Consider the following 70861-nt stretch of genomic DNA (forward strand, 5'->3'; position numbering starts at 1 on the left):
CAATCTAAATCAAATTAACCATTGTAAAATCCCAACTCATAATAGAAGAAATACTACATGCAATACAAAGGAGGAAATGGCGAAGAGGGAAGCGCACGTTGTCACTGCCTCCGCAATAATTGTCCTTGGCTTTGTGATGATCGACGTGACAAAGACGTGTGAAGGAGATCAATCATGCAAGAGAAAGGGGCTTCGGCTCCGCGATGACCAACCGTGGCTCTGTGATGACCGATGCTAGTGTGGTGTGAGGGGAGATTGAAGAAAGATGAGGGGTGTTGACTGTGGTGTGAGGGGAGATAAAGAAATGTTTGGTGTTGAGTGTGGTGGAGATTGAAGAAAGATGAAGTGTTTGTTGGGTTAGCTTATATAGGGAGACTAAAGAAAAAAGGCTTTAGAAGGGTCCCGAGAGAGTATGGAGTATTGGATACAAGGAAAAAACATTTATAATTGTTGCCTATCAATGTAAAAATGTTACAGTTGCCTATCAATAAGAAAATGTTACAGTTTCAAATCTTCAAAAAATGTACACTTTATAACTGTTGTAACTAGGATTTTTTTTTGTTACCTCTATGGATTCTAGCTAGTATAAATAAGGGTCCAACTATCATTTCTAAACTCTTAATTCTATTTTTCTTTTTCTTATAAAGTTTCAATCTTGTTTATTCTATTTGAAATGGATCTCAATCAATTTAATTATCAGTTGTGTTGTTATTATATGCCAAACCAATCACCCCTAATAGTGAAAATTCTCAAAATCCACAGTTTTGAATGTATTCACTTCATTTATCCAACCAAAACATGTGTTATAGGCCTTTTTTTTTATCCAATGTTAAGCCCCTAACAATGAAGTACAATCACCAATTGATCTATAAAATATTCATCTAACTAAAGGAGAAGAAAATTCAAGTTAGAAAAAATAACCGTAAAACATTATCATTGAAAAAGGATGTGATTCTAATTTGATCGTGACTCAATGTGTCAAAGAATTCAATTATAGGAGTTGATTAATCATTAACCTAATATTGGACAAGAATCAAGAAAGCGTACAACAATGACAAAGACAAAGGGGAGTTTATGGAAAAGTCACTAAATTGAAATCTCAATGAAATTGATTACAACATCTAGTTCAAAAAGTTTAATGGTTGCTACAAACAAATAGTTACTCATAGGAAAAGTGGGAGTTAAGAGAAAGATGTCATGACTAATGCACATATAATTTACTCACAGGATATGGGTAAAAAATTTGATGTCGAGCATGTCTAATTGTTGTTGAAAGATAAACCAAAATTCGATGCAGAATTTATGGGAAAGTCTTCAAAGAGAACTTTATGCTTCAAGTGGTTACTCATCGTCTTTTAACCTAGGGAAACTATTGAAGTTGAAGAATATGACACGCCATAACCAATGTCTCGCTCAATAGGACAACAAGTAGAAAAAAGGAAAAGGAGATGCAGTGCTTTTAACAATCTTGATCTGTTAGGCAAGGGAAGCGTAATGAAGGATAAAAATGACAACATCACCCAACTCATCATGTTAAAGGAGTCACAAGAAATATGTTTGCAAAAACATGAAAAAGCGTTTGGAGTATAAAATTTTCATGAAAGATAACGTGTCATGTCTGAGAAACAACTTTAAAACCACGAAAAATATTATAAGTATATTTGACAAAACAAAAATTTTCAATGAATAAATTAATGTCGTGTTTGTTATTTAATTTTAGTTATCTAGGCTAATGTTATTTTTGTTATTTAATTTTAGTTGCATAGCTTATTGTTGTATTTTTATTTTAAATTATAACTTTTCATGTAATATTTATCATTGACCTCGGTATCATTGTTTTTAAATTGAATATTAAGTATTGTGTATTTTTTTAACTTATCATAAAAAATGAATAAAGTAAATTTTCATCAATAATTAATATTTAATATTTTTATATGTAATAATTACAAAATTAATTTAATTATTTTATTTGAATCATAATTAAATAAGAATAAAAAATATAAGTTTATTTATTTTTTATCGTTGACATAAATTTGTGTATAAATTTTTTAGAATGACATCACATCACACTAATCATAAAATTTCTCAAAACTCGTGTAAAAAACTCCACAAATAAACTTTTATAGGAGATGGCCTAATTATTTTCTACTCAATTTCTTTTCTAACACGTTGACGTCGGCCAAGGAAGAGAGTAAGCGAAGACCCCTTAAACGTTAAACCCTTTACTTTCCAACCACTGCAAAACCCTAACCTCCGGGGGTTCCAAAATTTCCACGACGAGGCACCGCAATGGACGAACCGAACGAAGCACAAGACAACAGAGAACTCTACGCGCTCTTGAATTTGTCTCCAGAAGCTTCCGATGAAGAAATTCGCAGAGCGTATCGTCAATGGGCGCAAGCCTATCATCCCGATAAATACCAAGCTCCTCACGTATTCCTCTTTCTCTGCCTCGTAATTCGTTTTCGTTTGCTATTTCTTCTTTCGTTTTACTTTCTTCTATTATCAGATGAAGGATATTGCTACGGAGAACTTTCAGCGAATATGCGAAGCGTATGAGATTCTTTCAGATCCAAATAAAAGGCAAATATATGATATCTACGGCATGGAGGGGTTGACCTCTGGTTTGGAACTTGGTCCAAAGCTTAATGGAGCTGAAGAGATCAAGGCAGAACTCGAGAGATTGAAGAGGATGAAGGAACGCGAGAAAATGGCGGCGCATTTTCAACCCTCCGGTACAATTGTGGCCAATATGTCTTTGCCACGCTATCTAGACGGAAATGGCATGCTCAGAGGGTATTTCTCCGTTCATCGTAGTTTTTGCTTATTTATATCAATATGAATGTGGTTGTTGAACAACTCTAGAGTTAACCGATCAATTTGGAAAATGAAATGCTTATTTTATTTTTTAATCATATATTGCCAAAGCCTACCACAGAATACCTTGTTATAGTAATGGCTTTCATGATGTTAATGTAAGCAATGGTGGACAGAAACTGGAATGTACTGGAATTGTTTTCTTAACCTTTTATACGAACACCCTCCGGGAGTCCTGACAGTGAAATATTAGTTGCATGATCCTGACAGTGAAATATTAGTTGCATGATGCAATTTATGTGTTTAGCTTTTCTTCTTTGTTTTCTCGTCTGATTGTGTATTTTATTACGTTTATGAGTATCAGAATGGCTATGACAAGTGAAATCCAGTCTCAGTTATCAAAGCGTAATGCTGTTACGATTGGTGGTAATTTAGCAGTGAATGGAGAGGAAGGCGGTGGAGCTGCTACTGCTGTATTTAGGCATCATCTTTCAGAAGTTTCGTCAGTAGAGGTTGTGGCCTCAGCTGGTCTGCGTGCACTAATTGGGGTGCAAACAACTCGGTGGGTAATTTGTATTCTGTAAATCAAATTGAACAAGCTCTTTTGCCTGTTTTAGTGATCCTTTTAATGTTTCTTGTGCTTCATATTCCAGTAATCTATCATCACACTCAGCTGCAACAATGGGCATAGCATTGTCTCTGAAAGACGGTTCATTGAATCTTTCAAATTTATGGACCCGCCAACTGTCAGAAACAGCAAGCGGACATGTATGCCACACTCTGTAGTCTCTACCTCAAAATTTTCTTTCTTTTCAATAACATGATAACTAGTTCACATGGATGCAAACTTGGGATGGAGTAGACAATATGACAGGGAATTGAGATGAATGGTTGTACATATATGGATCAGCTAGTCAAGCATTAAAATAAAATTTTCATAATGTCAACTTTGAAATCACTTACTTTTTATTAGATGAGAGATTTGTTGATATAAAAAAAGTTGGCTACTGTGTCCTACATTCTTTTAGAAAAGCAAGATCTATGTCATATAAGCAACTAATCTATCATCATTTGATTTTGCAAAACCCAAGGAAACAAATGAATGGTTTGTTATTGGTGGGGACATATGGCATATCTTTTGAACTTGTAGTAGAGATTCATCAACAAGCTGTGTATTTGGTACTTATAGATATCCAAATCCCTAATGTAGTGTTGTGTTAGAATTTCGCTGTAATTAACCAAATCACATGGGCAATCTAAGCAGGGACTGTTTTACAGCTCAGAATTGGTGAATTGAGCTTTTTGTTATCTTGAGATTTATGAAACAGTTTTGGAAGATCTTCAATGTTCGATCTCTCCCTTTTCATCTGTGTTACAGATAGAGCTTGCTTTGGGGCCACATTCATCTGTAACTGTTGGGTGGCAAAAGAAAGATCAGAGAAGGTCTGCCTCTGGAGAAGTGAAGGTACTTCTGTATTTTCTGCATAAAAATGTTTCCCCCCCTCTATTATCCATCTTTCTAAACCCAAAAAATTAGTAAAAATATAATAGATCTTGCACTTCTGCCTTTCAAGTAGTTTCTTAGATATTGCAATTTTTTATAGGACAATAAAGATTCATCTTTTCCTATACTGAATTAACTCTTTCTCAACTCCTTTAGTTTGGCACAGGTTCTTTTGAGACATCAGTTCATTATACTCATCGTTTTTCTCCTAAATCTCTTGGCTGCATTGTGGGAAGAGTTGGGAGGTACACAAAATCTTATTAGATGTAAATTTAGTTTGGGCGTTATTTTTTAGTTTCTGGCTTTGTTTTTGGTTGCTAAATGTTCGCAATGTCATGATATTCTTGACAAAGGTTTTTCTAGGTTCAAATCTTGACTCAAACCCCAACTCTTTCTATTGTTATTTCCATTGTTTGTTTCTTCACTGTCTTAATGAATGTCTTCCCATACAAAAATGAATTATTGCCATAGCTTTCTATGAATTATTTGAGAATTTATTATAGCTTGTAGCTTATATTGTATCCTTTCTTGCAGACTTATTCCATCTATATCGTATCCTTTCTTGCAGACTTATTCCATCTATATCGTATCCTTTCTTGCTTGAGTATAAATTTTATTGATTAGAAGAGAAAAAGTGTTAGTTTTAGTTACATTTCAGATGTGACTAGTAATTGTAAAGCTTTGTTGTGGACTCATTTCTGTGTGCCACTGCTAAATGAGAATTTAGTAGAGGAGGACCAAAGCAAACTTTAGGAGAAACCATCAAAATGATCTTAATCTAAATATGTGTGTCAAATTTTTGGATTATGATAGACCTCAATGATGTTGGTTGATCCAACGTGCCAACCCCACCTTGTAGGAAAAGGCTTGGTTGTTCTACTGATGCTATATTGTGTCTCTTTCTTACTTGTTCAAAATTGACTTGGGAATCTGTTCTGATTTCTGAGTAGATGCTTGTTTCAGTTCCCTTTAGCACTGGATAACAAATGAAGTTGCTCAGCCTTATAGTAATAGCATCTCTTATATTGTTTTCTGTGTTTGGGATCTATTTTCTTGTCAGGCAGTGGCATCCCACATCTATGGCCAAAGAAGATTTTTTTTTTGTTGTGATTAGAATCGAATTGTAAGGGGAAAAAGATTAGGACCAAGTTAGAGCTGTTACAGTTGGGATATTTGAAGCAGGGGCAGTATTAATATAGATTTTTATTATTTGATTCCCAATTACTTCATGTAAAATTGAATCAATATACCTTTTGTACGTATTAAATGGTGAGTAGAATCTCTTTTAATGCTATTTTTAACGGATACTATAATATTTAATGACTGCAAATGTTGATTACGCATCACTAGCATAATTATCAGCCATACCCATTGCTAGTCAATGTTTTAATTTGTCTGTGTGCTATCTGTTTTGACATTAAACCATTTCTTCTTGTAGTTCTTCCCTTGAGGTTGAAGTCGGTGGTGGGAGGAAGCTATCCAAATTCAGCTCGGTACGCTGGTTGTATATAATAGGAATTCAGGTAATGTAGTTAACAATTTCTTATTTGTATTCATGTTTATATCTTGTATCTTTTTTTCCCCCTTTTCCTATGATCAAATCTAATAATGCAGTTTAGGCTTAGGATGAAAGCTTGTTTTAACTACTACTATATAAAATCAATTTGGTATGTGACATGAACCAATTACTCCAAAAGTTTTTACAGTTGGTGAAAGTAAATGAATAATTTTATTTTAACACATATACCTTTTACTCACACCTTCTGCAACATCCTTCTAGGCTTGAAGTGTGGACAGTGGACACGGCTCTACTTGTGCTTACTTTCAAGTTTTTTCTTTTTATTAGAAGAATGGGTATGGCAAGGATAGAACTTTCAACCACTTAGGCAATAGAACCATCATACACCAACTATCCCAAAACTTAAAGCTATTTACTGAAAGTACATGAATATCTCCCCGTAGTACTGATAGTAGTTAATAGAGGAACTGGGCCATCTCCCAAAACGGGATAGTGGGATGACAACTATTTTGATCCTAAGTAGTTTTGTATTACACAAATTTTGTGTGTTTGTGTACATTTAAAAAACCTAAATGTAAAAACATATTTATAGTCAATGATTAAAACTTTACGCTTCATAACCAAAACAGCAAACATGTCTGAGTGCATCACACAAGAAATTGCACCATACAACTTGATTGCAGCAACTTCCAAATGAAAACCCTTGAAGAAAATCCAATGCGAAATGTAATTTAAAACCAATGTTTTGGGTATATGAAGATGGAAATTTTTTAAATAATCAAAAGATTCAGGTGGTAATACATATCAACAGTTCCTTGTCGTACAGTTTCACTAATGAATATAACTGTTTTTGAAGATTCCATTGTGTAATCCTCCCTTCCCGACTTAAAATTTTTCCTTGTACTTGAAGTTCAATGCCAGGTGATTTTTTTTACCCTGCTTGTTCATTATCTGTTTTATAAGCCTTTTGACATTCTTTTTTAACCATTTCAGGGTATTTCCTGGAAATTTGAGCTGTATCGTGGGGGTCAGAAGTTAATTATTCCTGTAAGGACACTCTTGGTTCTTTACATGTCTGATAGATACTAGATATAATTTTGGGCTTTGACCTTTATTTAGATATACTATGTAAGTGGTTCGTTTATGTTCTCGATTGTGAAGATGCTCGGAAGATCTATGTATATAGAAGTATGTACTTGCCTTATTAGACTTAATAAGAGACAAACATGCATTTAATGCATTCATCCTATATGCCTATGGGCGCTGTAGACAACCCCTTTTATTAATTAACATTGATATAAGTTTATTCTGTTAAAATGTCATTTTTTTTAATATTTGTTCTATTACTTGGCTTTGATCTTGATTTTTGCTTTGTTTTAGACTTTAAATGCCTTTGTGATATTTGGTATCGTAATTAACTTGAGAAAGCATGTACTTGCTGAGCAAACTATTTAGATATTATATCTATTATTAAAATCAGGTAATATTGCAATTTAACTTACTTTGTTTGACTTACTTTTTTTGTAACTTAAATTAGCTTTTACTTTGCAGATTTTGCTGACAAGACATCTGAACCCTGTGTTTGCTACTGGAGCATTTGTTGTTCCTGCATCTCTTTACTTTGTTCTAAAGGTGAATTCAAATAAACTTTACATCGATAACCAAATTCTTTTTATCCAAGTGCTCTCTGCCAGTTTATTTTTGTGAAGACTGAAGACTTATAACCATATATGTCTGCACTTAGTTTATTGTTAGTATGCCAATTAAGAGGAAAACATTTTGTTATGGTAATTTGCTATCCTCTGAATCTGAATAATGCTATTGCTCATTTGGATTCCTTAGTTTCTCCTTGTGCTGAAGAGAGTATGATTTCAAATGAGCCATCACTATACAGTAGGGGTGACAAGTGCAAATTCTACTTAGTTTTGGAATGAACATTTGGTTTCAAATGTTTTTTTTTTACCGAACAACCGTTTTAACCGGTTCGGTTTTATATCCAAATAGCCAAACTAGTTTAGAAAACCGGTTCAGAATTGAACTGGTTTTTAAAAACCAGTTCTAAGAGGTGAACCGGTTTTTGAACTGTTTTTTCTATTGATTTTTTATTCAGGTGAAAACCAGTTTGGTTAACTGAATCGGTTTTGTAAAAACAATTCGGTTAACCGGACTACTTTTGTATAACAGTGCAATTATTTTTTTTTTCAAACCAGTCCAGGTTAATACCGGTTCGGTTTCAGTTCAGTTACAATCCAGTTTGTTCTGAACCGGTTTTTTGCACACCCCTAATGCAGAGCATGTGGATAGGCAGGACAAAATTGATTGAAAATAAAGAAAATACTTTCTAAAACTTTTCATTTGTGAATTCACTCGTGTAAGTTGTAGCATTAGTTACAAGACTTTGATCTCCACTTACCACTTTTTATTACCAAATATTTCTGATGCAGAAAAAACTATAGGACAGAATTAAGATAATCATTTATCTTTCAGCTAAATGTGACAGAGGTGGTTGTTTTGTTTATTGAACAGTTTGACGATATTTTCCTCATCATTTCCTTAAATATTTGTGTTGTTTGTTTGCAGAAACTTTTTATTAAACCTTATTACCTTAGAAGGAATAAACAGAAGGCTCTGGAGGAGAAGGAGAAAACTTCTGCTCAGGTAATGGTGATTAATGTGCCCAAAGCAGTGGCATTGACCTCTATTATTCCTGCAAATTGTTGTTGTTTCTTGTTTGCAAACTGTAACCCCTCCTCATGTCAAACTTCTTATAATTTATTCACTTGTAATAGGTATGATCACAATTGAAGATATGCTTCTTGTCAATGTGTGGCACACGTTTGTTTGATTGTATGAGGGCCCCACAACCCCACTTGCTCCCAAATATCTAAGTTTCAGCCAATGGTTCAACTTGAAACTGTTCATTGTGATGTCTGAAGATTGTTTTGTTTAACCATTGATTTTGAATATGTTGAGAATTCTTATGATATTATCAAATTTGATTGTTATGCGGATTCATAGATGGTTGCAACTTCCAATTATCATCCACTCCTTTGTGAGAAGTGCATCAGCTATTAATTTTTAGGCTGTGTTTGGCATGACATTGTCATTTAAGATTCCTAGAAATCCTGCATTTCTCTATTGTCCCTTGCCTGCCATATTACCGGGGATCTAACATCATGGTTGTGTTAAATTTCCAAGTATGCTCTGAATAAGGCATCTATAGTTGGATAACAAATATATTTACTATTGATCACTAGTTTTTGCATTTTTTAGATTTGGAAATCTTTAGTAATTTTCAATTGTCATACAATAAACATCAGGGCCTTGAGTTCCATATATTTCATAGTTCATTCCCAAATATCTCGCACTAGTCCAAAATACCTGGGGAATTAGGATTCTATTTCTGCCAAGTACCTCCTTTTAGTTCTCAGTAGTGATTTTCAAATATCAGATACACAAATCAGTTTGTTTCATGACACGATCTCCCTCATTTCTAATATAATTCCAATTCTTAGAACGAGATTGTCTAGGGAGGGACATATCTATATTTCTAATCTTTTGAAGTCTGTTGAGTATCCTGGTTAATCTCTCTCTCCTCCCCTGGGGAAAAATATTTGTGCAGGTTAAGGAAGCACGAGCTACAGCAGAGAAAGCTCAGAATTTACAACAAAATGTGGCTAATAGGAAAAGAAACAAGCAATTAGAAACAGGTGGACTGGTTATTATGAGAGCACTATATGGAAATCAGAGAATTTTGAACAACTTAAAGTCATCAAGTGAAACAAGTTTTGAATTAACTTCAGAAGTCATTGATGTTACAATACCTTTGAATTTTCTAGTTAATGATTCTGGCCAACTCAAGGTACGCCCTTTCTTTTTACTATGCATGTTCTCACAAAACTATTCTAGTTAGCTACACGGTCCAATAACTACATTTTTTTGTGTCTGCCCACTTATCCAGATGAATAAAAAATTGCAGTAAATATGGGATAAAGATAAAATGCAGCATGCTTCTTTGGTCAGACAGTAATAGAAACTAATAGATAGGGTGATATTTTTCTGTTTAATGGGATTTAAACCAAATTTCTGAACCTTGAATTTTACATCAATGAGACTCAGGGTTCAAGGATGATAGGTCCTTAGAGAGATCAACACATAGAATTAGGAGACACGAGGGAGAAGAAAATCAGAGAGAAAATTCTATTATTCTGCCCTGCCAAGTTAAAACCCCTTCTACAACTGTGAAACCAGTTTATTACAATCCCAAAGAATAGTATTCAATATAAAATGGTATTTATAACTCCCTATCCTCTTTGTTCCCAAACCATCAAACAGACCTCTCTAACCACCTGCTTTACTAACCGGGCTTCCCTGTAATTAAGAGTTTGTTCGAAAGAATTTGTTTCTAGCATTTCTCCTTTGAAATATGCATGGTTTATATGTCGGACGGTTCATTTTTTTTATTAGATGATGAATGTCCTATTTGTTGATGCAGCTTCATGAAGGTGTAAAAAAATCAGGCATCATGGGTTTCTGTGATCCATGTCCTGGAAGTCCTAAAGACTTGTATGTAGAGTACGTCTATGCTGGCAATCAATACAGGGTATTACCAGTTGCTTGTTATGATTCAAAATTGTTATAATCCTCTCGCATCTGGTTTATCCAAGGGCTAATTAAAATGTTGAAGCAGGTTTGGGCTGGTGATTATGAAGAATTACAGATCCCTCAGGGCAGCCACAGGATATAAAGGATTATTATTAACACATCAATATATCATTGTAACCTCTTGCAGTTTTGCCTGATTTATATACGCTTGAGGTACTACTGCATTTTATCCTGTCAGATGGAATTAGAGGAGGTACCTTTTACGATTTTTGGGCCAGTGGTACCGTCACTTATTTTTTAAATCTTTTATTTTTCCCATAATTTATTACACCCCGAAAATGTATGAAATAAGGATATTTTAGGAGGCGGTTTTAGTATTTTGTCAAGTTGCGTCTCTCTCTCTAAACTATTAACTCTGCTGCTGGATCCCAATTTTGGTTAGTCATACTCCTTTTATTGTTGATTCGTTGCCCGTTCACATAAATTCTTTCTCGAGACAACAGCCAACAGCTGTTGGAGGTTTGATTTGATGTTTGTATTATCAAGTTTTCATTTGGGTTTGTACTTAAAATATGATACACTATTTATGACAATAACATCGGTGAATCAAATTGAGCGCCGAAACATGTTTATGTTTACTTGTACCTGCGATTCTGCGAAGGTGCTGATTATCTTTCTGTAGAACTGGTTGACAAGTGTAAAATAATATAAAGAATATATTTATGATTTTATATAATTTTTTATTTTACCAAAATAAGTTTTTAGGTTATTATTTTTTTTTTATATTTAATTTTGAATTTTTTAATTACAAAATTTAATACTCCTTTCATCCCTAGTTATAAGTCATAGTTGATTAATTTATGCTTATTTAAAAAGTTAGTTAATTTAGTTATTAATATTAAGTTTGCTTATAATTATAATATTTTTTTAAAAAATTTATTGAAAACATTCATCTTCTTCAATTTTAATAGGTGAAAAAATAATTAATTCACAAGGCAATTGAAAAGTCGTCTAATAAAAATGGACAATTTTTTTTTCAAAACTGTCTTATAAATAAAAATAAAAGGAGTATTTTCATTTGAAAGTCAATTTTTTTTTATTCAATTTTGAATTCTTATTTTTTATTACAAAGTTTTAAATATCTTTGTTTGAAAGTCAAATATTTCTAAAGTTTAGAAACAAAAATATAATAATGTAATAAGTAAAATAGATAGAGATATTAAGGAAAAAATTAAAATAAGAATTTTTTATTTAAGTATTATTGGTTAAAATGAACTAAAGATATAGACTGAAAGCTAGTAAAATGGTAATTCTCCTCCAATAGAAAGTTTATCGCGTGTTTAATTAAAATATAGATTGTTTGACCCTTTTTTTTGTTGTTGTTTAATTTTAATAAAATTTGACTCAAACCGTCTTGATAATACATAAATATAATTTAATGGATAAATTAATAAAAATCACATTTTATATCAAGTTATATAAATGATGTAATAATTATTAAAATTATATAATTTAATCTCTCATCACATTTTTATATATATATATATATATATATATATATATATATATATATATATTCACCATAATATCCTCACTTCTTTCGATTATATTTTTTTTTAATATATAATATTCGAATTCAAAATCGTACTTAAAAGAACTGAATCCGGAATTAGTCACACCAATAACTTCATCACAATAAGACATATATTTAAAACAAAACGGTGAAGGCATTTGAAGAAGACATGTATTTAAAGCATACATTCAGTGAAATTTCCGTAAATTAATCATGTGAGGACCTATATATTGTCACAGGTTTGATTTAGAAAAGATTACAATTTCAGTTTGAATGTTAAATGTTCAACAAGAGAGAATAATAAATTGTTTCTAACATTAAAAATTTGTTCGAGAGATAAAATAGTTTCAATGAACTTAATAAATAAGTTCTAAAAAAGACATTGTTGAAAAATTATTAATAACTGTAGTGACTATAATAAAATAAATGACAATTTTTATTGGATTATTCAGGTGAGAATAAATGTCCACAGGTTCAAATTTTAAGGGGAAAAAATAGTTACTGACAACTATTCATTACTTTCGAAACCAGTTTATAAGTAGAAATAGAATTGCAGAAGTAGAAGTACTTAAAAAGAAAAATATAAATTTATTAGTTGCGTAAAAGGCACAGTCTAGTCCGATATAGTTAAAAAAATGGGATACCGAACTTCCTTTGTTTGGTTTTCGCGGTTTCTTGGAACACAAATCATTCCAATTCGATCCTTCCCCAGCGAGCCAGTGCTTTGTACATCAAACACCACTCTCTTCCTCCTAAGTGCTGCTTTTGTTACATGCATTAATTACATCATATCCTATTTCTACTGTTTCACAATTCCTTCCTTCTCTTAGAATCAGAACCAAAATTGCACATTATTGTCCATCTGATTCCAATTTTCACTCGGAATTTAACTTCTTTTACACTCACTTTTTTGCTCCTGCATCCTGACACACGGTTCGTATAAAATTAATTAGGATTAATTTTGATCTTCGTATATAATGTCGTTTTGTCCACCCTAAAGTAGTGGTGAAAATTCTACTGTTAAAAAATGGCCATCAATTATGATTTTCATTTGTGAGAGGTATAGGATTTTAAACGTATATATTTTGATGCTACAATTCCGATTTTATTGTGACACAATCAATTTCTGCTAACAGTTTAATTTGAAGGCATGCAAGGTGTCTATATTGAATAGATTTGTATATATGAATGCACGTTTTCAGTTAACAAATGGCGGAGCCAGGAGACAGGGACGTGATTATAGGAAGAGGTGATGGAGAAGAAGAGTCATGTTCTGGTTTTCAGGGATTGAGGTTTGATATTGGTGGTGGTAGTAGTAGTAGTAGTGGTAAAAGTAGAACCAAAAGTTTTCATCCTCCTATTGAAACGCACTGGGATCTGAATTCAGCAGCAGGGAAAAAGACTTCGTCCCCTATCAAATCATTATTGTCTTACCCGCTCATGAAATTTAGGAAGACTAAAAGCCTTATAATGATTCTAGAAGGAGCTCGTGATCCTAAGGATAAACAAATTGTTGAGTCTTTTCGCCAAATGCTTTTACGAGAAGGTCTCTTGCCACCCAAACACGATGATTATCATACTCTTCTAAGGTACATACGTATGTCTCTTGCTGTTATTCTATGACAAGTTTAATTGCAGAGTTGATTTTCTAACCGCATCGCCTTTGATGTGAGGTTTCTGCGCATGAGGGATTTCGACATGTTAAAATCCAAAGAGATGTTTCAAAACTATCTCAAATGGCGCAAGGATTTTCGAGTGGACGTGCTTTCAAAGGTCTTGAAATTTCTGTTTCGTTCAATGTTGGATTATCCAGAATCGTATATGCTGATTATAGTTATAGTCGTAATATAAAGCTCTTCTGAAGTCTATCAATCGTGTTGAGGTGTACTTAAAGTTCCTCATCTATTGACTTAAAAAAACAGGATTGAGATGTACTAGTTAATTTCAACTTGTGATATGTTTGATCCCTTTTATTTCATAATTTTTAATCCTACATATACTCATTGAAAATTTTATCAATGAATTTAGATGTTCTTCACCTCTTCATATTAATGTAAAATCACCAAGTTCTTTAACTTTGTGCATTCATGCTAGCTACCATTCAGTTCAATAATGATGCTACCAACACCGTTGAGTTTGACTTATATTTGGGCTTCACACTCTGGCACATATTCAGGAATTCAATTTCACGGAGTACGATGAAGTGAAGAAATGCTATCCTCATGGATACCACGGAGTTGATAGATACGGCAGACCCGTGTATATTGAGAGAATTGGGATGGTAGACCTTAACAAACTGGGGCAAGTAACCACATTTGAAAGGTTTATCAAACATCATGTGTCAGAGCAAGAAAAAACTCTCAAAGTAAGATTCCCTGCATGTTCACTAGCTGCTAAAAGGCACATAGCATCCACTACAAGTATCTTGGATGTCAACGGAGTAGTAAGCACATTTTTCTATATATTTTTCCTTTTTATTAGAACTCAATTGCTAGCCATTTTCCTGTCCAACTTGCTAGTTGCTACATTTACCAGAGGAAAATAGATCTTTTATAAAAACTATCCAAAATGAAACCTTTTTATGGTTTATCTAGGTTCACTTCACTTTAGAGCGGTCCATATCTATATATATTATAAGCTATCTAAATACTGAAACGATTATTTGGTTAATTGGTTGTATTCTTCCAGGGAATATCTAATTTCTCAAAGCCTGCAAGATACCTCTTTATGGAAATTCAGAAAATCGATAGCTGTTACTATCCTGAGGTATTTTCTTAGATTGTAGCTCATATGCAGATGATTTGGATATGATATGCTTGTGAGGTGTGAAATTGGAGGTCACTTATCTGATGATAAGACAAGTTTGCTAAGATTTTGTACTCAAAACAGTTTGCTAAGATTTTTTAATCATGCAAGATGGAGAAGAGCTTCATAAATGTTGAGTTTATCCGTGAGCAATTAATTAACATTGATCATTTTTGTTCTTTTAGACTCTAAATCAGCTCTTTATTATTAATGCCGGATCTGGGTTTAGGATGCTGTGGAAAGCAGTAAAGACATTCCTAGATGTACGCACAGTGGCAAAAATTCATGTACGAATCATTGAAACTACATATTATTTCATTATCAGATACAATGAAGTTGCACATACTGTATTGACATATTCGGCTTATATTGAACCTGTAAGATTGATGTTTCAGGTGTTAGGTTTCAATTATCTCAGTGTCCTGCTTGAGGCTATTGATTCAAGGTAACGTGACTTCTGCATCCTTTTGCCACGATTCTATTTTTCCTTTTTTATAGTATCAACCTGCATGAATACGAGTAGGGTACCCAGTTACTCAGGGACGGACCAAGATTCCCTGCATTTAAAAAGTAACTACATGGTCCAGTCACCATCCAATACTCTAAATTTTTAGTTATATTTTATTTAGTTATTTTATGTATATAATTTAATTTTAATTTCTAGGATTTCATGCAGTCCCTTTTGTGATTGCAGAAAATCCACACGTGTGCAGAATATGCAAATTTCAGAAATTAAAGTACACATGATAATACAATTTCTAAATGATATAAATAGATTATAAAATGTGAATATTATTATGAGAATATCTATAATGAAAGAAATTAATAACTTTTCATAAGATGAATGAGTTTAATTAAATAGAGAAACAAACAAGAAAAAAATTGAAAGATTGGCGAAAATTACCTAAATTTTGATAGAAACTGTCACTTTTTGAAAGGAAAATGGTTTAGTTAGGACCTGTGTAATACCTAACTATGTCCCAAGTGTACTTAATGTGTACCGGTACTTAGTGTCTAGTAGGAATGTGTTTGACTAGTAAATGTGTTTGTAACATTCTACACTTAGTGAAACTCTTAGATTTGATTGTCGGATTTTACAGTAATTTGCCAACTTTTCTGGGTGGTAATTGCACATGTTCTGATTATGGAGGTTGTCTGATGAGTGATCGAGGGCCCTGGAAAAATCCAGAAGTGTTAGAAATGATTCAGGTTTGACGTACAGTATCGTGAACGAAATTTCTTAGTTTTTCAACACTCTGAATTTAATTGTCAATTTATAATCTAGAAATAACTGTTGAGAGGAGCACGTCTCATTGACAATGTAGGTTGTTAATTTGAGAGAAGAGATTGATGGTAAAAGCGAAGATGGTGATGTGGATATAGAAGATTCCTCGATGCCCAAAAAGGTGATGAATTAATGAATTATTTATCCACTTTTGTTCTACCAATGATATGGACACTGTTGCTTAAAAATAAATAATGAAATGCAGGTTGATATGCAAAACAAAGATGGCAATTCTCTCAGTCTACTTGAGGAAGCAGCATGTGCGGGATCTGACTCGGCATGTTCTTGTAGATTAGCATTGCAAAAAATTGATTGCCTTGAAGCTAGTCTTGGAGACATCAAGAATGTGAGTTTTCACATAATTAATGATTAATTCCTTGTTAAAGTTAAACCAAGGAAATCCAAAATGCTTAGGAATTTTTGCTAATACTACTTATGCATGTAGCAGAAAATCAAGACACTGGAAGATGTACTTCAGGACACCAAGATGGTGAGATAAAAAACACATTGATGAATGTTTCCTCGAGGTTCTAGCAATGTGAAATGAGCATGTGTTTTACACCGTTTCTTCTTCTCTTTCAGGCCTTGATAGAACATGCACAACATGAGGAACGACCAAAAATGTAAAAGTGGCTACCGTTAACACTGTTGCAGTGAGTTAATTGATTTTTTCCCCTCAATTTCACTTGTATATTATTAGATTAAAGTTCAGCAGACTCTGCAATATTAATATCCTAACATGGTTGTTGTACAAAACTCTACCAAAGAATTGTTGTCGTGCAAAAAGAAGAAATAAAATAAATTTAAATGCAGGAATATATTTCTTGGTGACAAACACGAATACAGTACGATTGAGGATATTGGTGTACAAAATTATAAAAAAAAATACAATTTATTAAATATGCCTGTTTGTCTTCACTACGTGTATAAAAAAAGTTTTATGAAGATAAACAAAATCAACTGATTTTTATGTCTTAAAAATATGAATCTTCAACTAGATGAGACATAATAGAACAATAAACAAAATAAACAGAATATATATATTTTAAAACAGTAAATACAAACTACGATAATGATAATAAATAATAATGGTGATGCTAATTGTTAAATGATAATAATGATATCGATTGATTGGGTCATCTTATGATAAAATAATTATTAAATAATAACAATATTATCAAGTAAAAATGATAAAATAATAAAAAAATTTATAGTGACAACAAACAATTGTAATAACAATAAATATTATGTTGGAAACAGTCATATTGATTGTAGGAGATAATAAAAATAATAATGATAATGATTAATGTTGAGGTAATAATAATGATTTTATTTGAAGTTTTGATAATAGTATTTGGGTGATGAAAATGTTAGTGTTGATTGAGGTGAAATTTAAGATGAGTATAACAATAATAATGATAAGAATGCTAATAATAACAACAAATTACATTGACCGTCCTTTTACTTAAAGATTTTTTACAATCATATCCCTTCAATTAAAATACACTTCTTTTGCCTCCCGAATCATCACAGTCAGTAACGGTGTTAAATTTGTAGCGAAATGTCCAAAAAGTCCTCCCACTCAATCCTCCTCCATGTTGCACCCCTCCACAATAACCACCACCACCCTCCGCCGCTCCTCTACCGTGCCTGATCTGACATCCTCGCCATTAGGTCTGACCTCCTCGCTGTAGATCTGGCCTCTCATGATTGTGCTTAAGGTCCGTCGCACGAGCTTTAGTTTCAACGCGGCCACTGCCGCCGCAAAGGATCTGACCTCCTCACCTGCTTCGACTCCATCACATCGTCGCCCCCGCACAAGATCTTTGTTTTACATCGAATTGCAAGAAACCCAGGTATAAATTGATGTACAGACTCCATAGAAATCTCATTTCATGTGTAGAGGGATTCGAAGGAGGCCATGGGGCAAGTTTGCAACAGAGATTCGTGACCCTACAAGGAAGAGCTCGGATATGGCTCGGAACCTTTGACCCCATGGAACAAGCTGCACGCTTATGATATTTTTGCTCTTCATTTTCGTGAAGCTATTGCCTTTTTATTTAAGTTTGTTTGATTTGTTTTTGTAGCTGATCAAAGTTCTACGAAATGAGATTGGACATTTGTTATTATTGTAAGAAATTAGTTATGAGAATAATAAGCAAGTGGAATATCCCTGTTTTGGTAAAAGACTCTTTTGCTAAAAGTAACGGATTCATTTTCCAAACTGATCATCTCAATTCTCAAACAACCATAATAATAATAAAAAAAAAAGGTTGAGAAAAAAATAAATATTTTGGGTTGGCATGTTGCGGTAGCTTCTACCATTTAAAGGAACTTTCAACCATGACAATTTGTGTTGAAATGTTATTATTTTTTTTACTGTTTGAAGTTAAACCCAATTGAGTATTTGAAGCTAAACTTCACCATTTGAGGTGCTGAGGAAGATGAGGGCATTTTTGTCCTAAAATTTTATTAAACAATATGTGTCTTGCATGTGATGTATTTCTGTTAACGGAAGTAACATTGTAAGGGTGCATGTGTAATGAAGTTATAAAAGTTAGGGGGATTTTGTGTAGGATAAAAATAAAGAGGAAATATGAGTGTAATAAGTCAAGAAAGATGAACCTAGTAAGGATAATAATGATTGTGAGTTGTAACAAAAATAATGCTATTGATTGAAACTAGTAAGAATAATAATGTTACCAATTCAAATAATCACGGTGAATCTCTTAACAAATAAGAGGAATTGGATGTTTTATTTTTATATCTAAAAAGCACGAATGAAAATTACTTTTAATTTGAAATTTTGAACAAAAATTAATTTAAAATTGAATTAGAATCTAATTGAACTTCATTTTAACTGAATGTATATTATCCAAAAATTATATTTAAAAGTTAAAAACTCACAACCAACCTGAACAAATCTTAAATTAGGAAAGATCAATAGTTTTTTGTGTTAATAATAATAATAATAATAGTTTGAACTTTGAAGGCAGATTAAAATGGCCACATTCTCCACCACAAAGAAAATAGAAAAGAAAAAGAAGTTGAATGACAATCCTCCTCTTAGCGTGTCGTAATCGATCGCATTAACATTTGAATTCTCTTTCCTTTTCTTGATCTCTCCGTCCATCGTCATCGTCAGACCCAGACAAATTCTCTAAGCAGATCGAATCAAAGCTCCGATATGACCACTGGCGACCTCCTCAGCATCGAACCTCTCGAACTTAAGTTCTTATGTGCGTTCTTTTGCGCTATTCTTTTTCCTCCACCCTTTTTTTCATCTTCTCCTAAGGTTTCATTTTCATTCCGTTTCCCCTCTTTCAGTTGAGCTCAAGAAGCAGATATCATGTTCTCTTATATTGTCAAATAAGACCGATAGCTATATAGCTTTCAAGGTAATTAACCAACCTTTCATTTCAACTCGCTTTCTTATTTGATCTTGTTTCAAGTACCATTTCATTGTGATTTTGCAAAACATTTTTTTTTTCTCGTGAAATTATTGCATGTTTAATTTTGTATTGTGATTTCTTTTTTTTTCACAGGTGAAAACAACCAATCCCAAGAAGTATTGTGTTCGTCCAAACACCGGAGTAGTCATGCCACAATCTACATGTGATGTTATTGGTACTAATGCAAATACAATACTCTGCATTAATATATATATATATATATATATATATATATATATATATATATATATATCCATTTATTTGTTTAATAGTAATTTATTATTTTACCAACTCATATTCTAGTTGCCAATGTGAATGAGGGCAAGAATATTGGTGGGTAATATGCAAGTAATTCTAATTCTGTAAGTGCTCTTTGAGCCTTTAGATCTATTTTAACACGCGTGAGCCTCTTTGCCTAACACACCTAAACTTTTGTGCCAGCGAGAAAAATGTAATTTATTATTTTTAATCAATGGCTTGGTGATATTTGGTATTTTACAGTTACCATGCAAGCGCAAAAGGATGCTCCGGCTGATATGCAATGCAAGGACAAGTTTCTTCTTCAAAGCGTAAAAGTAGATGATGGAACCACCGCAAAGGATATCACAGCAGAAATGGTTTAACAATTCATCATGATATTGCTAACTGTTGCAATTTCATTTGATTCTTAAATTTTTTTACATTGGGTGAAACGATGTGACATGTGTTTATTCTTTGTAGTTCAACAAGGAAGTAGGGCACGTGGTTGAGGAGTGCAAATTGAGAGTGGTGTATGTCTCTCCTACCCAACCCCCGTCTCCAGTCCCAGAAGGTTCCGAGGAAGGGTCATCACCTCGAGGTTCTGTTTCTGATAATGGAAATGCTAGTGGTGCTGATTCTGCAGCGGTGAGTTATTGACTTGTTCTTGGGTGAACATTTCTTATTTTTGAATAGAAGATCTATTAATATTATTTGGGATACCTTTCTCTTTGGGTATTGCAGGTAGCAAGAGCATTTGTTGAACGACATGAAGGTCCAGAAAAATCTGCAGAGGTAAAGCAAAGCAATCTTTTTTTAGTGTATGTGTTGTTTGCCAACTTGCATTTTGATTTGTAAATAGTTGCTTTCTTAATTAACTAACATTAGTTGTCAACTTGTTGCCCGCAAGCATTGATATTTATTTATTTATTAAGAAAGAATGCAAAGGAGAACCGAGCTTTCTTTTTGAACATGTGTCACTTGTTCAACTTGCATTGTTTTGCAACTTTGTTATTTGGGTCTATGTATGTGCGCAGGGTGGGGTTTATGTGTTGGTTATAAAGTTGAAATTCTGGGTGGTGTCATTCGTTCTGTTAACCGGTGATGTATATATACATTGAGTACTTAAGGTAGAATCTTATACTCTTAATTTCTTGGAGCAATGTTGATTGAAAGAAAATTTCCTAGCTTGGTGCTCAAGTGTTTGGTTATCAACATTTGAATATTAATAGTTTTAACAAAAGTAATCATCAATTATGTTGACTTCAAGGTAGAATTTCTTGCTCTGTCATTGTTAAATGATTGTTTTGATTTCTTTTTCACATTCCCCCTTTTGAAGGCATTCACTACTTTTGTCGGAGAATTCTCCAAATAACTCATACATGGTTTAAGAATGGCATCTAACCATATAAATCATTTAAGTCTCGGAATAATGCAGATTATTTGGACGTAAAAGTGATGTACTTTGTTGATTCTAGAGTCACTTCATGTAACTTTAGGATGTGTTCAAATTTTGTAGGATGTTATTTCCTCAGAATCTAAAGAACAATATTAGATGATTTTAATCAAAATTTCCTTTAGGTCTAATGATTTCATATTTATTGTAATATTTAATCTAAGGGAGAGGTTCATATTTTCAAGTACCAAACATGTCATGTTGTATGACTTATCAATCTCGAATTAACAGTACAAAAGAAATAATTCTTTTTTTAGGTTCCAGGCTGTAATGTTTTTAACTTATAACTACTTCAATTTTTTTTTATGTCTAGCAACTTTATTTTGATTATAGTAATTTTTTTGCAGGCAAAAGCTCTTATCTCAAGGCTAGCTGAAGAAAAGAATAATGCAATTCAACAAAATAACAAGCTTCGTCAGGAATTGGTGAGGGTTTACAAAATATATACCGATAACTTTTATCTCCCCATCTGACGGACCTGTATTTCTCTTCTTTTTCTTGATTGGAGAGGGGAAATGATAATTAAAATATGATATATGAACCCCTTTTACCAAAAGTTACACTATTACCCCTCCCTAAACGGGAGGTACAATTCTAAAACTGAAGGAAAACACTAAAAATTATAGGAAAATAATAGTCATAATTTTTTTGAAGGATTGACCACTACTTCATAATTGGACTTGGTGGATGTGTTGATTTTCTTTTGAAGGATTTACTTTTTTTTTTATACTGGATTTACTTATTTCCCTTTCTTAAGATGATAAACTCTCGTATAATCTAATTGGATGAGAAAGGTTCTGTTTCTGGTTTTATTATCTCCCCTTATCCTTTGATTTTTTTCTTACATTGGTGATCTTATTACTTGCAGGACCTACTGAGACGAGAAAGCAACAAAAGTCGTGGGGGTGTGTCCATGGTCATTGTCATATTAATTGGTTTACTTGGCATAATAATGGGATATCTCATGAAGAAAAACTAAGTATTTTCGAGATTCAATCCTTCACCACGTGTTTGATCTTAAAGTTTTTCTTTTGTTCCTGACTATTAAAGAAATGAGGACGAAAAGCAACATAGGTTAATTCAAGAGGTGTTGGTCTTTTTGGGGTTTGATAACAATATAGACATAGAAACATTAGTTGAAAGTGTGGGTCAATGGTTTCTTAAAGAGAAAATTAGTGTGAATTGACTCATGCTTTTGGTAACATTCATTTTTTTTTTTGTAACTCGAAGGAAATTTGTCGGTTTATGCGGTTGGTCTATTGACTATGGTATGGACATGTCAATGACGACTAGTAGCGTGCATATAAACTAAGAATATAAAATATTTTGTTTATTTTTCATGAGAATAATACTACTTTGTAGTTGTTAGATTTCAAAAAGGCGGATAAAAGCTCATTTTTGGGCCTAGGTCATCTGTTGCACATGTTGGTTTGGATTGTTACTGAGGAAATAATTGCTTCTTTTATTTTTTTTTCAAAATCTTTTTAGAAGTGAGCAAAAGCTAGCTATTATTTATCTAAAACAAGGTAAACACAATGAGATGGAACAATGTTGTTGTATTTTATTAGGAATTCTAATTGGAAATTCAAGTGATGGCGCAAATTAAAAGTACTAATTTACAATGAATTAAAATTAGAGAAGAGGCAATTAAAGTGTCAAAATTAGTTTTCTATTAAGTAACACAGGAAAGAGAAGCAGGCGACAAGCGCGCACGAGTAAGAAAAGAAAAAGAAAGAAAGAAAGTGGAGGAGAGGACTAAGAATCAATTTGTTGGCGTCCTGAAAGTGTGTTCAATTTGGTTGGCCATGGAAAGAGTGGTGGAAGCAATGGCCTTACCTTCTGTTTTTGGATTAGGAATTTCAAAATTTCAATAAATTTAAAATGTTTAGGATTTAAATTGTTTTGATTTTAATTTTTATTTATTTTTCAAATGTTTTATTTGAATAAAACAATTCAATTTTTTTTCATTTTAAATTTTTTGTTTGGATAGGGTAATTCAATTTCCTTCATATGCAAATTTTCAATTTTATATTTTAAATAGATAAAACTTTAATATTAAAATTTATAGAAAATAAACAATCTAATTTTGAAATATTAATTAAAAAATATTTTCAATTTTTAATAATTTATAAATACAAAATATTGATAATTTTAACTAGGGTTGTTTTGTCTGACCACAATCAGTGATGTTTTTAAACTGGCATCAACCAAGATAATTTTTCAGTCGACATCAAATAACATTTTTTTTGTCAAAGTATGTCGGGAATATTTGTTAACTGATATTAGTCGGAGCTATTTTTTGGCTAATGTTGATTGAGTCTATTTTTCAGTCGATGTTGGCTAGATTTTTTTTACCAACATTGGTTAGGGTTTTGTTTGGCCGACACCAGTTAGGGTCTTTTCAAACGACATTGACCAAGGCTACTTTTAGTCAACGTCAGCCTAAAAAATCTTAGCAGGCATTGACAAAAAAATCTACCCAATATCGATTAAAAAATAACTTGGTCGATGCCGACCAATAGAACCTACCCGATGTCGGTTGAAAAACATCATTGGTCAACGCTGACTGAAAAATCCCTAGTCGAAGTTGGCTAAAAAATAGCTCTGACCAATGTCGGACAAAAAACCCTACCCAACATCGGTTTTAAAATAGCCTTGGCTGATGTTGGCTAAAAAATAGCTCTGACCGATTTCAATCGAAAAAACTCTAGTGGATGTTGACTGTAAGAACCTGGTCGATGTCAACTAAAAATAATCATGCCCGATGTCGGTCAAAAATACCTAGCTGATGTTAGCAGAAAAAACCCGAGTCAACATCAGCCAAACAACCTAGCTAATGTGGTTAAGAAATAGCTCTGGCTGATGTCAGCCAGAAAACCCTAGTCGATGTCAGCAAAAAAATCCTAACCGACGTTAGCTAAAAAAATCTAGTTGACATAAGCCAAAAAATACCCTAGCTAACATCGGCTAAAAAATAACCCTAGTTGATATTGGCTAACAAATAGCTTTGGCTGGAAAAACTTAGTTGACGTCAGTTGAAAAACCCTAACAGATGTCAACTCAAAAGTTAGTCATAACCGATGTCAGTAGAAAAAATCTAGCCAACGTCGACTAAAAAAATGATTGGTCAACATCAACTGAAAAAACCTGAATGACAACGACTAAAAAAATCCTTGGCCGACATTAGCAAAATTTTCACATGATTGACGTTAATGAGAAAATAATCCTAACCAACATCATATAAAAAAAAATCTTAGTCAATATCGGCAAAAAATAGTTCTGGTTGATATCATACAAAAAAATCTTGACCAACGTCAGCAAAAAACAACTTATGTTGACATCGATCGTAAAAACTTTGGTCACACGTAATTGTGAGTGTTGAGCGAGAAAGAGTCATAAGTAAGAACGTGAGTTAGAGTTAGCATCACCAAAAAAAGAATTTCAAATTTTATATTTTTTGAGAAAATTTGAAACCTCATTGTTTTAGTTAATCAAAATGATTCATAAAAATATCAAAAATTAAATCTTATTTCAAATACTCTATCCAAACAAGCTATTCTATCATAAATCATTTTAAATTTCTTAAAAAAATAAATTTCTCTGTTAAATTGTTCTATCCAAACACACTATTAATGTCGAAAACTTTATATTTTTGAGCAAGATACATCATGAACGAAAAGCTACTTTTAATTATCCCATTATCACACGAGAGAGAGTTTAGGATCCAAACACAAAATTGTAGTATGGAGTGACTTCACTTCTTTCTTTATTTATACTCCTTCATAACCACTTCCCCAAGCAATTTTTCTTTTCAAACAAACTACAAACCCCTTAATCTAGCAATAGCATCTTCCTGTACCAAGTGGCACCCATATATTCGCTTCGTAAAACTTATATACTATAAAGGATATAATACCATGATATATTAGAACGAAGCCCAACATATTTTTTTTAAATAGATCAACCCTGGTTTCATTCGGCCTGCTGTTAAGTGGACTTGATCTCTGGAGGAGTGGGCCAAAGCCCGAAAGGAATGGCCAACCAACAAGGATGCTCATAAGATGACCCCATTTAATGCAACTAAAAAAAGGTAAATTAAAAACTTTAAAAAATGAAAACTGAAAAGTTATCTCAAATTAAATTGAAATCAAATTTACAAGTACATATATGAAGTTTTATTTCTGAATTAATAAAAAAATAAAAAAAATTGAGAGATAAGTGAAGAAATATGTAAAATTAGATAGAAATAAACGGTAAAGATCTGATTTCTAATCGTTTGCAAAGAAAGCGTTTAGAATTTCCAATTTATTAATTAACAACGCTGTCATTTTTTTTTTTCTTCCTTTTTACGCACCAATCAAATATGCTAATAGTGTCTCAGCATTATCGTTCAATTAGCATATCCCTTAGTGGCGATGATCAGGTCTTGCCGTTGTTGTAAAATATTTGTACATTATTATCAAATAATCTAATCACGTTATTAGAATAGGACCTTATCTTATTTATTAATGTACTGGATATGTGTGTATTCTCACGTTTTCTCTCTTTAAAGATTAAGTGTGTTTGGTTTAATTTATTTTAAAAAACAAATGTTTATTTATCAATTTCTTTTAAAAAATATATTTAGATTGATACTGAGCTTATTAATTACAAAATATAAATGGAAAGTATTTAATATTAAAATAATTTTATTATCATATATTATTATTTTATACTATTAATCAATAGGAAATATTTTTAAATATAATTTTTAAAATATTATTTTAAACTCATTTTTTTTTGTATGAGATGATTAGAAAATAATATATTATATATTCTAAATTTCTAATTAAATCCATGATATAAGTCTTTTTTAATCCATATCTACGTGTTTTGTTTTTGGAACCTTAAAAAGTTGATCGAAGTTATTTCCAAATATATAAATAGTTGTTTTTGTTAAAGACAACACAGTTTGTTATTTTGTTATCTTGAAGTAATCCACCCACGGGTTTCTTGGAGTTGTGATCAACTACGTTACTTCTCTCTTGGTTTTCTTCATCTTCCACCTTCACCTGGTTTACTTCCTTCGATAATTAACTTTATCAAAATCAAACTTTGATGTTCTTGCTTGTCTTAATTACTTCTCTGTCGTTTGACGAATAGTATTACACTATTGTCTGGGAATTTTGTTCCTTTCCTCTTTTCTGAATTCCGTTTCTCTGAAAAGAAGTTTATCATAAACACGGTAGGTAGAAGATGATCATCGCACTTATTAGGGTACTCTTTTTCACTTTACATATAAGATTTTGTTTTCCGATGGTTATTCCCCATCTGCTTCTTGTTTTTGTCTAATTATTTGCTGGCTTCGTGTTGCTCAAGTTTAATTTTTGTCGTTTTATGTATTAGTTTTTTTAGATAAAATGATTGATTATCGATTTTGATTTTTTGAGTGATTGCCGAATTATCTTTTCTTTGTCAGACAATGGATATTTTATTTTTCATTTTAATTGAATTTTGTTAATCATACCTTCAGTTGGAATGGCAAGGAACTACTTCAAACAAGAACATGATCTTGGTATGTACCTTTTGCCTTTTACCCCCACAATTACTTGTAACTTTTGTTGTGTACGTGGACTGCTAAGTATTATACAAATTAATAATTTTGTATGCAGAGAAGAGAAGAGCTGAGGCTGCTAGGATTAGGGAGAAATACCCAGACAGGATTCCGGTGAGAACTTGCAATTTTTTTTCCTTTGCTATAGTTGTGCAATTTGTGGTGATGAGTGAAGTATACATTTATGGCAGAAGCAGACTTGTTCTTTTATCTGTTTTTTTCTGGTTGAGGAGCCTATTTTATTTCAATATTTGGGGTGGTGAAAGCTTGTTTGCTATCAAATATTCAAATGTATTCTTCCTTTTTTGAATTATTTCTTTTGTCTATTGTCTCCTTCATGTCATAATGTGGCAGCTTAATATATAACTGACTTACACTTGACTTTTGTGTAAATTCGTTACAGGAGATGTGGTCCTTGATCTTCATCAACAATTTTTCTTAAACAGAAATTTCTTTAACAATGATCAATGCATTTGGATTCCTTCTACTTTGATTTTCATATTTTAGCCCTGTTCACTGCGTTCTGTTTGATGAAAGTCATTTAATTTGGCATTTTTCTGTTCTTTTAGTGGTCTTTTCATAAGCGTGTGCTGTTCCTGTTAGTGTCATTGTTCCCCTTACCTTGTTTTAATTTGTTTCCAGGTGTTCCTATTCCTACCTTTCCCTTGTTGGAGTATAATATTCTGTAAACATAGTTATGTTCCTCATGAGAATGGTCCGTAATTCTGTTGCATGCAAAATTGTATTGTGTGTTTAGATTATTTTTTTTAAGAAAAACCAATTTGGATTGCAATTGCGTACAAGTGACTAATTTGGAACTATTCTATCTTGGAGGTTAAGTGACTGATTATAGAGTCCACTGAATTATACTATGAATTCAAACTTAAGAAAGATTATTGGATGACTTATATTTTTGACCTATACATTTGTGGACTTTCTCAGAGGATGGATCCTGTGAAGGAAGCATCCTATGTTCCTAATATGTATTTATGTTTGCTGCTTTGTACTAGTTATTCTGAGTTATGATGATACAATACCAAGGAGTCTGTGTTGTCTTATTTTATTTTAGATGTTAATCGCATAGTCATACATCTAGGTTCCATTTGATTAGACAGTAATATTCATTTAGAGATAGATCAATTTTAATTTTCCAGGTAGAAACATGTTATATTATATCAGTCAAGGCATGGCGTTTTAACTAATGCATTTTGCCTACTTCAGCTATGATACTCAGAAGTGCATGCCATTGATAAATCTCTAATTTTTTTGCTTAATTATCTCTGGATATGCCTGAAGGTAATTGTGGAGAAGGCCGAAAGAAGTGACATCCCAAGTATTGACAAGAAGAAGTAAGATGTTGCCTATATCCTCCTTCTAATGTGGAAAATACCATATTAATTAGGCAAATGCTAACCAGTGCCATAAGGAATCAATTCCCTTAGGGCATTGGTTAATGAGACCCTATTTATTATTTCCATTCCAATGTATGCAATTCAAAATTAAGCTTACACAAATGAATAAGTTTTTATTATTATTGTATTAATAAATGTGTATATCATGCCCAGTGGAAATTGTTTCATATTCCATTTGGTTGTATTAGAATTCATGCAGAATATATTTTTCAAGCAATAGATATTCAAATATTTAATTACTTTCTTATGTTTGTTTAACTATTCTAAAGCACGGCATAAATGTGATACATAGTCATAAGATCATATGGCTAGATTGATCAAAATCACCTTTTGTATAGTCACTTTGTATGGATTATCAGATGGTGTACTGAATTGATCAAAATGATTTACAAATTTGGCATGATTGACTATTAGCAATGCTGTAATAGTTAAGAGAATTGCTGATTTCAGTAGCTTCAATTAGTAAAAGGACCTGAATTTTATCTTTGGGTAAACAGCATTTTGAATTGGTTTTTTGTTTCTGAAAGCTTGGTTAAAATGTCTGTTATTTGCTATTCTTAGTTAATAAATCCTAGATTTTAAGGTGTAATAAATACATCATTGCCAATTGTCTTATGCCAGTGGATATATTATATAGTTGGCAAGCGTCTATACTGTCTTATGCTATGAAACTGAATGAGTTGCATTGCAGGTACCTTGTCCCTGCTGACTTGACTGTAGGACAGTTTGTCTACGTGATCCGCAAAAGGATTAAATTAAGTGCAGAAAAGGCAATCTTTATATTTGTGGACAATGTCCTTCCTCCTACAGGTATCACCATATGCTCGTTCACTCTTTTTCAGTATATGACTCTCTAGATTTGTAATGTAGAATAGCCTTATCCTATCACCTGACTTGATAATTCACTTTTTCCAGGAGCAATTATGTCTGCCATATATGATGAGAAGAAGGACGAGGATGGATTTCTCTATGTTACATACAGTGGCGAGAACACCTTTGGGGATCTGATTTCCATTCAGTAGCCATTATATAAATTTACACCGTTTGACCTCTGGTCTCCTTGATCTGTCTGACAAATTCGTTATAGTACTCATGTCAAGAACCTTACTCTCAATGTTTTGTACAGTTGTATATAAATTCCGTGAACTTGATTAATATTAAAAGTTCCCTCATTCAGTCCTTCTCGGTTTTAATTGTGTGCATATCTTGGAATGTTCATTGATATATTATGGTTTAATAGTATAAGAATAAGAATATGATCTAATATCTCCTTTAATTCAAGAGGGTCTTATGGTCACATGTTTCCCCTTCGATCTGGATGAATGGTTAATGGGAATAAGCAAGAAGCGGGGAATTGAGACGGTGTATGGCAGAATGGGGTCTCATTTGTGATGATGTGCTTTATCTTTCAGTAAGCACAAGAAAATGGAAAACAATAATAATTTTACTGCTTACGATATTACTAGTACATATGATCCCATTACATTTTACGTTTACAAGTTACAACTACAATCATATTTAATTAGCATACAAGGACAATCATGGATGTAGGAGACAGTAGAATCTGAAGGATGTGTCATTGTCATGTTACATAGAACCTAGAATTAGATATCTGCCCCTTTGGGAAGCAATGGCTATTGTGACAATGCTGATGGCAGATGGTGTACGTTCCATGTGGCATGCTCCTTGGCTGCTGGGAAGACTGTTGAAGGAGACGGTTTAGCCATGCTCCGTTGTCCCTAAAACCCCTCGTCCCCATTTCCCACTCCCCTGTGGGTCCCATGTGTTTCAATTCTCTTATGCCACTTGAGCTTATTCAGCTTTGAAATAATGCAAGAGAATTAGAACTAGGAAAAAAAAAAAAGATATGGTAGGCTTAAAGAAAATGTTTTCAAAATTATTTCTCAAATATGTTTTTTGAAAATAAAAGAATTTTTATAGTATCGATAGAATTTTAAATAATATTTTTCTTACCCCTGAAGAGTCCAAGTTGCTTTTTATTGAGAGCTGGAATGAATAAAATTCAATGAAGTGGAAAATTTGTTGTTAGTCTCTATATTTTTAGACCTTTGTTCAAACGTGATCATGGTCGTTATTCTTTCATATGATGAATTTGATGTCCAAACTTTAAAAATTACGTGAATTTAGTCTTTTTTCTCTGGGAATCATCACACACACACACATATATATATATATATATATATATATATATATATTTATTTTGAGTTATGAGAGGTTAAATCTATGTATTTAAAGTTTAAGAACTTAATTTATTAATATGAAAGTAAAGAAATCTTAAACATGTTGACTAAAAGTATACGACGCATTCTTCTCTTCAATCAACTATAGTTATGGAACACAATTTTGTTTTTTTACTTTCTTTTTCATTAATTTACCACGCTAAAGCATTCCATCCTAGTCTAAAAGTGAGATCTTGTAATCTATTTGGTCATACTCATGCAGCTCGAACAAACAGAAACTACTTGATCTCACTTTCATTAGACCAACCTCGTTTTGTTTTGTCTTAGGCAGTTTTGTGATCGCATCTTTTTTATGCAACGAGAAGATCACCAAACTTCACCAGCCTAATATCCAACATGTATCACCCACATCCCATCTTTCGCGGAAAAGCCTTGTCCAACAAATCTAAGCCATAAGAAGCAAGTAATCAATGAATTCATGCAATTGCAATTTTGGAAACATACTAGTTCTTCAACATAAATATATGCAATGCAATGTCGTTACTTATTAACCTCTGTAGCTTAATTATTTTTATTACAATCTTAATTCGCTAGCCAATAGCTAGCTATAGTTCAGTTAAAATATAGAAATATAAGACCCTTTGTGATTGGGATGGCCGATGAGTGATTAAAAATGATCACAGTAAAGGGGTTAGGGGACAAATGTGGACCCTTGATATCTTAATTTTCGTTTTCAAGGTTCATCTCCCAAACACATGCATGTTCTCTTAAAGAGCGTTCTCCATCCCATACAAAACCTGCATTTAATGCACCTGCTATTCTGCCATTACATATTCGTGAAAACCTGACCCTATACGTCTACTCATACATACAAACTTCACTCTTGCTCTGTCTGTAATTAACTTGGAGCCAGCAAACTCATCTCAGCATGACTTATCTTTCTCTTGCTCTGCTCCTTCTCCTCTGTGTTTCTGTGCATGCATGCACCGCCCGTTCTTTTTCTCTCAGTCTTACTATAAAAGACACCACACATAAGGTTGGCTTCCAAATACCAACAATTCGATCCTCTTTTGATCACTTCCTCATTACACTGCTTTAGTTCTCCTCCGTACGGGACACAAGTATATTAACTGGGAAGCATTTTAAATTATCATTTATAGAGATTAAGATTTGTGATTCTCTACAGGAATTAGACAAGTTCAAATTATTGGAGACATTAACTGCAACTTCATCTATTGTGAAGAATTACAAGCTAGAGGCGAATCAACCGCAGCAACAGAAAGTCGTAAATAATGAAATAAACACTTGTGAGAGTTGTAGCAGTGTATCATCCACTTTGAAGGAAACGATAGTAGAGGCAGCTTCAGGTGCTTAATTTTCTTGAATCTTTTCCCTGACTTCCTTCCCCAAATACACACACGCACACACTGCATGATGATATTTTTTTTGTAAGCTTTGAGCAAACCTACATCTCCTTTTCTTTTGTTAACATGACAATCACGAGCTTCAGGCAATAGAGAAATAAACTTCACGGATGGTTCTGAACTTTAAAGTTACTTGCCTATTTCCATTACTTAAAGGAATTAGAAACATTATAATGAAATCAAAATGGAGAAATCAAAATGCAATTCACCCCGTACAATATTGATTGTCAAGATCAATGTAGTTCCAAAATTATGTCCTTTGCCTTTATTTTCTCAGCCAATAGAATCTGATGTGTGTACCTTATATGTGAGGGTCATGTTGTATTATATATGGTGCAATAGGTTGTATGCCATTTTATCAACTTCTCTCTCAAAATATTGTAGTTATATGCGATTTTTTTTTTTATATAAATTTTACCATCTTCCCACTATCAACCTAGCCTTATGCACCATATAATCTCCCTGTGTAGTAAAAATAATACCAAGTGACAGTGGTGAGCATGCAGCTGGGACATCTTTTCAAATGGATTCTCCATCCTTTCTTGCAAGCCAGGTAATAACATACAAATTTGGATAATTTAGATTTGAATGAGAGAATTATTTGCCCCTCTTATTGGGTTAAAGATCAGTTTATTGCATCTTCAAAATTAATGATTTATAAATATAAATCTTTTTACGTAAATGTTCACTAGTAGTTATACAGTTCAAACAAACACGTGCATTTGTACGTCAGGCATAAGTACAATTTCTTACGACCAGAGAAAGTATCAGCCAAAGTGAGAAGAAGTATCAGTATAGTTTAAGATAATAAATATTTGTTGAAATGTTTTCCTGGACATTAGTAACAGGTGTTGAATAAGGCTAAATTTGTATCTTTAGTTTAATTCTATATGTGTTGTTATTTGCGTGAATCATATCATTGTTGTGCGCAAAGGGGTCTAATCCCAACACAACTATAACTTGCATATAGCATAGGGATCGAGTGATATAATTAATATGGTGTCATTTGATTTTGAAAGATATAGAAAGTGATGAGACATATGGTTGTAGGATGAGAGGAGGCATGCCCGGTCAATGCTGGGACCTGCTCAGCACAACGATGAAGAAACAGTGGTTACAAACGCCAGTGACACTGAAGAGGACATAGTCGAGATGGATTATGCTCAACCACATCGGAAGCCACCCATTCACAACGAAAAGCCTTAATTGACTCCATGCATGCTTAATTTACGATCTTTATTTTTCTAAAAATGCTTCATGCTATGTAGATTTGGCCTTTCGAATGATGTTGAGTTATTTACTTTCAAAACTACTATATAGTACAAGTGCACGAAAGTATGATTATGATGTTTGCTATTTTATAAACAACAACATATATATACGTTTTTTTCCCGATGGTGTTTGGTATAAAACAAGTAATGGATAAATATAATCGATAACAATCAGATTCATTCATATATATATATATATATATATATATCCTTTCCTGTTATCAGCTATCGTGTCATTTTAGCATTTCCTAGCTATTTACTTTAGTCAAAATTTGCAGGCTAAAGACACCAAGGCACATGCAATGCCTTAGCGAAATGTCAGAATATCCTGTTTTCCTTGTCCATCAAAAAAATTTGACTCACGTGAAAAGTGTGCAATGAAATTATGAGAAGTGGAATGCGAGACATGGATTGGAATGGAAGAGTTGCCAACTTTTAAGGCATGTATCACTATAGTTGGTATTCCTCTTAAATGCTGGTAGTTAAAGTGTGTCCCCAATTTCGGTTTACTGTCCTAAAGTTGGTTAATTATTGCGCCAAAATTGTATTCTGGCTCGGCCAAATACTGTAAAGGCAATACATGATTTAATGAAGGAAGCAAAATAAAGGCGAATAAATTAATTAAATGCAGGAAACAAAAAGAATAGTACATCTCGCATGTTGTGTAACAGTGCCTCATCGAAACCAATATTATTATAGTACATTCAAAAATCACGCCTCTCGCCTGTTCGGTCCATTACTTCTCTAAGCTTATAATAACATCATACAAATTGATGCCTTCTAAACTCAGACATCACCATCACCCCTATTTCTGATATTCATCCGTATAGCCTACACAATGATACATTTATGAATGAAATGAATCTAAAATCAATATCGATATTGAAAAGTTAAATTTTCAACAAATAATAAATATGAACCCATGATCTTGGTTGTACCTTATCTATCTCTAGAAAACATAATACGCATATGTTACAAAAGCTCGATGTGTAAAATAAACTTTTTCCAGTTTGAATAGCAGAAACTCAAAATTCAAATCTTTTGAGCGTAGTCATTCAGATATATCTTAACTAAAAGATAAAGACTAATTTCTCGATATATTAAAATTCATTTAAAAAACTGACTTCTCTCAATTCACCTGTCTCATAATTCAAATCTTTTAAATGTAAAATGGCAACTCACCGGTCCCCATTTATCCAACAGTATTGTTGAGGCATGTAAATTCATTTACCACAACCTAATTCTTCCAAAGAAAAAAGAAATCCTATATTGCTATAGCTTTTATTTGGTGAATATGCATTGCTATAGTTGACAATGAACGTGTTGATAAATCTGATTGCTTGACCTGTCCTGTCCTGATCCCTACGAAGGAAAAAAAATACTAGTTAGTATGACAATAGCTTCATCCAAAATTACCTAAATTCAGACCATATATATTCAGTTAGTTTGGATAAACCTTTTAACCAAAAGTTATAATAGAAAAAATGAATTGGTGAAAGAGGTAAAATAAATGAAACTTCTCGCATAAATTAAGATTATACAGTGTATACTGTGTATTTCAACTTTTCCATAAACTTCCTTATATAACTTCTTAAGTAGAATACTGTGTATTTTACAATTGAAAAACCAAAAACTCCTTTAAGTTAGAAGCTGGTTCAATATGGACCATACTACCTACCAATCAATAAAGAAGGACAAAGAAGGCTTCTCTTCTAGATAAGGCATCAAGATATCTGACTGGAAAAGAAAATAAAATACGATTTGAATATTAGGCAACTAAAGAAGATATGATTAATTAATTAATTAGACCTTGAGCTCTCAACCATTGCTCATATAATAAGAGAAAGTGATATGCTTAGGCACGTCTTAAATTTGACCATTGTCCTGGGACGAAAACATAACTCGGGTAACACATTCAAGTTAAGTCTCTTCAAGTCGGATAGGACTATATAGATACTAAAGTTCTTCATATGAGTGTTTAACATAATAAGTCTAAAACTTAAACTTAGTCAAATTAAAATAATCATGTAGTTGGTGATATCTTTAGATGCAACTTATGTATTTATTAGACAATTTTATTAATTAATTTTAAGATGGAATCTAATATGGAATCTCTACCATGTAAGGCCTATTCTAGTTCTCCAATCACTTTAGTACTAAATTCTAAACAGACCTAAATTAGAGTCGTGGACCAACCAAACAACTGGAAGAAAGATTAGACACCTTGCCATTTCTTGGACCACTTCCTTTCAGAGCATATACAAATTTTCCATGAGATCCTACATCCTACACAGGAGACACTCCAAAAGAAAAATGGACCCTGTGCCAAACAGCAGAACAACAGTGGCTCTAGCCTGATGAAGACGCTAGACAACTAAACAAGTTCACTGATGTGCTTGTCCAACATCAAACAAGAAAAGATATATCACCACAAATATCTAACGGCACATGTAAAACACAAACACCACATTATTATTACCATGACCGTGTGTTAGCATGATTTTAATAAAAAAATTATAAGTAGATAGAAATTGATGGGAATTGATTTCGTGAAGACTTAAGATTTTAAAGATTAAAAATGTAAAAGATAACGTGAGTTGCTGTGAAAATTATAATTTTAAAATTCAGTCTATATATATTGAATAAGTTAATTTAAAGAGCTTTCGGTTCTACAAAAGAATATTCTTTGTTGAATGAGCATAAACTTTTTTAAGATAACTTTATTGGAAAGACATATTGAGATGACTTTTTATCAGATGCATGTAGAAGTTTTTATTTACTTCATGATTGTTCTTCTGTTGGAAGGCCTTAACGTTAATGCTAATACACCCTTGGTATTTACGTAAACTTTAAATTTTAAACTTATTATTATTGCCTGTAGTTATCATAAATTATTAATAAACACATTAGTTAGATTGTGAAAAAGGAAAACTATTGGAAAATATGCTTATATCTTTATTTTTTTAGAGAAGAATAATTTAGTTTATCTTTTTAAGAATTATTATTTGTTTTAAATCTTTAGAATATCTTTTAGAATTAAAAAGGATATTATCTTTTTTAGGATATTTTTATATTTAAAAAATTTATCTATATTTAAGATTTGTTTTCTTTTTTACATTAAGATTCTAGGTCTATAAGTAAAAGTTTCTTGATAAGAGAAAAATTATCCAATGAAAAGACACCCCACAACCAAAGAGAGAGATAATGCCAATGGATTTGCAAGCTCCACAAAAATTTGTCAGGTATAAAGATGGGTTTGACAAGTTTTTGAAACTTGTAATGAAGATGGTGTACAAAAATTTGCAAGTTTTCGTTTCATAAAAACTCTTGATGACTATGAATGAAATACGAGAGAAAGTCTTCTATATAATATATCTACAACTCTTCCACACAAATATATCTCTATACACCACACTAAAAAATAAAAAATAAAAAAGCTTATCAGAGACGACATTTCAGCTTACGAATTACACTCATAAGTCCGAACTATGAGATGCAAGAGGTTTAATTAAATAACTAAATATTTTAAAAAAGTCTAGTGTATTCCATGGGTTCTAATTTATAGTTGCTTTCTTTTTTTTATATGGGGCTACAGACTACAGTTGCTTGATCTGTAAAACGCCAGACGTGTACTTCAGGTCCACCAGAATAAGTCAAACGACATTGACATTCTCACCCTTGTTTTTGTTAGTTCACTCCCAACTTTTTTAAAATAAAATCTTGTGGACATACATAACGAAAGTGTATTTGGGTTGTGTATCCGGACAAATCTTATTGAAATACAATACAAAAATGTTTTAAAAAGTATTTTTTTTAAGAGTAAATTATATTAATATCTCTTGAAGCTTCATTAAATTTCTTTTGAAACACCTCATTTTTTTACACCTACACTAACCTTCTTGATTGTTTGAAAAACAGTATATTCACACCTCTCATACATTACATTAATTCCCTTAATTATTGTTTGAAAAATATTACACCTGCATATAGTTATACCTCTGTAAGAAAAATTATTGTAAATGTTAAAAAAACAGAATTTATGGGTAATTTCAATAAATTTCAAGGGTGTCAATATAATTCATTCTTTTGTTTTTTAAGTAATGTTATATAGAATTAACTACACAAGAAAAGCATATTTTGTTGTGTAGTTAATTTTATATACAAGTTACTATTTAAAAATCACCTTTTTATAATAATAAATTAATTATAATATAAATTATTTTTTTAATTAGAATCAAATTAAATTAATTAAGATGCAAGTTGTTTTTATAATAGTAATCGAATTAGTATTAAAAAGGGTAACTTTTATTGTAATTAAATTTCAATTAAAAAATAATTTGAATTATAATTAATTTAATTATTATTAAAAGTAACATTTTAAAAAAATTAACTTATATAAAGAATTAATTATACAACACAAGTAAGTTTTTATTCAAAAAAGAAAACAATAAAACTTTGTTCTCATTATGTTAAATTTTTTCTGAAACCAGAAATAAGTTTTCATTCTGTATAACTTAATAATTAATAAAAAAATATTTTCTTTGTATTATATGGTGAACTGACACCACCCTAACACAATGAAAACAAGTTTTGGTTGTGTACTCATCACAACAGAAACTTGTTTCTATGAAGACTATTTTTTTTTCAATAAAATGTTTTAGAAAACATTAGGAGTGAACTTAACAAGAACGAGAATACCAATACGCTAAGTCAATTAGTATGAAAAAAATTGAATTGTAAGGAAAAGATTGGATTTAGCCTTGAAAGAAGAGTTATTATATATTCACATTGTTATTTGTTCTGAATGCACCTTGATATTTTTTATGAAATTACTATTCATAGAAACTTATTTTGGTTTTGTATTTGATACAGTACAAGATATGTAATAGATACACAATGAAGATTAATTTCCATTTTGTATCTAATAATACAAAATACACAACGGATTTAGTTGTGTATCATGGTTTTTTTTTTTGTCTAACTAAGATCACTTGTCCCGTGCTTTTGCACGGGCAGTTAAAAAAACCTATTTTTCTTTTTTATAAAACATATAGAATGCAAGAGAGAAAAAATAGTACAGGGTGAAAAGAAAAAGTTGATATAAGTGCTTACACCTGTCTAGTTTCTTGGATAGTTGCATCTACTGTGCTCACCCAGGAGAGAGAAAAATGAGAAAGAATAAAAGAGAAAAAAATGTAGACCCATTTTGCATAATACATAAAAATGGTGGTTGAACAGATTTAATATAAGTATAGATTACATGGTTAAATAAGGTAAAAAAACATAAATGAGTTAAACACCCCCCAAAAACAAAAGAAGAAGAAGAAGAAAAAAAGAATACATGGTTAAATAGGGTGCAAATATATTTTTCTTAAAAAAAGAAAGTTACAAATATGTTGCAAATCTTTACATGAATTTGTCCAAAAATTTATTTAAATTTGGTTATTAGCACCTTTATTTTATAGGTAGATTCATGTATTGAAGTTGATATTAACATTTGAAAAAAGTGCAATAAGTGGGAGTCATATATATAATCGCTAAAAAAACTTAACATAGTGACAAAATAATTTACATATAATTTTTAAAAACTGAAAATTGAATTGGTTATGGTATTAAGGTAACTTGTATATTTGTGAATATGAATTAAACTCTTTATAATTATATATAAACTTAACAGTATCATTTTTATATATTCAGTTTATTTGAGTTAATTCAAAAATAGTATTAGTACCATACATTTGAAAACGCATAAGAGTTCAGACTTCAGACTTCAGAGTTTTACCTACCACGGTTTGGAGACAAAACAACAAATATAACAAATTAATTAAACTAAGTTCATGATTTATAATTTAATCAAATAAAGGAGAATAATAAGTGCACATTAAGAGAGGCAGCATTGCCTCACAATATTTTGAGAAAATGTTGCCACAGAGTGTCATTTGGTGTTGTCCTATCGCGTACGTCTAGTTCTATTTTGATAAGTATATGAAACTGATAAATAAAAAAAGGATATGACCACTGACACGTGCACGCTAAAAGTGGAAAGTAATATAGGGAAAGCATATCAAAAGAAGCTCTCCTCAGCACACAGTTTCCTGTAACTGGCCAAGGAAACTAGGGATTGGAAAAGGAACAGAGTGGCTGACGGTAAGCATCGTAAATCTTCCGGCACATAACATTCTTCTCCTATTCATACGTCCAAAGTTTCAATAAATAACTAATATCTATTCGTTGCTCAAGTGATACGATGACTTTTTATTCTCCAAAAGTCGTATTTGAACAAAAGGTACTGCAAAAAAGGTTGCCGAAATTAATATGCTATTCATTGAGTAGAATTGACTCATAATTATATTATAAAAACAACGTATTTATCTATTATTACTACCTCCCACTATTATTATTTAATTTTGTACTTATCAATAAGTTATAATTATATTGCTATCAGACATAACAAAATTGGTGCAATTTAGGGTGGCTACAAATTCATAGCATAAAAGTATATAAGAGCACGTTATTGAATGCCCACGCAAAATGACACCGGCCGACACGTTTTTTTTTTTTTCCTGATTCCTTTTAGTACAATCCTTAACGTTAACGTATTTCCTTGGCGAATCCAGAAACTATAGAAAGTTCTTAATCCTTAACGAAACATATTTGGTTGGTGAATCCAGAACTTTAGAAAATTCAAAGGCAGTACGAGACATTCTCCATTTCTCCCCAATCAACATATTGTAGCAAGCTACGGAGAGACATGAGGTGCAATGGACCCACACAAAGGTTTGGATCTCAACCACCCACGTCTCATTTACGACGAATTAACAAAGCACGGGATTGACTATTGAAAAGCATTACGTTGTAACTTGTTTCCAAAGCCAAGACTCAAAAACCATTCAAGTTAGTCCCAAGTTTTACATTCTCAGCCCTTTTTCACCTTAGTATAAATATGCTAACTTATCACCTCTTATAACCACAAAACTAATAATCAATCTTGATATATATTTATCTTTTCTTGGAAGGAATCCAAAGAATGGCAATGCACAAGAGCAGTTCAGGTTCAGCATTGGGTCCGGGAGGCTTGGACTTAACTCAAGCCTTCTTCAAGTCGATCATGAACGCTGCAGCTTCTTCTCCCACCAAACGCCACAACAAAATCTCTGTTGTTGGGGCAGGCAACGTGGGAATGGCCATAGCCCAAACCATCCTCACTCAGGATCTCACCGACGAGCTTGTGCTCGTGGATGCAATTCCTGACAAACTCCGCGGCGAGATGCTTGACCTCCAGCACGCCGCTGCCTTCCTCCCCCGCACCAGAATTCAGGCCTCCACCGATTACTCGGTCACGCTGGGCTCTGACCTCTGCATTGTCACAGCCGGGGCTCGTCAAATTAATGGCGAGTCCCGGCTCAATCTCCTACAGAGGAATGTCACACTCTTTCAGAAAATCATACCTCCTTTGGCTCGTTACTCCCCAGACACCATTCTTCTCATCGTTTCAAATCCCGTGGACGTGCTCACTTACGTGGCATGGAAGCTTTCAGGGTTCCCTTCAAACCGCGTCATTGGCTCCGGCACTAACTTGGACTCTTCCCGTTTTCGTTTCCTCATTGCTGATCATCTTGATGTCAACGCTCAAGATGTCCAGGTTAATTATTTTTCGAGTATATAAATTAGTACTTTATACTAGTACTCACCCCTATCAAATTATAAAAACATTTTAGATTTTCACATAGATATTTAAAAATATAATTGATTTACTGAATTTTAAACAAAATATTAGATAAATTTTTAATATTTTTTTATTTATCTTTTTGATAACTCATTTATTCTTTTTATATATTATTTCTACTTAGTATTGATTAAGAATAATCATAAAAAATACTATTTATTATAGTATTGATTTTGTAAATTTATATATATATATTTTGAAATAATTTTTTTCTTTAAAGCGTTATATAAGATGAAACAGAAGGAATGAGTATTATATACTAGTGATCAACCTTTATTATTCTTACGTTATCATTTTATTTTCTTATATGTTGTGATTTTTTTGTAATTGTAGGCTTTTATAGTGGGGGAACATGGTGACAGCTCAGTGGCTCTGTGGTCTAGTATTAGTGTTGGGGGTGTTCCGGTGCTGAGTTTTTTGGAGAAGCAAGAAATTGCGTATGAGAAGGAAATGTTGGAGAACATACACAAGGAAGTTATACAGGGTGCTTATGAAGTTATCAATCTGAAAGGGTACACTTCTTGGGCGATAGGATACTCGGTGGCAAACTTGGCACGAACCATTCTCAGGGACCAAAGGAGGGTCCACCCTGTCTCGGTTCTTGCAAAGGGTTTTTATGGCATTGATGATGGGGAAGTGTTTCTTAGCTTGCCTGCACAACTAGGAAGAGGAGGGGTTTTGGGTGTAACCAATGTGCACTTGACTGAAGAAGAGACACAGAGGCTTAGGGACTCAGCTAAGACAATCCTCCAAGTGCAGAATCAGTTGGTTATTTGAATTTTTTTTCAAGCACCCTCTGATGAACTCACCTGGAAATTAGTAACTCATGTATCAATGTTATGGTTGTTTATTATCCTTTTCTTTTCTTTTCTTTTTTCCAAAATATTGTTTGGTCGTCTATGTGTACGTACTGAGAAATTTCTTTTCTGTTGTTGTTGTTGTTATAATAAACAGAGATGCATTTGCTATTTACTATAAAATTCCAGTCAAGCAATTTGCTATTTTTCTATAATTTAAATTGAATTAACGAAAAGTTATTGATTTGTATAATAGACTAATAGTTCAATTATGAATTTATTTTTAAATCAAAATAGTTAAATATATATTTATAACATTGTAGTTAGTAATAAAATAATAAAGAAATAGTTGAATTGATTAAAAAATCATTAATATAAACTTTACAAAATAAAATTAAATAGTATTTTTAATAGTTAAATTAACAAAAAATATAAATTTAGTTATTGATGATAATGATAATAATAATAATAATGTTGATACACAAAAAAATGTAATTTCCATAATAATGTTTTGTTTTTAACTTTTTAGAAAATACTTTTTAGAATATTGTTATTGTTTTTTAAAAAGTACTTTTTAAAGATGTTAAAAGATAAAACTGTGTTTTGCAAAATACTTTTTGGAATGTTGTTGTGTTTCCGACAATATTTTTCATAATGTTAAAAATTGTACACTAGTGAAGCAATTATAAAGGAGAAAACATATGATATGAATTCTTTAATTTAGACGACTCTAAGAGATACATTATTGCAACAATTTTAAAAAAATTAAAATTTAGTCATATTTTATTGCATGAGAGATATTAATGATATTGTGTGAGTGAACAATAATAAAACAAGGAAGAAAGGATAAAGTAAATCCTAAAGTTAGAGCAAGAGATTGAAGGAGGATAAAGGAACTGAAAGAAGAAAGGAGTGTGATAAAAGAAAGAGAGTATATGTTGTTGGTAAGAAAGAGGGAGTGTGGGAGGGAGAGAGGAAGGTTTGAAAAAAAATGTTATTTAACTAATTTGATTTTGAAAAAAAGGAAGATGAGTGTACTAAGGAAAAAAGGGAAGCGGATATAGCAATAATCCTATATATCTAGATGAGCCATAGCCCAATTATTGACCAGAAACACATTTCGGGATTTGTCTTAAGGATTGGTCAATCGTATATCTTCTTTATGGAAGGATAAAATTGAAATTGCGCTGTTGTGCTGGTTGTACCAGTAATTTTACGGGGTGCATGAAAAAAAACCCACAAGCTTGGCCGCAACAAACCAACTATTGTAGACAAAAAAAAAAGAAGCTTAATTACTATTTTTTTTCTTTAATTTATTTTTAAAGTTCAATTTAGTTCTCTTATTATTAAAAGGTTAAATAGATCCTCTAATTTTTAAAAATATTTTAAGTCCTTTCATCTTTAGAAATTTTAATTAGGTCTCTTATTTTTTAAAATAGGTTCAATTTGATCATATTTAAAACCAAATTTGTTGTTTTTTAAAAAATGGAGCAAATGAAAGAAAAATATGATTAAATTGAACCTATTTTTAAAAAATATAAGACCTAATTAAAAATTTTAAAAATGAAAGGATCTAATAGAACCATTTTAAAAATTAGAAGACTTAATTAAATATTTTAATAATAGGAGAATCAAATTTAATTTAAAAAATAAATTAGAGTATCAAATTAGTGATTACGTCAAAAGGAGAAAAAGAAACAAAAGGCCAGTTTCAACCCCATCCTAAGCTATATACTTATTACTTGGTTGAAAAAATTACTTTGAGTTATACCAAGTTTGAAATCAAACAATTTTTTTTTCTCCTATAAGTTTTTACTACTATACATAAAATGATACGTTACATTCTGTATTTTTTCTCACATGCATATATATATATATATGACTCATCTAGTTCATTTATTTATTCATTATAAAAAAAAGAAATCTTTAATTAATTACTATAAAATAGATTATTTGCATTTAATTGTTTATATTAGTTGTACTTTGTGGCCGAATCATTAAGGTATGAATCTGGACTAGTTTAAACATGAACAATCCTCGCGGTATTAGGCCCAACAGGTTTAAATTTGAGCCATTAAGGTATGGATAATACTTTAATTATTTGAACACCTTAATTAATCATTACTTACTTTTCTAATAGCTGTAAGAGGCAGTTCATATTGGAGCTGTATCACTGAGACCCACATGAGGTTAACGTGCAGCTCCCTCCATTGATTGCACTTTTATGTCTGGCTCTTGTAATGTTCTATACATTCGTCTTAATATGAAAATTTCTCAATTATTAAGAAACAAAAAGACAAAAATAGATGAATATTTTCACTAAGTTAAAGAAAATTACAGTCTCTTTCTAAGTATAAGAAAAAAAGAATAATTGCACTCTCTCGTGATAAAAGAATACATCTCTCTAAAAAATAGGAAAAACACTTAGAAAACTCATATTTTACTCTCTCCAAATATGGGATGGTCAAACTGATGACAAGGGATAGTTATTTACAGAAATAATGCGCCGAATGCTATTGCAGCCCCCCACCTCAATTAGGCGAAGAAAAACTTACTTCACCATAAATGCATCGTAGACCTTTTGTTTTTACTTTTCATGTCACAATAGTGAATCAATAGTGGATTCACTGTCCCTCCATCTCATCATATTATAATTATCAATGTAAAAAAAAATTATTGTAATTGTGATTTTAATTTTTTAATATAATATTAATTATATTTTTTCATTTATATATTTTTTATAATATTAATGATAAATAATAAAATTTATAAATAAATTAATGATAATATAAGATTGATTTTGTGAAATTATTATTCTTTTTATTTATTATTTTTGTTTGATATGCGTAAAATAACCTAAAAGGACTATTATCTTGGGACAAAAGAGTATATTATATTCTTTTATTATTTCTTTTACAAATTCTCCTACTATCCTGTAAAGAAAATAATGAATAAAAAATAAAACATTTAATGTCTTAAAAATATAAAAGCATTTTTTTAGAGGAAAGCAATATAAAAAGCATTTAACACTTACGAATCATGATGATCATAGAAAGATTTAAAATTATCATTTGCATGCATAAAAATATAAATTATTCTTAATAATTTTGAAAAAGACAAAGCGATTACAATGGATGTAAAAGAAGGAAAAAAATTAGGAAAGTGCTTCGATGCAGGGAACCGATCGACTATTCCAGTATTCCTTAGGACCTATGGCATTTATCCTTTGATGCATGCCTCCCTTTTATTACAATGGATGTAATTAATTATCCTTTGATGCATACTGGAACCGATCGACTATTCCAGTATTCCAGTTCCGCTCTTTACAATGGATGTGAATTATCAACTTAACTTAATCTTATAAAATTATCTTATAAGTTAAAACTTGTTCCTACATGTATATTTTATCTTAATACTATTTTTAGTTTATTTGTGCAAAATGATTTTGGTTTTAATTTGATTGGATACAATAATGAGAACATAGACATTAGTAATAGAAGGCCATGGATCTTTAATGCGTGAATAAGGTTAGTAATATACTCCTTTCATCTCTTAATATTTGTCTTTTATGTTTTTTCTACACACAAATCAGAAAAATTAATAAATAGATAAAATAAAATAATAATTTTATAAAATTTATTTTATCATCATTAATTTATTTATAGATTTTTTTACTCATTATTAATAGTATAAGGAATATAACTGAAAAAAATTAATTAATCTTATTGAAAATTTAGAATGATAAATACTTTAGAAATTAATTTTCTTTTTATATGATAATTATTATGTGACAATGGGAGTACATTTTTAACACATTGTTTTTGTTACTGAATGAATTTAAGTGATTTTCTTTAAATAATCTGAACCCACAATTCATTTAGTAAAATTTATATACAGTTCATTTAATAATATTTAAGAAATTATAAAGAATAGTTTTGCTAATATTTATACTTAAAATTGAGCAGAATTACTTTTCGGTTGTTTAAAATCTTTTCTAAATTTCCATTTTATCAAGGTAGTTTTTGGTTGAGTTTTCTTTGAGTTTTTTCTTCTCTTTAAAATGATAAGTTAGAATATTTGATAAAAAGTTCTTGAAAGTTAAATAACTTGTTTCTTTTATTAAAAAGTAGGTTTTAAAAAAAATTAAAATATCTTTTAAACATAAGTTACACACTTAAATTTTCCCCCCTCTTATACTGAATTAATTAAAAAAATATTTATTTATTTTTAAAATTAAAACAATCGTATAATTTTTGAATTTAAAATAACTTAAAAAAGGTAACTCAAACATACCAGTATCCAAAAATTTAACGGATACCAACACATGAGTATAAAATAATGCACAGAGGGTTAGACACGATTCAGTGGATCTTCATTTTATTCTCGTCAAACTCAAACACGCCAAAAGGTCCCCACCCTAGATGAAGACTTCCCCACATGTTAAGAGTCTAATTGGCTACATGTTTCCAGGTATCAATCTGCATATTCTGGGAAATTTTCCAGTTCCCCTCATGCCACGCCACCTTTATCTGCATCTCTATGTCTGTCTTTACATTGTTCTCAAATCCCAATTAAGCAAAATTTAAACCAATTATTCATATATAGATGGATGTGACAATAATTAAAGGTCAAATTATTTTACTTTTTTTTCATATTTGTTTTCCATTATTTGTATTTTGTAGAATGCCGCCTATGTTTGTCCGTTTTCAACATTTCGTAATAAAGTATAAAGTATTTAATATACATTTCAACGCTCAACTAGCTAACTATATCCAAAACCACGATAAGCACGTCTTCAAAAGCACAGCGCATTAACAAGTGAGCGACATGATGATGAACTTGTAAGCCAGGCACACATTTAGCATGAGCATTACTAAATACCACCACCTTATCTGACCCCATATACTCGTATATACTATAAAACACAATAATAATCAATTATTACGAATAAATTAATATCAAATAGTATACTTCACTTCTGGAAGTCAACTTTTTGGATATCGAAACTTACTAGTATTTGGTTATATTGATTTCTTATATAAAAAAATAAATATGAACGACCAGGTGAGAGATTCAAATGGGCATACATTTCTTCTTCATGTCTTAACTATTACATTTTTGTGACCGTGGAAATTTTATGTGGAGATGGACTTTATAAATTAAGTACCTGAACGTAAATTATTCGATTCTTCCAATCTTACAAAGAAAATGTTTTCTTCGCAGACCAATCTCGTGTGTACAGAATCTTCACACAAGTTCACATAGCCTAATGTGCCAAGCGTCAAAGAAAGAAGATAAAGTATGTTTACGCAGTACTAAGTAGTAAGTTCTTCTTCATACAACTGAAACTGGGGACTGTGAATTTGGTTTTTAGTGTGGGTAACTGAGTAAGGCAACTAATATAATATATATTATGTAAGACTTTTTTTTTCTCAGCAAAATGAATTTTTTTTATTCAAGGGTACATGTGATACCCATATTTTTTGTAGGCCAAGTAGTCTCAGACTCTCGATAAGTTTAGAAAGATAAGGAGGCCAACTAAAATGAGATAACAAACCTAATTAAGTGATAATGTGTGCAGTGAAAAACAAACAGCAACAAAATAATAGTGATAAAGAGAAATGACTAATATACTATATATAGAATCATTTGAATGACTAACTCATAAGAAAACTCACATTATTTGGAGCAATGTGAAATCACAAGCTTAAATTTTAAGAAAAATGACAAAAGAAAATTTGTGGTTTCCTCTCTGAATGTGATCAAATGACAAAAGACGTTAGCATGATTATCATCAACTTAAGAAAAATTAGTGTAACTAATTATTCCTTAATCTTTTACATCGAATCTGTGATTGGTGTCATATCATAATATATGTGTTTTTTTTTTTTCAGCATATCATTATATATGTATATTATACTGATATAAAATTGTTTAATTATGTAGTTAAATTACATAACATCAGTTATCCTACAAATAATTACATAGCATGAAATTTATTTATACGAGTCTAGTTACGTCAGTTACATGAGGTGGTTTACCTAGTCTTAACTTGTTTCCTTTTTCTTTTTCTTCTTGCAATCAATTATAAAAAAACGTGTTAAACAAAGTATGGTAAAAAAAAAATATTATTGATCGTTCTGGTATAGGTCATTTCACAGGTTAGGAAACCTAACCAAAAAAATTAAGTGTGTGTGTTTAATTTGTCTTCCCTTGGGTCCAATTTCAAAATATATTTCCTTATTGTGGCTAGGGACGCTCTAATATTCTGGGGATAATTCTCCATATCCTCATACAATAGTTATTCCGAGATATTTGGATATACGTCCTGGGTTGTTAAGTTAGAGTCAAGAGTCGTGACACTATATATGATGTGACCAAAAGATCGCTACTAAAGACGGAGGGGCTATTGGGTGGCTTTTAGCCTAAACACACGATTAATCATGACTATAGGATACATTGACATTTCTCATATGATCATTAACTTCATTATTTTATCGGCAAATTAATTAATCTCGCTGTTATTGTTTCTAATTATCAAAAATCAAACACTCAACAAAAATATTAGGAGTCTATATTTATAACATAATAATCATGGTAGTATATAATTTTACAAGAATAAAAAATTGATATATATATATATATATATATATATATATATATATATATCACTTATATTGTGGTTTTCAATAACTTATTTGATCAGTTATTGCTTCGTTACTTTTAGTACAAAAGTCGTACTGAATAATATATATCACCCTTAATTAGAAAAACATATCTTTAATAAAAAGAATTTTATTTTGTGCCTATAAACATATATTATGAAGTTAAGTTAAAAAATTGTATTTAAAACACATTTATCTTATTAAAATGGTGAAAAATATTTAAAATTTATTGTTTAAATAATGTAATTTTTAAAATAAGACACATTTAATATTTTAACATTATGTATGTACTAATACACAGTCGACAATTCATTACCTAGAAAAATAGATAAGAAGATGACAACGTTTAACTTTTTTTTTTATTCATTTCTCATGTCATATGATGCCTACCAACTTAAAGTCATTCGACTCGTAGCCGTTGATGGGTCTTCTCTCTCTTCCATTATATGGTTTACTTTAATTTTTCATTTTGTTTATCATTATATATACTAGTAATTTCTAAGAGACGAGAAAACAAGTTGCGTAAATAATTTGATGCTAGTTCCTTATTAAAGTGCTATTATTGATCCACGTGTCACATTGTCCAGGTGATGGATCTTTTGAACAACGCGAAAAGCCGATTTAGGAACTTCCTAAAAGAGCCATCTATTGACTGAATCTGATTATTAATTAACAATTACTCTAAATACTATTAATTCCTTACACCGAATGATAATTTTGAGAGAGAAGAGATGTTTCAACGGCTTTGTGAAAGGGAACAAATCTGACGTATTAATGTACTTTTTTCCCCCATATGTATTAATGGTATTAACTTATTAGTATATAAATATATATGCTCAATTGAGAATTTGACTTCAGTCATTAGATGTTAAATTAACTAAATTATAAAAATGAGATTAAACTAAAGATGGATTGTGTCACTGGCCGTCCAATGAAGTGCTTTCGTCATTCTTCTTGTTCGCCAGGACTCCACTACATTAAAGGTTTTTATTTTCTTTTATTTCGTTTCTATAATATACAGAATAATATTAAATTAGCAGCTATCGAAATCAACCGCATATCTATGATTGTTGATAATAAAACTGTGGTTAAAATAGATCCCCGTGTCCATGTCTCAAATGTTTATCACTATTTTATGCTATAAAACTAAATAAATTAATTAAAAGTGTTGGACAAAATCTAAGTTTTACATTGACTAAAAATAAAATTAAGTTAAAATATATAAATGAGAAACAATCTCACTCTTAAACTAACTTTTGAGATTAAATTAAATCTAAACTTATTTTAAAATTCTAAGAACAGAAACAATAGGAAAAAAAAGTCTTTGCTGAAGTATATATTTTTCGTAAAATAAAAGAGTCGTTTAATTGTAAAACTAAAAATAGTTAAAGTATAAAAGAAAAGTAATTTACATAAGAAAAGAGCACAATCAACAATGACACATAATATGAGATTTTTCTTATCACGGGAGTGCTTAGGATCAATTTCTTTTATTTTTTAAAATAAAAACTTGTTTTAATAGATCTAGTGTCAGGGTGTATGGGGTGTAGCGGATTCAGATTCATAGTAATGATAGTATATAATAATTATTATCAAACTTAAATCACTTTAATTTATATGTTTTTTTATATACATATATTTACGTTTAATTTTAAAAAAATAAAATGGACAGAAAGAGAAGGGGGGAAGCACTAAGATGGGGGTCGAGATTTTAGTACTGTTTTGTTTTAAAGTTAGTAATAAAATTAATTTTAAACTATTGATAATATATATACAATCATTTTTAATCGTAAATTTTATATTAAAATATATGTAGAATAAAAAATTAATTGAAAACATGTGAGGGGGCGAAGGGGGCAAGCGAAGGTGATGATATAAATATGCTGAGACTGGACAGAAGTAAAAGATGAAAGAGAAATGGTGGATGGACGAAACTCGTCAAAGTTATGGCGTCACACAATAAGTTATGATTAAAAAACGAAGTGCTTTGTCACCATCAATGTGCTCACAAGTTTTAACGTTTAGATCAAGTTCGATAACCCTAATCTATACAGAGTCAGAATATCAATGTATAGTAACAGAGGAAAAAAACGTTAGTGTAGCACGTTAGCTAAACGAAAAATCGTAAAATTAACAGTTTTTTTTAAAAAAATTAAAGATAAAATACATCAATTATTTTGTTAGAAATACAATTCGCTTGAAAATAAAAAAAATTGGAAATAAAAAATAAATATAATCACTGACATGGTCGAGTTAAAGTCAATCATTTTTTTGTCAAAATAATTGGCAAGTAATTTTTTTGTTTAATAAAGTTTTTAGTGGCTCAGTTTTTTTAGATTTAAATTTTTAATTCCTCAAATTTACAAATTTAGTCATTCATTAATTCCTTGTCAGTAATTTTAGTCCTTATAATTTTTTTTTACCTATTTTTAGACTTTGTTTATTTTTATTATTCAAGATTAATCCTTATTTTATCAATTTTTAATACCTTATTTTTTTCATATTTGATACTTCTTTTTGAGCAATAAAAATAAATAAAAAAACTGAAAATAGAAAAAAAGTTTTAAAGAGACTGAAAAGGATGATTAAAAATTAATGAAGGATTAAAAGTTGTCAAAAATATTTTAAGGGATCAAAAATTATATTATGAAAATTTTGAATGACTAAAACTTTAATTAACCACAATTTTTTTATAAAAAAGTAATACATGCTATGTTTGATATATTGAGGGACTAAAAGATTGTTTTCAGGATTTGAGGGAAAAAATATATTTTTTTTTGTACTGAGGAATAAATAACAAATTTTTAAATTTGAGATATTAAAAATATATTTGTGACAAAAAAATGTATGTATGAAGTAAAATGTGGAAATAAAATTGTAAATAATTAAAGTGAGAGAAATGCTATCGGACAACAATACTCTCTTTTTAATATTATATTTGTAATTTATTTTCAAGAGAAAGAATTATTAAAAGAGAAGTCTGAATATTAAGCAGACTGTTAGAAAGACAGAGAAAGAGTGTGGAAGAAAAAATGTTACTATATTTGTAAGTAACAAAATTCATATTAAAAAAATAATGAATATTAATAGAACAAAAATTAATTAAATTGAATTATAAAAAGTATATAACTCGAAACATTTTCCCTCTTATAACCTAATATTTTGGATTTAAATTATATTATATTTACAAAATTGGTTCTATTTAAACACATAAAATTAAAATAAAACACTGACAAAAAAAGAAAGAAAGAAATACTTTCCATGATTAAAATTCACGCATATGAAATTTAAACTATTTGCATGTAATCTTGATACGTATTAATGAAGAGGCTACAAATTCAGATTAGAATGATTTAATCTATAACTGAATCCTAGAAATATTATCTTTTTAACGTACCATGTAGTTCGTGTGTCCACATATATAATTTAATTTAAAAATCAGATACTGTCGTATAATATGGATAGAGCACGCTATAAGTTTCTAATGCTCGTTGATATTTTGTGTAGTGTCTTGGCGATTCAGTTTTTCATTTGTTGACAAAAAATGTCTTTTGACTTAAATGCAAAAATAATATGATATCAAATTTAAACTAAACTATATTAATGTGATATGCGCGAGGTTGTGTGAAAACTGGATTGGGAAAATATTTCTTCACAGCAATTTTTGACGCCTTCAAGAAAAACAATTAAAGTTCCTGTTAAAAGTCAAAGTGATTATATTTTGAAAATAAAAAATTTTAAGCACTCAGTCAACATCTTTGCTTATCAATAGTAAACAAGTAATTGTGCAATGACTAAAGCAAAACTGAAGAAAAAATGAAAGTAAAACTGTCCATTGGCTTCCCATCCTGCACTAAAGTTCAAATCAAAGTTATCTTAAAGTCAATACTTGCTCGACCTAGTATTTGTTAGCTAGGTATAAATTCACCCAGAGTCTAAAAAAAGGAAGTTAGCATCATTCCTTTTCCACCCACAAATGAGTCCCAAAATAATGTCAATCAAACTTCTTTTATTCCAATAAAATTGCTCCCTTTGTTTGGCTGTTCAAAAAAAAATTGTCAATCAAATAGACCTTAGTTTAGTTTTTATTCCTCACTCAAAAACAGACAACAAGGAACTTAGCATCATTCCCTTTTCACCCACAAATGAGTCACAAATTAATGCCAATCAGATAGACCTTGGTTTAGTTTCTATTCCTCACTCAAAATCAGAAAACAAGGAAGCTAGCATCATTTAATTTCTTTTTCACCCACAAATGAGTCCCAAATAAATTCCAATCAAATGTTTAGTTTCTATTCTCACTGCAAATCAGAAAACCACAAACCGATCGAGTGGCAGCAATATTAACATTGCATGTGATAGGTAGAACTAAATTAGCAAGTTACTCTAAATTCTGCAAACATTTTGAACATTATGCAAAGAAGTTTCTCTATATTGAAGTACTGATCATGCAAGTCTTGAGAAGCGCATGCACAACATTCACACGCTCATCAGAATCATCATAATTTTTATGAAAACAACACAAGCTTGTATCATGGTTAGGCAAAAGGCCGCACAGAGCGTACAATATATATATATATATATATATAATGTATCCATAATATTCATTTTATTATTGTTAAAAGTATTCCTTTTGTTCATAATTATAAGATCTTTTTAATTAATTTACACCCTTAAAAAAATAATTAATTTAGTTAATTATATTAAACTTATCAATTATTTATATTATCATTTTTTTTTTATTTCTCCATTCATTTAATTGTTTCTCGTTCATGTTTGAAAAGTAAATAATTAAGGGAGATAAGAAAAAAAATATATCTAGAAATTAAGAAAGAGATTTATAAGATGCAACAAATAAATTTTTGAAAAAAATATTATAATTAAAGATGGAAGGAGTATAAAATTTCAATGAGCCTGAGAACAGGAAAATAAGGAAGGAGGCTTTTTCCTTCTAAATAACAATGAAATAATGATCTCTACTGGATATCTTTAAATCAAGAACAATGATATTTTCCCACTCACTCGTTTTAAATACCTATTTAATACTCAATAAGTTTAAACAAATGAATCCAATCTTCCGTGCAAAACTTCATGCAGATTATCCATGTATTTATAATATGATAATGATAATGTGTTAATTAGTTTATTATTAGTTAATTTAGTTTATATGTTAACTGCTAACTTGCGTAATCTAGAGAAAATTGTCTTGTAGTGGTCCGGTTGGCCGAAAAAAGGTGTCTTGCCGAATTTACATGGACCAATTATGTATAATTTCTGGCCATTATATATGGACTACCAACTATTGCAGATTTAATGACGTAATTAATCATGAATTGAGAATCGTTGCTTTTGTAGCTTTCCTAAACTTATAAAACACTTAACTTTTCAATGAGACTCTTGTTTCATTTTTCTGATGGAGAAAAGGAAGTCTTATACGATTTCATATACTATGAACCATAACCAAAACTAAATTTCTATAAATTGATCTATTAGAGTTCCTATAAACTTCTAATAAATGGAATATTAATATTTAATCATTAAATTCATACGAACCTTAAAAGTTTACGAACTCACTAAAATTGACTACTTTAAAAATTTAGCCCGCCAAAATAAATAATCAATATAATTATTATTAAATATCATACATGTACTGCAGGAAATATATATAAATATATTCTTTTTTTAGAAATAACTTTTTATCAGATTTTATTTATTTTTTATTTTCTAACTGAAGTCCAAATTTATTAGAATCTCTTTCCCTGAGGGTTAATATATAAAAATATAAGTATATTCCACCATTCTTACAAAACAGAATAAATTGAACTACTAACAAACAATGCCCCAAATAAATACTCATAAGATAAAAACTAAAATAATTATTATGAAAATTTACTCTCAAACATCAAAGGGAATGAATGATCATGAGCATGAAATTATTGTTATATTGTCCTATGTCATGATTGAGATGTAATATTTTTCATATAATTCAGATGAAAGGGTGGCTAGACATAGGGTCAGAATTTGATTTTATAATAAACATTCACAAAGGCTGGTGGTGCTATGGCCCTCATCCTACGCTGTATATAAAGGTCCAAACCGCATGCATTAGCAGCCAACTTCCCCTTGTTTGTATTGTAGCCTTCAACCCTTAATAATGAGCAGCCTCCCTACAACTCAAGGGAAACCCATCCCTGATGCCTCCGACTACAAGGGCCGCCCCGCCGAGCGGTCCAAAACTGGTGGCTGGACCGCATCCGCCATGATATTAGGTCCCACAACCTAACCGTACCTTATGTTTTATGCTCAAATCAATTTCTAAATATTAATATTTCTTCGTCTTCAATGATATTAATCTTCTTCAAGTGACTTGGGAAACAACGTATAGACGATATATTGGCATATTGTACGTTAATTTGTTTTTGCTTTTATATATCAGGAGGAGAAGTGATGGAGAGGTTGACAACACTAGGCATCGCGGTGAATTTGGTGACATATTTGACTGGGACCATGCATTTGGGTAATGCTGCCTCTGCCAACGTTGTAACCAACTTTTTGGGAACCTCCTTCATGCTCTGTCTGCTCGGTGGCTTCCTCGCCGATACTTTCCTCGGAAGGTCCGACATCTCAATTATTTTTTATTTTATTCAATTCATGTTACTGTGCCGTCACCTTCGTATATGCCTCGTGAGTGTGTTCATTGGATTTTTCGTTTTCTTTTCTCCACAGATACCGCACCATCGCCATCTTCGCAGCCGTTCAAGCAACTGTAAGAACCATCGATCACAACTTTCTTATTCCAACCACAACTTAATTAGATGCAGTTCTTTAGCATTTCACTTCGAAAACATGTGTAATAAGTAATATCCGAAGTAATTAAAACTGCAATTCTGATTTGGAGAACAATTCAAAATATAAAAGTTTCTCTATTTGTTTTTTTTTTCTTTTTAGTTTCTATGTTGATGCGAATGTGTTATGTGTATATAGGGTGTTACAATATTGACGATATCAACCATAATTCCGAGCCTTCACCCTCCAAAGTGCAACGGAGACACCGTGCCTCCTTGCGTGAGAGCAAATGAGAAACAGTTAACGGCACTTTATTTGGCGCTTTATGTAACGGCACTCGGCACCGGAGGTCTGAAATCGAGTGTTTCAGGGTTCGGTTCGGACCAGTTCGATGATTCGGACAACGACGAGAAGAAGCAGATGATAAAGTTCTTCAACTGGTTCTACTTCTTCGTGAGCATAGGGTCTCTGGCCGCAACCACGGTTCTTGTGTACGTACAAGACAACATAGGACGGGGTTGGGGTTATGGTATCTGCGCGGGTGCGATTGTGGTGGCGCTTCTCGTGTTCTTGTCGGGTACGAGGAAGTACCGTTTCAAGAAACGTGTGGGAAGTCCATTAACTCAGTTTGCGGAAGTGTTCGTGGCTGCTCTTAGGAAGAGGAACATGGAATTGCCCTCTGATTCATCATTGCTCTTTAATGACTACGACCCCAAGAAGCAGACACTGCCGCATAGCAAGCAGTTCCGGTAAAATTTATTTTCTCACCAATCACCATCTCTTGGTTTTTTTCGTTTATTCTTTCTTGTGATTCTTTGTGTGGATAGATGGATTGATAAATATTCCTGAATGATTCACTTTATTATTAAATTCATTAGCTGGAATTACCTCCTTGAGTAAGCTTTGACTTTAGAGTAATCATTCACCGATGATACATTATCAATCATTCTTTTAATTAAATTGTAGATTGATTGATGTTCAACTAAAGTTTAAGTAGCTCAATCTAAACTTTCTCTTTTGGTTTTAATAATAACTTTCAAAGAAACTATTTATATATATAATATTCTATTGTTCTGTGTAAGGTCTCGGTTGTCATTCCTTGTTAGCAAAAAGAAATATTTTTATCGAAGAAAATTATTTTCATACCAAAGAAAGGTGTATCTAACTTGAAGATGGGAAGAGAAAGGTGAGAGGGAAAGGGATAAAAAGTAATAAGCTGGTGATGTGATGAGTGTGAAGTGAGTTTCTATGAAAAAAACATTCTTATTTATTTACGTGTGTATGTGACAAGAATTTTTTTTTTATTCCCACTGGTAATAAAGGAGAATTGATAATTTTAGTAGTATTTTTATTATTTACTTAACTTGAAGAGGTTCTACGCTTTGGCCCACTGCTTTATATTGTCTTTTTACCGGTTTTAGATGCACGTATTTGGGCTATTTTTCCCGGACTGAGGAATTATTTTTATAAGTTATTTTACTTAAGCTAGTTAATATTTTAAAAAATTGTGCATACAATTTGACTTGGGCCAAAGAATCGACTAGGTGGGGATGTAGAGCCAGATTTGTCTTGGCTTATTTGCTCTGCGGTCTGGAAAGAAGTCCACTCCACGAGCTTGGAGCAGAAATAAATGTATGGTTTAGAATATTTTGGAATACTTGCTTTGGAATTTGTATAGTACTACTACCACATGAGGACGAGAAAGCACCTTTCTTTGTATTCTAATAATGGTCCATTAAAAATCGAGACCCTCTTACGACTCAGAGGAATCAGAATCCAATCAACCTACGTAAAAAGGCTATCTCCAAGTGAACATTCACATTCACGCGTCAATTCTTTTCTCACCTCTGCCTCTTAAACTCTGCCTCCTCTTACACAGACAAGACTATCTGTATGCTACACCTGCGCTCAACAACTAATGTTCCCTGTTCACGTTCATGTGATCTCTCTACTAATACTCACATTAGTTTTTATTTAAAACAGCTTCTTTGGTTTCTATATGAGTTTATGACTGTGACCCCACAAGCTTTTTGCCAAATTAAAACAAACAAAGTATTTTTAATCAAATCATACGCACAGGCACGACCAACTGGATTTAATTATGTATGAAATAAGTTACATTATTTGCATGAATGTTACTTAACTTGATTCTATTGACTTTGGTGTCGGCTCAAATATGAAATAATGAATATTTTAATTTGTTGATTGAACAGTTTCTTGGACAAAGCTGCAATCATGGATTCATCAGAATGCGGAGGTGGAATGAAGAGGAAGTGGTATCTTTGCAACTTAACAGACGTGGAAGAAGTGAAAATGGTACTAAGAATGCTACCCATATGGGCCACCACCATCATGTTTTGGACAATCCACGCTCAAATGACCACATTCTCGGTAGCACAAGCGACAACCATGGACCGTCACATAGGAAAAACATTTCAAATCCCCGCGGCATCAATGACCGTTTTCTTAATTGGAACCATTCTCCTAACTGTCCCCTTTTACGACCGTTTCATTGTTCCCGTGGCAAAGAAAGTGCTCAAGAACCCACATGGGTTCACCCCTTTGCAACGCATTGGAGTTGGTTTAGTACTCTCAGTGATTTCCATGGTGGTAGGAGCACTAATAGAAATAAAGAGACTAAGATATGCTCAATCGCATGGTTTGGTGGATAAGCCAGAAGCAAAGATCCCAATGACCGTGTTTTGGTTGATCCCACAAAACTTCATTGTGGGGGCAGGGGAGGCATTTATGTACATGGGGCAGTTGAACTTTTTCCTAAGAGAGTGTCCCAAAGGGATGAAAACAATGAGCACGGGATTGTTCTTGAGCACACTCTCTTTGGGGTTTTTCTTTAGCACCTTGCTAGTGTCTATAGTGAACAAAATGACAGCACATGGTAGGCCATGGCTCGCAGATAATCTTAACCAAGGGAGGCTCTATGACTTTTACTGGCTTCTGGCTATATTGAGTGCTATAAATGTGGTGTTATACTTGGTTTGTGCTAAGTGGTACGTCTACAAGGAGAAGAGGCTTGCTGATGAGGGCATTGTATTGGAAGAAACAGATGATGCTGCTTTCCATGGCCATTGAATCTTCTCCTACAAACCTTTTCTCTTTTTTTCTTTTCAAAATCCTCCTGCTTGTATCAAAATTTTAATCAAGTATTTCCACACGAAAAAGAAATGCCTAGCATCTGGTTACCATAAATAAGTTTGTAAGATGTAACCATTTTCTATGTGCTTATACTGTGAAAAAGAAAAGGCAAATAAGTTGAATTTTTTTATCCATATAATTATGAGGTCTAGTTTAGTTATGTTGCTTCATCAATCTGATTCATGTCTTAATCATACGCACATGTATCTTTCAAACGTGACAGAAAGTAAACATACAAAGTGATGGTGGGCGCTGACGAGCTTGTAGTAGTTCATTAGTTATCATTATCACTTCAGTCTTTGGGCCCGGCCTGCCATTTTGTGACCCAACAAAACTGACTACTTATCGAACTTTTTATCCCTTTTAAAAAAATGAAGTTGGGACAATTTAAATCACAATGCGGATTTTGAAAAATAGACCAAAATGGTTGAATTTGGGTTTATTTTTAAAAAGAATTTATCTTAATCTTCATCCTTAGTGATATTCTACTAAAAGATAATGTACACATATTGTCCGTGCCATGTTATGGTGATGAAAGTTTTTCAACTAATTAAAAAAGTTAAAAAGATAAACTACCTTAAAATGCTTTCAAACATATTCTCAAACCTCAATTTAAAATTTATACATGAAATAATATTGAACTTGATCCAATGCTTTCATTAATTATATTAAATTTAATTATTTCCATTGTGTTCTTGTTTTAGAAAAAAAAATCTCAAAAATCAATTTAATATTGTTTCCTTTAATTTTATAGTTTTTCTCAACAAGCCAATTTGATAAATTTGTTTTAGTTGTATTGAATTGAACTTACATTGATGAGAATGACACTCAATTATTATTAAGAATCTTAACTTTTAATAATTATTTTAAAAATCGTATCTAGAATGATTTGTAAACTAGTTAATAGTGATATAATTTTAGTGCTCAAATTTATTATTTAAGAATTAAAAAGGAAATTTTGAAAAATTACTTTAGTCCTCCAGATTTAATGTTTAGAGATTAAAAATATAAATTCTTTTAAAATTTAAGAGATTAAAATAATTTATCTTTTTTAAATTTGAGCGACCAAAATTAAATTCATCCCATATTTCAGGCACTAAAAATATTTAAGCAACGTATAATTGAAATTGATAATAAGAAAAAAAGGAGAAAGGTAAGAAATCCTCTCGTCATTTATTTATACTAAAAGGCAATAGCTAATAAATCAATAGCCTTTCGGGCTGAGTATAGCCATAACAGGATTAGGGGATCTTTCCTTAAATCAGCTAATACCCCCAAATAGTTACATACAAACAGAACAATGTAAAAATAAAAGGGCAAAATTATGACGCCGTGATCCAACGACTGTTCCTCGGCTGGGTTTTTCCTCATATATACGCACATCCAAACCAAGACCAAGTAACAATTTCAATTTCAGATTCCGCGCAAACCCCGGTTCCTAAGGTCAAGAAAATTACTACAGTAGTAGACATGGCGATGTAAGTCGTTTCAATTCACAAAGCAGCATCGAGAAACAAATGCTGCAAGTTAATTTTGCTACCCTTTCAATTGTTCATTGTTCCTATAACACCAACACACGGGCAATGCACAAAAAGCCTGTACCATGACTGCTTTAAGGATCCCGACATCAGCGTCTTCGCAAAGCTGTCAAAACAAACACATCACCATGCAACAATATTAAAGATAAACCTTTATGATCATTATCTGCATCAAATGAGTACGTCATTGTTACGATTTTTTATCACTCATGAACATATTGAGTTACAGGCTTACAGCTCAAGACCTACAAATGTGTCTGAGACACAGCAGACGTGCATTTGTGTAATTTTTTTAATGGAATATCCGTATGTAGTTCAACTAAATCAAGCAGCTGTGGAAAATATGTAAAGGTTACCTGAACCAAATTAAGAAGATGCACCTAACGGATCGGTAGAGTCTTCATTAAATTCACCAAATATATTCGGGCACCCGTCCCATCTTCCATGCTCTCTCGCCTCCCAATACCCACCAACGTATCGAAACGTTCCATTTTCACCTTCTCTTCGGAACCATCTAGGCTTCCAACCACTTTCTTGTATTTTCCTTGACTGTAGAATGTAGACATAAGAACCATATTGATCATCAATATAAACGAGAAGAAAGAAATACAATGATCATCAATTTATCATCGGTATACTAGGTAGATAATATTAGTAGAATACTAATTACAAGAGAAAAATCTGAGCACAAACAATGTCGCAACAAGTGGGACTAAAAAAGAACAAGATTTTTATATGCCTACACCTACTTTTCCTTTTATCCTCCCAACTATTTTTTTTCTTTCAATTTCCCTCTTCATTTCCTATTATGTCACTTTGTATCTATTCTTCTTTATAAACACCAAAATGTGGTGTGTGTTTCTCATTTTCCAATAAATAAATGTTAACTCTGAATTAAATCAAATATTAAATAATACACATGACAAAAGGAAAGTTCATTTCAAAACTTTATTGAAACAAACAGAACTGAATAAAAATTCTTATACAAAAATTACAAAAAAAAATGTTCACAATTTTTACAAATAAACAGAACTTTGTATCTATTCTTCTTTTTTTTTACAAATAATTACAAAAAAAATGTCACAATATTTTTATTTTCAATTACTTATATAAGAATTATTAAAAGTTTCCTATCCTTATACAAATCTTTAAAAATAGAAATAAAATAAAAAAATAATATGAAATTTTTGCAATCATCACAAGAACACAATGAAGCCGGAAATTTAATTTTTAAAACAAAACATACCTTAATAAATAAGAAAGAAAAGCAAACAACTTACGTTAGGCAACAAGCTATATATCATGACGGGGATACAATTTAATTAATATTAAGTACCTTCAAAATTGAACAAGTGATAACAATTTAAATAGATTCGTTGATAACCACAGGCCAGAAAACAGAACTCTAAACCCTCATGTATGTACCCCGAAAACTCCAAATACAAGGGGAACGAGAATGCGTGCTCATAGCAGAAAAGACGTACCATTCTCTGCCGCTTTTCCAACCTTTGTTTCTCCAAATTGGCCTTCTCGTATTCCCCATTCTCTAGATGCCGTTGATCTGGTCTGAGCCTGGAATCCGTGGGCGGGAGTTTCTCCTTTAATCCGTGATCAAATACCCGGGATCAGAAAAAGCTATAAACAACAATTAGAGACGACGCATATATAAGAAGTGGAATGCGTATCAAATAATGATCTAATACATCATTATATACCTTCAGTCCCGGAGTAAGCTCATTCAGAGTGATGGCAAATGGTGTCAAATTATACCGGGTGAGATTGGGAGATGGCATAGTCCTTTTCCACAACAAGGATGCGTTTGCTGAAGTGAAATCTTTAGGCTTGACATTTATATTACCACTCATATAATACATGTTGTCATCCCACTTGCCAAATAATGTGGCAACTCTTTTTCCCGTTACATCTTCGACAAATCCATGCACCTAATTGAACACGGCATACACACTGAATGAATGAGATTTTAACCAAAAGATGACTTAGCAGATAATGCTTTACTTTGGAATGTGGACACAGGCGAAAATTGATATAACCGAAGTTTAAGGAATAGAGAAGATAAATAGAATAATATAACGAACAGGTTGCAAAGCATAAAGGTTGTGACTTGTCACTAATAACCAATAACTCTTACCTGGCGAGGATTTCGATCAAGGATCGTCTGCTCTTTGAACTTGAGTCTGCATGAATATGTACGATTACCGCGTATATCCATGCTCCCATGATGATCACAGTATATTTTCCCAAGGATAAGATTATAGATCGTGGTGGTGACCTAATAGTAAAAACAACAACAATTATAACATTAATTTAGAGAGAATATATACGATCAATTTTATTAAAGGCAAGTCGCTAGCACAACCGGGCGAATTGGCGGAATGTTTATAGATAGTGATTTTACAATGCACACCTTGCTCCACTGAAATATTTCACCATCACTAAACTCTAGGGTCAGAACACCCACTGGGTCAAGCTGAATTGACCTTCCCCAAAACTTTGAATGGATGTTGCTGTCAGCCCAAAACTTCCATCCTCTACCTTCGCAGTGGCAGGCAATGAGAGTTGGATGGTGACTGACCTGTTTCACACATAATGTCAGCGAATATCGAATATATTGGCAGGCTGATGAATTGCACATATTAAGACTAGCTAGAGAAAAATACATACTAAGATCGAATTCCATGGAGATGTAATGTATGCCTATAAATTATCATGTATGAACAGCTGGAACTTGTAAAAATGCATGATGCATGGTTCTGGAACTTCCTGATTAGTAATAAATAAACTCAAGAAAGATAATGTATGCATTGAACTTCCTCATCATTGTTAACACCACCACAACTGAGCCTACAACAATATAAGAAATTTTATTTACTTCAATAAAGTTACAAAACCGAACCTTGGACCAAAAAGAAGAAAAAGATTAATAAAAGAATAACAAAGTCCACTTCTCAATATAAAGGCAAATTACACATATCTCCCCCAAGAGATGAGAGATGCTAATATAAATTGTTACCCTTGTATTTTTAAATATTATACTTCCCTCCCCCTATGAGATAAAAATGTGCTACAGTTATTTTAACGAAAATAAATCTTTAAGAGGTATGAGCATCTATAAACGACCCTCCTGGGAATATTTTTCCTCTCTCTACGACTAAGTATCACCCGCAGGCTGCAGCTAATTTTGAACACCCTACTATCAAACTTAGGGACTTCAGGAGACGAATTTAAGTTTTGTACACCTTTATTATGGGATTGGAGATTTCACTAAATTTCCATTTCATCTTTTACTGTCACATTGCGCGCTATGTAATTTAAGCAATCATCATTCAGTGGGAGTGTACTTTACCTTATAAGTAAATAAAATGCTTCACATTATACTATTCCAAGTTTTTAACTAATAAAAGTCTAATGAAATAATTTAATTTTTAGGAAAGTTTATCAATATTTGTTGAGCCCAAAAGATATCCAAAGTAAAATTCGACCTTATAACTTCTTAGCCTTTATAGATTCCAATCCTGTATTTCTGCTTCAATATATCACAAGGAACTAACCTTCTCGGAAAAGAAGCGAATTCCTTTGTCGGGGTAATCAGCTTCGTAGGTTTCTCCTAATAAAGGATTAAAGGGTTTACAATTACGACCTTCAGATGACGCATATCCGGAAACTGCAAAGGCAGCAACATAAAGTGCCCGAAGGAGACCGTTTCCCTGCAAAAATTATTCGAAGGGTAAGACTATCAAATACAATAATATTATCATTAATCCTTATACCACAAAATACTTAATTGTTACATACAAATTCATCGAATTTATTACGTTATGGTTATTTCACTGTCAAATTTATTATTTCAACTTTGAATCATATTATCGTCAAATTTTGCACAAAAAGAAAATGTAAACTAAGGGTGTGAGGTTGAATAAATGGAAAGTCAAAACCTGGAAAATTGAGTAGAGTACAGGTTGAAATTTCAACCAAGAATGAAAAGTGAAGCAGATATTATTTTCTACCTTCTCATCCTATGGTTGCACAGGCAAGTATAAAGTGATTTTATTTTCATACTATCCACCTACTCACTTTTTCCAGGCTCAATCAAGCACACTCCTACGGGAAAGATGAAAGTTTACTAAATGTTGCCACTTGTCAAACAACCCTAAAACATTTTCACGGGTAGAGTTGAAAAGAAAAGTCATAAAACTATCATGTCCCACTATACAATAAAAGATTTAGAGGCAAAGGAGTGCTTTTGAAAATGTGGGCATTCAACTTCAATACGAGTTTTAAATTTGTATTGATTACACTTCAACACAGGTGAGAGGCATAAACAAGAGCAAGATGTATATCTTACTGATTTTCCGTACTCATAAGCTTGATCCAGAAGATAAGAGTACTCCAAGTCCTCACAACATTTTTGTAGGGATGATATCGGCTCATTAAAGTATACCGGGAGACAAACTCTCGTTAGATCTTTTCCCACATTGTCCTTGATCATTGACCAAAGACTAACACCCTTCTCTTTCTCAACAGGATCTGGAAGCTTTTTTCGTCTTGCTAACTGAGGGTGCTTATAATTACACACCATTTTCTCAGGATGAATGTTCTCTGTATCAGTATATTGTGTGTTGGCCTCCCTACACCTGTCCACTTGATTCATAGCTTCTGCTGACTCACACTTGCAATCAGGCTCCGTAAAACACTCTCTAGTATCATAATATGAGATTTCATCTTCATCTGACACTTCCTCCATCTCTTGTTTCTCAATATCATCAGATGATTCAGTTGTACTACATTCTGAAACCCAAAAGTATACATGAAAATAATAGTACATCTTCATAAATAATGAAGGTTGCAGACAGATTCATTGTACACAAGTTTACCTAAAGACAAAGGACAAAATATTATTTCATACTTATCCACAGCGACAGTGCCCATGATCATTCCAGTATCTAGCAAAGTGTGATAAATGTACTCAGCATGTTTATGAAGTATAGTCTTTATTCTGGTTGAATGAATTAATAATTGAGCAAATCATCAATTCATGTCCTTCAAATTCACATATAAAATGCCTCCCAAATACATTAAAATCTATTAGAAGTCAACAGGTAGAGGCATATGAACTAGGATCCATCAAAAATATTAATTTACTCGAATCTTACAATGTATAGTTTACTAATAGCCATCAGGTTGATTGATTATATATATATATATAAACCGTCATATGAACCCGAATCTAAAAGATGAAATAAAATAATGAAAGAAAAATTATATGAAGATGCTGGTAAAAATTCTATTGGTTGAATTAAAACTCTACAACTTGGAATAACAATATGATGCCAGCAATAACAATGATGATGCCAGCAATATTCCTCCTGTTCATATAAGACAGAACCATCGGTCCCTATGATAACTTTAAACACAACAAAGATACCACATACAAGCACATGCTTATTACATCAAATAAGAAAGACAAAAGCCACAACATAGATATAAACAGAAAAACATTGATAATATATATAGAAATACCACTATATTTTCCACGTCCAAGACTTGAAAACTCATTCTTTGTTAATTGGTATTCACCATCGTGTATAGCAGAGGCCTCAGGCTCAGTATTAGCTGCCTGCTTATTATCGTCAATAGCAAATCAGTTCAGTCACATACGAATAAGAGCTTTCACATTGAGAAGATAAACATATACAGAAAACGGCATACTGAAATGATAATTGAATTGACATAAACCCGTGAATTACAATTACATTTTTTGGTGCGGGAAAGAGGGAAAAAACGATTGATGATGGCGTCAACCAATGTCAGCAGTGGCGTGACTCTTGTAAAAGACATTAGAGAAAATCCAAAAAAAAATGTCAAGAATGCATGACCACATGAACCAAACATGCCATGTGGTCTAGCAAAAAAAAAAAAAACAAATTGACTTCGTTCTTGATTGTATGATAACAATAGCACTTCAGTTTGAATTATACCAACACAAGTGGTCAGATAATTTCACATAATGATCCTATAGCCACATTATCTTAAACATGTATCCATGTGCTTGACAGAACCAAGAACAAAGAAGCATAATAATGATGGAATAAAATATATAGACAGCAAAATTTAAAACTACATATATAAAATATTGAAACTTCACGCTCAAACATTTATTTAGAATAAAAAAGTAATACGCGTGACAAGACAACAGTCTCCTTACATATAAGATTATCTTCTAAAAAATAATTGATGTTAAAGGAGACTGAAAAGAAACCTTTAGATATATTTCAGCGAATATTTTATCAATCAAGCTAACTCAGTATTCTCTATTAAAAAAAAAAAAAAGCTAACTCAGTAATCATTAATTACAAAAAATAAAAAAGGTTAACTCAGTATTCGTCCACCCAAGCAGACCCGGTCATAGATTAATAAAAAAAAAAGGGAGAAAAACTTTAGAAATCAAATGACATGGATCGTTAAATTATTGCACAATTAATAATTTACAGAATATTATGTTATCTTTCACCAAATTTAAAATGGTAAAGATGTTGTGGGAATAGTAAACTAATAAATATCCCGCAGTCCTTTAAGTATTAAAATGAACCCAATACAGGGCAAGATAGTGACAAGCATTCCAGAAAAAAGCACAAGAAATTACCTCTAACTGCCTTATTGTATCGAGCAAATTAGATCGCTCTTGACAAAGAACTTCAAGCTGTCCTTGCATTTCGGAGAACTCTGAGAGCATGATTTGCTCGCACTCTTTTACAAGGTTCTCACCGGTACCCTCTTCAAGCAAGCGTGTCTTAAGCCTCTCGGTTGACAAGGATATATCATTGGGTGCAAGCAAGAGATGATCATTGAGTGGTTGAAGAGGATACAGGCCACGTGTTGAAACCAAGGCTTGTATCCACGCCACGCGATCTTTCCTTGAATCAGTTCTCAGATGGAGGGTCTTCGTTGCTGTAAATATATAGAAACGCCGATCATCTGACTTGCTCTCTCTAAACGACGAAATCTGCTAAACATTCACGCAATGTAACTTCAATTTCAATGCACGAAGAAACTCACTCTAACCAAGTTTGTTTTTCGTTGAAAAAGAATAATTAAAAGGAACAGGATTTATAGATAACAAATGAAATTAAAACTAATAATAATAATGACATAACAAATACTACCAAATTTGTACGAAAAAGAAAAATAGTGATACTCTTGTTCATTATTAAAAGGAAAAAAGAAATAGTATTAGAGTAACGAAGCAGCACAGCAACAAAATTTATGCGGAGAGCCCACCTTGACAGCACGTTGATACAAAGAAAAAACGGGGATAAGCTTCCCAAGAAGGCACACGGACACAATAAACAAGAATAAAAATTAAGGCCACCCCCTACCACCTCAATCAAAAAACCCCAACATTTTGTAGTTAACGAAAGACGCTTAGCAATAATCAGAACACGCGGAACACACAGGCCCCCCAGGTTTTCGATCGCCAAACCAAATGTACTATGTCGATATTATTATGATATAAACATATAGTTTGAATGAATAGGAAGAGTAGAATACTAGAATGACTCAGGTAATATTGTAAAACATGATTTATTGTCTCTTACTTTCTTTCTTTGATTTCTCTTTTTATGTGGGAGAAGTGGGCTGGCTTTTTTATTTTTTTAAATCTTAAACAGCAATAGGAGCATACTAGTTTCCCAATTTACTTAAAATATGATCATTAAAAAGACAAATAACAAAAACAAACCACTCGAGAGTTGAAAAGATAATACCCCACCAAAATGTTGCCTAGTCCAACATACGTGTTCTCCTTTTATCTTTTTTTTTTTCTTCAGAAAATATGCTTCGTATTTGGATAAGAGCAATAACTGAAAAGACTCTTTACCATTTGATAAGGTTGCTTAAAGTAAGGTCTGAGCCATTCCAACTTACAAAGCTAAACGCACGCCAGTCCAAGATCCCTAATTAACTGCCGTTGGATCACCGCACTGTCTAACATTTGTTTTTATTTTTTTTTTCCTACTCCACGATAGTACTATATTGTATGTAATAAGGATAACTCCTTCAAGTCTAGTATTACCGTTAAGGCAAGCAAAGAAAAGCCAAAAAGTATGCCACCGTCGCTTTTTCTCTCTCCCCAAACCCAAATGTTTACAAGATACAGGAACATGATTTGGGGAAAGTGGGAAGGAAGAGCAACCCAAAAACAATGCAAGACAAGAGAAAGACGTACGGCGAAAAAATAGTGAAAAAGAAAGAAAATAAGGGGAAAAGGGCCAAAAAAAGAATTTACTGGTAACAGGAAGGGCTTCAAAGATAGCCGGTGTATTTAGTGCTTCATATTTTAAAGCTGAAATGGTAAACGAGTTAAGGTAGGATTGGCAGAAAAACGGGTGCCAAGAGGAAGCAATACTAATTAATAAGTGCAGAGCTGAAACGAAGAAATGCTTCCAGCAACGACCAATGGCAATGCAGCGATGATGTGACCGCAAGTTAATGCCTAGGGCTAGACGTAGCCTACCGTACCCACCTCGGCCACCTGTTGATGTGACCCACTCTACATTAACAACCAGTTATTAAACTTAGAAACACCAATTTTCAATTTCAAATCGCGCATCCGTCCTCTCCGCTTCCGCTTAGAATCTCTTCAAATTAATTTTTCGGATAATTAAATTAAAATAAATACAGATTAGTATTCTTAATTGCGATTTGCGCACCCAAACTCAGCCACGAGCAAGAGAAAACCTAGTCACAGCGAACAATGGCTGAAACCCGCGGGTTTCCACACTACTGCTCGAACAGAAAAAAGTTCCCTTAGTGCCAGAAGAAAAATCAGGTTCAGGTGGATGATTTTCATTTAGCCGGAACCAAAGAACGAATACATGAATCTTTGCAATAATCACTAATCATGTCACCAAAAATTAAATTACCAATAAATAACATTTTAGCATATTTGAAATCGAAAACGAAATGTTATGAACTTATTATTGTTTCCTAACGCTAACTCGGAGCGAGCTAGTGCTGGAAAAACAGTATAACTGAGGAGTCAGATAACACCACCAACGCCTGCGATGATCCTTTATTAATTTCCTGAATCGATAAAATTAGATAATAGAGCAAAGCAAAATCAACAAGCTCGTTATGCGTAGGTAAATATAGAGGTACCTTGAGATGGACTACGCCAGAAGAAGAAGAAGAAGAAGCTTTGCGATGCTTCCGTCGCGTGACGGTGGCGGCGCTGTCCACTCGTGCTAGACGGTTGGTGGAAATCTCTCCGATGAGGCGAACGTCGTCGGATGGAGTGAGGAGGTTGAGATTCTCCGGACAGCGGATCTTGGCGTAGGAGAGAACGCCATTCCGCAAGAGGAACCAGCGGGATCTCCAGCCTTTGCCGTAATTGGTCCACTTGTAGAGAACGCCGGCGACGGTGGTCTCCGATCCCTGAGCGGCATTGCCGTGAGATCCAGCCGCCGGAAGGCTCCTGGTTCGGAAAAGCGCCGCCGGCTCCCGCTCCGGGGAATATTTGCCGATTCCGGGACTCTCGAGGGAGATACAGCACAGCGGGTGCATCTCTTTCACTCGCATTTTTCTCTTCCTCACAAAATATTTCTTCCTAATTTACGCTCCTTTTTTATTATTTTAATGTGACGGTTTTACTAACGCTGAAAAAATATTCTAATTATTTTCTTCATTGATTCCGTGCTCTCAAACCGAGTGAGGTTGGAATAAGAAGGAACTGAGACGGAGAATTAAAAGGACTTGGAAGGAGGTTGAGTGATGGATACATTAATGTAGAAAAAAAGAGTGCAAATGAAAATGGCTTAGAATTTTATTTTTAGAAAAAATGATATTAGTATATGCAAATGAATAAATTAATGTGTAGGAAGAGGGGATAGCCGGCGGGTATATATACAAGTTAGATTAGGCAAAGGCGACGAGAAAGGGGCACAGTTGTAATAAAGTGAAAATACAAGGGTTTTAAATTGGAAAGAGAGACTCGTCGCTAGTCTTTACTTGTTTTTTTCCTTACATTTTGGACTCTTTGTAGGAGAGAAAAAGAAAAAAAAAAAAAAAAAAAAAAAAAAAAAAAAAAAAAAATATATATATATATATATATATATATATATATATATATATATTTGTTTCAATAAGGTTAGAAAATCTAGAAGCTGCGAACTGCACCACAACTCCGGTGAGGGGCGGATCTGTATCTAATCAAGTGTAGATAAATGTAACTCTTCATTTCAATGAAATCACCTATATTTATGTTAAAATCTTATATTTTATATCTTAATTTTGTATGCATGCATTCTCTCACTCACATGAAGATAAATAAATGTATTTCTTTGTTTTAATATTTTTATTTTTTATTTTTATGTGTTTGAATTCATTATTTTTTATCTCACTTTTCTTATATATTTATTATTAATTTATGTATATATTGATTTATTAGATATTTTTTTAAAATAAATTGCTCCACTAGCTTCAGATTCTAGATGAGCCGCTGACACCCGTCCCCAACCCCAACCTAAGGGAACGTTTGGTTTGATTATTTTCTGTTTTCATTTTCACTGAAAATAGAAAATGGTGATAAAAATGCGTTTGGTTGGATTTTTAAAAACATTTTCAATAAAAATATCTTCTCAAACGAATCAAAAACTGAAAACAATAAAATCTCATTTTCAGTTAAAATCAGAACTTCATTTTGGATAAAATGAAAACGCAGTGACAAATAATGTAATTTTAAGTCAATCTAAAAATATATTTCCTTTTAAAAATGCATTTCAGGGTTTTTATTTCTTAGAAGTAGAAAACAAAAAGTCAAACCAAATATGTTTTCAGAATTTTAATTTTTTGAAAATAAAAACAGTTTTCAAAAAATGAAAACAGAAAATAAAATCAAAAAATAAAAATACAAACCAAACACACCCTAAGATATCTAGATCTCTATATTCAGAATTTCAGATAATAGACATAAATACTTAATTTGATCATGGAATCTTGACATAGTAGCAACATGATTTATTTATTTA

At 32.0% G+C, this 70861-nt stretch overlaps 8 protein-coding genes across 16 annotated transcripts; 7 read left to right on the forward strand and 1 right to left on the reverse strand.

Moving 5' to 3' along the window:
• Positions 1-2150: 2150 nt before the first annotated feature.
• On the forward strand, positions 2151-11083 carry LOC114423771 (chaperone protein dnaJ 13-like). Its single transcript, XM_028390647.1, has 13 exons — positions 2151-2433; positions 2510-2796; positions 3182-3379; positions 3471-3585; positions 4196-4282; positions 4478-4566; positions 5760-5844; positions 6834-6887; positions 7392-7472; positions 8421-8498; positions 9463-9702; positions 10336-10443; positions 10531-11083. The coding sequence occupies exons 1-13, from the start codon at positions 2290-2292 to the stop codon at positions 10585-10587; spliced, it is 1623 nt and encodes a 540-aa protein (XP_028246448.1). The 5' UTR covers positions 2151-2289; the 3' UTR covers positions 10588-11083.
• A 1626-nt stretch (positions 11084-12709) lies between these two features.
• On the forward strand, positions 12710-16939 carry LOC114423777 (phosphatidylinositol/phosphatidylcholine transfer protein SFH11-like). The gene is made up of 12 exons (XM_028390659.1): positions 12710-13078; positions 13221-13607; positions 13692-13791; positions 14195-14461; positions 14707-14784; positions 15009-15110; positions 15219-15268; positions 15924-16032; positions 16149-16229; positions 16314-16454; positions 16557-16598; positions 16691-16939. The coding sequence occupies exons 2-12, from the start codon at positions 13228-13230 to the stop codon at positions 16733-16735; spliced, it is 1395 nt and encodes a 464-aa protein (XP_028246460.1). The 5' UTR covers positions 12710-13078; positions 13221-13227; the 3' UTR covers positions 16736-16939.
• Positions 16940-19128: 2189 nt separating this feature from the next.
• Positions 19129-22435, forward strand: LOC114423785 (vesicle-associated protein 1-2-like). Its single transcript, XM_028390671.1, has 8 exons — positions 19129-19347; positions 19436-19506; positions 19654-19735; positions 20062-20177; positions 20281-20445; positions 20542-20592; positions 21601-21678; positions 22122-22435. The coding sequence occupies exons 1-8, from the start codon at positions 19296-19298 to the stop codon at positions 22230-22232; spliced, it is 726 nt and encodes a 241-aa protein (XP_028246472.1). The 5' UTR covers positions 19129-19295; the 3' UTR covers positions 22233-22435.
• Positions 22436-26195: 3760 nt separating this feature from the next.
• Positions 26196-29451, forward strand: LOC114423795 (autophagy-related protein 8f-like). 3 transcript variants are annotated; one of them, XM_028390701.1, is made up of 6 exons: positions 26196-26307; positions 26766-26807; positions 26905-26960; positions 28143-28195; positions 28950-29068; positions 29174-29451. In XM_028390701.1, exons 2-6 carry the CDS (start codon positions 26771-26773, stop codon positions 29278-29280), a joined length of 372 nt encoding a protein of 123 aa, XP_028246502.1. In that variant the 5' UTR covers positions 26196-26307; positions 26766-26770; the 3' UTR covers positions 29281-29451. The 3 variants fall into 3 exon arrangements, with proteins under 3 accessions (XP_028246502.1, XP_028246493.1, XP_028246483.1); XM_028390692.1 differs by having other exon boundaries at positions 26199-26509; XM_028390682.1 differs by having other exon boundaries at positions 26200-26477.
• A 1889-nt stretch (positions 29452-31340) lies between these two features.
• On the forward strand, positions 31341-33261 carry LOC114405854. Its single transcript, XM_028368368.1, has 4 exons — positions 31341-31495; positions 31646-31826; positions 32354-32436; positions 32934-33261. The coding sequence occupies exons 1-4, from the start codon at positions 31388-31390 to the stop codon at positions 33087-33089; spliced, it is 528 nt and encodes a 175-aa protein (XP_028224169.1). The 5' UTR covers positions 31341-31387; the 3' UTR covers positions 33090-33261.
• A 6850-nt stretch (positions 33262-40111) lies between these two features.
• On the forward strand, positions 40112-41852 carry LOC114423812 (L-lactate dehydrogenase B-like). Its single transcript, XM_028390712.1, has 2 exons — positions 40112-40796; positions 41214-41852. The coding sequence occupies exons 1-2, from the start codon at positions 40182-40184 to the stop codon at positions 41655-41657; spliced, it is 1059 nt and encodes a 352-aa protein (XP_028246513.1). The 5' UTR covers positions 40112-40181; the 3' UTR covers positions 41658-41852.
• A 12598-nt stretch (positions 41853-54450) lies between these two features.
• On the forward strand, positions 54451-58420 carry LOC114423821 (protein NRT1/ PTR FAMILY 6.3-like). The gene is made up of 5 exons (XM_028390722.1): positions 54451-54611; positions 54779-54956; positions 55069-55108; positions 55327-55877; positions 57342-58420. Exons 1-5 carry the CDS (start codon positions 54497-54499, stop codon positions 58216-58218), a joined length of 1761 nt encoding a protein of 586 aa, XP_028246523.1. The 5' UTR covers positions 54451-54496; the 3' UTR covers positions 58219-58420.
• Positions 58421-59417: 997 nt separating this feature from the next.
• Positions 59418-69701, reverse strand: LOC114423832 (oxysterol-binding protein-related protein 2A-like). Of its 7 annotated transcripts, none has more exons than XM_028390740.1 (12): positions 68994-69698; positions 66481-66843; positions 65358-65454; positions 64712-64780; positions 64183-64625; positions 63389-63544; positions 62245-62412; positions 61969-62109; positions 61535-61762; positions 61304-61417; positions 60176-60368; positions 59418-59925 (listed from the first exon to the last, which is right to left on the reverse strand). In XM_028390740.1, exons 1-11 carry the CDS (start codon positions 69411-69413, stop codon positions 60186-60188), a joined length of 2382 nt encoding a protein of 793 aa, XP_028246541.1. In that variant the 5' UTR covers positions 69414-69698; the 3' UTR covers positions 59418-59925; positions 60176-60185. The 7 variants fall into 7 exon arrangements, with proteins under 7 accessions (XP_028246541.1, XP_028246549.1, XP_028246534.1 ...); XM_028390748.1 differs by having other exon boundaries at positions 59419-59925; positions 60200-60368; positions 66481-66840; positions 68994-69699; XM_028390733.1 differs by having other exon boundaries at positions 59419-59925; positions 60200-60368; positions 68994-69699.
• Positions 69702-70861: the final 1160 nt, after the last annotated feature.

The sequence above is a fragment of the Glycine soja genome, chromosome 1 (genome assembly GCF_004193775.1).
Source record: "Glycine soja cultivar W05 chromosome 1, ASM419377v2, whole genome shotgun sequence".
NCBI lineage: Eukaryota > Viridiplantae > Streptophyta > Magnoliopsida > Fabales > Fabaceae > Glycine > Glycine soja.

Coding starts and splice junctions, on each gene's coding strand:
- LOC114423832 (XM_028390733.1), bottom strand. CDS start 69,413: ATGCGAGTGAAAGAGATGCACCCGCTGTGCTGTATCTCCCTCGAGAGT. Junction 66,844..68,993: donor CTGGCGTAGTCCATCTCAAG/GTACCTCTATAT, acceptor GTGAATGTTTAG/CAGATTTCGTCGTTTAGAGA. Junction 60,369..61,303: donor TGGAAAAGCGGCAGAGAATG/GTACGTCTTTTC, acceptor TACATTCTACAG/TCAAGGAAAATACAAGAAAG.
- LOC114423777 (XM_028390659.1), top strand. CDS start 13,228: ATGGCGGAGCCAGGAGACAGGGACGTGATTATAGGAAGAGGTGATGGA. Junction 16,230..16,313: donor ATTCCTCGATGCCCAAAAAG/GTGATGAATTAA, acceptor AATGAAATGCAG/GTTGATATGCAAAACAAAGA. Junction 16,599..16,690: donor TACTTCAGGACACCAAGATG/GTGAGATAAAAA, acceptor CTTCTCTTTCAG/GCCTTGATAGAACATGCACA.
- LOC114423795 (XM_028390701.1), top strand. CDS start 26,771: ATGGCAAGGAACTACTTCAAACAAGAACATGATCTTG. Junction 26,808..26,904: donor CAAACAAGAACATGATCTTG/GTATGTACCTTT, acceptor TTTTGTATGCAG/AGAAGAGAAGAGCTGAGGCT. Junction 29,069..29,173: donor CAATGTCCTTCCTCCTACAG/GTATCACCATAT, acceptor CACTTTTTCCAG/GAGCAATTATGTCTGCCATA.
- LOC114405854 (XM_028368368.1), top strand. CDS start 31,388: ATGACTTATCTTTCTCTTGCTCTGCTCCTTCTCCTCTGTGTTTCTGTG. Junction 31,496..31,645: donor TAAAAGACACCACACATAAG/GTTGGCTTCCAA, acceptor GATTCTCTACAG/GAATTAGACAAGTTCAAATT. Junction 31,827..32,353: donor GATAGTAGAGGCAGCTTCAG/GTGCTTAATTTT, acceptor CTCCCTGTGTAG/TAAAAATAATACCAAGTGAC.
- LOC114423821 (XM_028390722.1), top strand. CDS start 54,497: ATGAGCAGCCTCCCTACAACTCAAGGGAAACCCATCCCTGATGCCTCC. Junction 55,109..55,326: donor TCGCAGCCGTTCAAGCAACT/GTAAGAACCATC, acceptor ATGTGTATATAG/GGTGTTACAATATTGACGAT. Junction 55,878..57,341: donor CCGCATAGCAAGCAGTTCCG/GTAAAATTTATT, acceptor TTGATTGAACAG/TTTCTTGGACAAAGCTGCAA.
- LOC114423785 (XM_028390671.1), top strand. CDS start 19,296: ATGACCACTGGCGACCTCCTCAGCATCGAACCTCTCGAACTTAAGTTC. Junction 20,178..20,280: donor AGGATATCACAGCAGAAATG/GTTTAACAATTC, acceptor TATTCTTTGTAG/TTCAACAAGGAAGTAGGGCA. Junction 21,679..22,121: donor ACAAGCTTCGTCAGGAATTG/GTGAGGGTTTAC, acceptor TATTACTTGCAG/GACCTACTGAGACGAGAAAG.
- LOC114423812 (XM_028390712.1), top strand. CDS start 40,182: ATGGCAATGCACAAGAGCAGTTCAGGTTCAGCATTGGGTCCGGGAGGC. Junction 40,797..41,213: donor TCAACGCTCAAGATGTCCAG/GTTAATTATTTT, acceptor TTGTAATTGTAG/GCTTTTATAGTGGGGGAACA.
- LOC114423771 (XM_028390647.1), top strand. CDS start 2,290: ATGGACGAACCGAACGAAGCACAAGACAACAGAGAACTCTACGCGCTC. Junction 3,380..3,470: donor ATTGGGGTGCAAACAACTCG/GTGGGTAATTTG, acceptor TTCATATTCCAG/TAATCTATCATCACACTCAG. Junction 8,499..9,462: donor AGGAGAAAACTTCTGCTCAG/GTAATGGTGATT, acceptor ATATTTGTGCAG/GTTAAGGAAGCACGAGCTAC.